The 72,089-nt window shown below is 39.1% G+C and overlaps 3 protein-coding genes across 3 annotated transcripts; 2 read left to right on the top strand and 1 right to left on the bottom strand.

The window, feature by feature from the left end:
• Window positions 1-35,117: 35,117 nt before the first annotated feature.
• LOC104086240 (potassium transporter 11-like) lies at window positions 35,118-47,975 on the top strand. The gene is made up of 8 exons (XM_070195347.1): window positions 35,118-35,990; window positions 36,867-37,092; window positions 39,614-39,859; window positions 42,091-42,141; window positions 42,298-42,558; window positions 42,653-42,820; window positions 45,496-45,750; window positions 46,894-47,975. The coding sequence occupies exons 1-8, from the start codon at window positions 35,853-35,855 to the stop codon at window positions 47,931-47,933; spliced, it is 2,385 nt and encodes a 794-aa protein (XP_070051448.1). The 5' UTR covers window positions 35,118-35,852; the 3' UTR covers window positions 47,934-47,975.
• A 1,635-nt stretch (window positions 47,976-49,610) lies between these two features.
• Window positions 49,611-50,591, top strand: LOC117277317 (uncharacterized). The gene has a single exon (XM_070193317.1). The coding sequence runs from the start codon at window positions 49,611-49,613 to the stop codon at window positions 50,589-50,591; it is 981 nt and encodes a 326-aa protein (XP_070049418.1).
• Window positions 50,592-53,950: 3,359 nt separating this feature from the next.
• Window positions 53,951-62,511, bottom strand: LOC104098578 (RAF-like serine/threonine-protein kinase PRAF). The gene is made up of 9 exons (XM_009605349.4): window positions 62,327-62,511; window positions 58,276-61,434; window positions 58,082-58,162; window positions 57,235-57,387; window positions 56,642-56,805; window positions 56,391-56,538; window positions 55,957-56,079; window positions 55,550-55,637; window positions 53,951-54,399 (listed from the first exon to the last, which is right to left on the bottom strand). Exons 2-9 carry the CDS (start codon window positions 61,201-61,203, stop codon window positions 54,197-54,199), a joined length of 3,888 nt encoding a protein of 1,295 aa, XP_009603644.1. The 5' UTR covers window positions 61,204-61,434; window positions 62,327-62,511; the 3' UTR covers window positions 53,951-54,196.
• Window positions 62,512-72,089: the final 9,578 nt, after the last annotated feature.

Raw genomic sequence — 72,089 nt, 5'->3', positions numbered from 1 at the left:
CTCAACCGGATATTGACCTATGTGTAAACGATCTCGAATTTGAATTTTGATGATTTCAATAGCTCCGTATGGTAATTTTGAGCTTAGGAGCGTATCCGAAATATTATTTGGAAGTCCGTAGAGGAATTAGGCTTGAAATGCCGAAAGTTTAATTTTTTAAGAAGTTTGACCGGGGGGTTGATTTTTTGATATCGGGGTCGGAATCCGATTCTGAAAATTGGAATACCTCTGTTATGTCATTTATGACTTGTGTGCAAAATTTAAGGTCAATCGGACGTGATTTGATAGGTTTCGGAGTCGTTTGTAGAAATTAGAAATTTCAAAGTTCATTATGCTTGAATTGGGGTGTAATTCATCGTTTTAGCGTTGTTTGAGGTGATTTGAGGGTTCGACTAAGTTCGTATGATATTTTACGACTTGTTGGTATATTTGGTTGAGGTCCCGAGGGACTCGGTTGAGTTTCGGATGGTTAACGGATAGGATTTTGGACTTGGAACTCTGCTGGAAGTTTTCTAATGCACCATCTGGTTTCCTTCATCGCGTTCGCGAGTGGAGCCTCGCGTTCGCGAAGAGGAACTGAGAGGCTGGCAATATTTGCTCTTCGCGTTCGCGAAGAGAAGCACGCGTTCATGAAGGATGGACTGGGTGTGAATCGCGAACGCGAGAGGTGTTACGCATTCGCGAAGAAGAGAGGAAGCAGCCGAAGACCCCAGGCAATTGGTCTACGCGTTCGCGTAGGGGGTGTCGCGTTCGCGTAGTGAGGGGGGATGAAGTATCGCGTTCACGATGGGTTGAACGCATTCGCGTAGAAGGCATTGAGGTAGAGGCATTTTGTGCTTTGTGAACGCGAGGGTGATGTCGCGTTCGCGAAGGAGGAATTTGGACGGGAGTTATTTTGTGCTTCGCAAACGCGAGGCACTGACCGAGTTCGCGAAGAAGAAAAGCCTGGGCAGTGAGTTTAAGTTCTGAAAATGAGACTTCGTCCCATTTTCAATTTTTTGACGATTTGGAGCTCGGATTTGAGGCGATTTTGGGTGAGTTTCAAAGAAAACAATGGGGTAACTGTTCTTAACTCAATATTGGTTAAATTACTCGAATTCATGGTTATTTTTATCATTTAATTGGTGAATTGAGTTGGGAAAAATTTGAAAACCCTCTTGGTTTAAATTGAAGATTTGAGGGTCGAGTTAGGGTCGGATTTTGGTAAAATTGGTATGGTTAGACTCGTGGTTGAATAGGTTTTTGGATTTTATAACTTTTGTCGAGTTCCGAGACGTGGGCCCCACGAGCGATTTTTGAGCTAATTTTCGGATTTTTATGAAAAATTATTATTATCTTATAGAATTAATTCTAATAAATTTTATTGACTGAAATAAATTATTTACGACCAGATTCAAGGTGTTTAGAGACCAATTCACGAGGAAAGGACATTGCAGAATAAGAATTTCGCGGCTTTATATAAGTAACGATTGTAATTCTAGTCATGAAGGTACGAAACCCCGGATGTTTGTATCATTCTACTATTTTTAGTGACGCACATGCTAGGTGGCGGGCGTGTGGGCGTGCACTGTTGGGGATTGTGACTTGGTCAGTCCCGTAGCAACTGTAAAGTTGCATACTTTGTTGAAACTATATGATACTTATGTATTTTAGAAGAGTTTCTGTAAATTGGGCTGAATGCCATATTTGGGCCTTGCGTCAGTACTGTTTGTACCCTTAGGGGGTTTTTCTTACTATCCTCATATTGTTTTCGATTGAAAATCTATACTCAGTCATGTTTATACTTGTTTACCGCATAACTTAATTTTATGACTCTATTTTGATGCATATAAATATTTTGGGTCGAATTCCCTGTTTTACTTAAATGCCCGAGTGGCTTGAGAGGTTTATGACTGAGTGAGGTCGAGGGCTTGATTTGTGAGGATATTTATGGGATCGGGTTGCACGCCGCATCATGTTGATATCGGCCGAGGGCCTGATTGTGAGGATGAGTGTGGATCGGGGCTGCCCACCTGCAGCATACTTTATTATTATAGCACGTGAGTTGTACATGCAGCACGTGAGTTGTCCGTGCAGATTATAGCACTTGGGCTTAAGGAGCCCCTCCGGAGTCTGTGCACACCCCCAGTGAGCGCAGGTACCTACTGAGTGCGAGTGCCGAGTGCTGAGTGACTGGGAGGCATGAGTGATTGTGAGGTATGCCCGAGTGGCAAGAGTGATTGTGAGGTATGCCCGAGTGGCACGAGTGACTGTGAGGTTTGCCCGAGGGGCTATATATGAGTGATGTTTTGCCCGAGGGGCTGTTATAATTTCATCATTTTGCTCACCTTTGCATTTTTCCTCTGTTTGAAATCTGTTGAAAAATATCCTTAAATGATTATTTTTACTGGAACTGGGTTTAAACGAGATATTTTGATTCAAATCCTAATTTTTAAAAGCACAAGGTATTTTACTGAGATTTCATGATATGAACGTTATATGCTTTATTGCTCGTCACTACTGCTCAGTCTTTATTTATTGTTGTTACTTACTGAATTGGCGTACTCACGTTACTCCCTTCACCTTGTGTGCAGATTCAGGTGTAGCTGGACATGGTAGCGGTTATTGAGTGTGCTGGTTGCTGATTTTCTTGGAGATAGTAAGGTAGCTGTTTGGCGATCGCAGTCCCTGCTCTTCTCCCTCTTATCTTCCTCTAGTTGTATTTAGCTATTTTCTAGGCTGAGTTAGCCTTGATATTGTTAGACAGATTGTAGTAGATGCTCATGACTAGTGACACCTTGATGTCGGGCTTTTCCTTCCGCACTTTTATTTTGATTTGAACTCCTTTATGAAGGTTTTTATGTTAAATTACCTTGAAATTATCTTTGAAATGAAAATATCAGTTTGTTTTGGATATGAGTCGGCTTTCCTAGTTCCACGATAGGCGCCATCACGACAGGGGTTAGTTTGGGTCGTGATATATTGGTATCAGAGCCTAAGTTACATAGGTCTCATGAGTCTTGAGCGGGTTTAGTAGAGTCTTGCGGATCGGTATGGAGACGTCTGTACTTATTTTCGAGAGGTTGTAGAACCTTTAGGAAAAATTACCACATTCTTGACTTCTTGTCGTGCGAATCTGTTGATTCTAGTAACTAAACATCTGTTGTTTCATTCTCTCACAGATGGTTAGGACTCGTACTACTGGTCAGGAGGGCCAGCCACCAGTACCACTAGCCAGGGTCGCGAGAGGCCGAGGCCGCGGTAGAGGCTGTGGTAGGGGCAGAGGTGCAGCCCGTACAGCAGCTAGGGCAGTACCTGCAGATCCACCTATTGTCCCAGATCAAGACCAGGTTCCAGTTGTTGATGCACCAGCTCAGGCACCACCTTTGCCTATTGTGATTCCAGGCCTTCAGGAGGCCCTAACTCAGATTCTGACAGCATGTACTGGCCTTGCTCAGGCGGTCTCTATTTCGACGGCCGCATCCACTTCTCAGGCCAGGGGAGGCACTCAGACTCCCATCGCTCGCACACCCGAGCAGGTTATTCAGGGACTTCAGACACCGGAGGCACCACCAGCCCAGCTAGTTGCTGTTGCTCAGGATTATGTGGTTCCTGCTATGCCTGAGGATGATCAGCGTAGGTTGGAGAGGTTTGGGAGACTTCAGCCACCACCTTTCAGTGGCATAGAGAGAGAGAATGCTCATGACTTTTTGGACAGGTGTCAGAGGATACTCCGTACAGCTGGTATTTTGGAGACGTGTGGGGTCTCATTCACTACCTTTACATTTTCTAGGGCTGCACTCAGATGGTAGGAGACTTACGAGAGGCGTAGGCCTGTTTGCGCAGCACCCCTTACTTGGCAGCAATTCTCCGTGGTCGTTTTAGAGAAGTTCGTGCCTTGATCCGGCAGAGAGGAGATGCGCACACAATTTGAGCGGCTTCGCCAGGGTGATATGTCTGTGAAACAGTATGAGATGCGATTCTCTGAGTTGGCCCGTCATGCTATCTGGTTGGTTCCCACAGACAGAGAGAGGATCATGAGGTTTATTAATGGCCTCACTTATCAGCTACAGTTGCTCATAACCAGGGAGCGGGTTTCGGGTGCTACCTTTGATGAGGTTGTCGACATTGCTCGGCAGATTGTGATGGTTCGCAGTCAGGAGAGGGTTGAGAGGGAGGCAAAGAGGCCTCGTGGTCAGGGTGGATTCAGCGGTGCTCCTTTTAGGGGTCAGTTCCAGCACGGTAGAGGTTGTCATTTCAGGCAGGCTCAGTCAGCTCGGCCATTTCATCGGGGTGCATCATCTGGCCATGGTTCTCACATTTCTCATCAGGGCCACTCATTACTTAGTGCCCTTCTAGTTCAGAGTTTGTCCCGTGCTCCACTTGTTCAGGGCTCTTCCATGCCAGGTTCTTCTACCAGTCATCCCGGTGCTAGGGGTTCCCTTCAGATTCCGCCGCCAGCACCAGGGAGTTGTTTTGAGTATGGGGAGCTTGGGAATATGTGGAGGTAGTGTCCTCGTCGTCATGGAGGTCTATCTCAGCAGAGGAATCAGCCTCCGAGTACAGCACCAGTTACCTCACCACCCGCACAGTCAGCTCGGGTGGAGGTCAGTCAGCTAGGGGTCGCGCTAGAGGGGGAAGCAGATTAGGGGGTGGTCAACCCATTTCTATGCTCTCCCTGCCATACCAGATGTTATTTCTTCAGATGTTGTGATTACAAGTATTGTCTCAGTTTGCCATAGAGATGCCTCAATACTATTTGACCCTGGTTCCATGTATTTATATGTTTTCTCGTATTTTGCCCATTTTCTAGATATGCCCCGTGAGTCTTTAGTTTCATCTGTACATATATCTACTCCTGTGGGCGATACTATTATTGTGGACCGCGTATACCGATCACGTGTGGTGACTATTGGGGGTCTAGAGACCTAAGTAGATATTTTGCTGCTAAGAATGGTCAGCTTTGATGTGATATTGTGTATGGATTGGTTATCTCCATGTCATGTTGTTCTAGATTGTCACGCTAAGACGGTGATGTTGGCTATGCCGGGAATTTCGAGGGTTGAGTGGAGCAGTTCTGTAGATTATTTACCAAGTAGGGTGATTTCATATTTGAAGGCTCCGCATATGATTGAGAAGGGTTGCCTATCCTATGTGGCTTTTGTGAGGGATGTTAGTGCAGAGATTCATGTCATTGATTCTGTTCCGGTGGTATGTGATTTTCCGGATGTGTTTCCTGCAGACCTGTCGGGCATGCCGCCTGACAGGGATATTGACTTTGGTATTGATTTGGTGCTGGGCACTCAGCCCATTTCTATTCCACAGTATCGTATGGCACCGACGGAGTTGAAGGAATTGAAAGAACAGCTTCAGGAACTCCTTGATAAGGGGTTTATTCGGCCTAGTGTGTCACCTTGGGGTGCACCGGTTCTATTTGTGAAAAAGAAGGATGGTTCCATGAGAATGTGTATTGATTACATATAGTTAAAAACAAGGTCACAGTCAAGAACAAGTATCCTTTGCCTCGTATTGATGATTTATTCGACCAGCTTCAAGGAGAGAGGGTGTTCTATAAGATTGATTTGAGGTCCAGTTATCATTAGCTGAAGATTCGGGATTCAGATATTCTTAAGAAGGCTTTCAGGACCCGATGTGGCCATTATGAGTTCTTGGTGATGTCTTTTGGGCTGACCAATGTCCCAGCATCGTTCATGAATTTGATGAACAGTGTATTCCAGCCCTATTTGGACTCATTCGTCTTTGTACTCATTGATGACATCCTGGTATACTCTCGTAGACAGGAGGAGCACGCTCAGCATTTGAGGATTGTATTACAGAGATTGAGGGAGGAGAAGCTTTATGCAAAGTTCTCCAAGTGTGAGTTTTGGCTCAGTTCAGTAGCATTCTTGGGAAATATGGTGTCCAGCGAGGGTATTTAGGTGGATCCGAAGAAGATAGAGGCGGTGCAGAGTTGGCCTAGACCGTCCTCAGCCACGGAGATTAGGAGTTTTCTTGGTTTGGCGGGTTACTACCGTCGCTTTGTGGAGGGATTTTCATCTATTGCATCGCCCTTGACCAAATTGACCCAAAAGGGTGCTCCATTCAGGTGCTCGGATGAGTGTGAGGAGAGCTTTCAGAAGCTCAAGACTGCTTTGACCACAACTCCAGTGTTAGTTCTGCCATCAACTTCAGGTTCTTACACTGTGTATTGTGATGCCTCGAGGATAGGCATTGGTTGTGTTTTCATGAAGGAGGGTAGGGTGATCGCATATGCCTCGTGCCAGTTGAAGACCCATGAGAAGAACTATCTTGTCCATGATCTTGAGTTAGCAGCCATTGTTCATGCCTTAAAGATTTGGTGTCATTATTTGTATGGGGTTCATTGTGAGATCTATACTGATCACCGGAGTCTGCAGTATCTGTTAAAGCAGAAGGATCTTAATTTGCATCAGCGGAGATGGTTGGAGCTTCTTAAGGACTATGATAGCACTATTTTGTACCATACGGGGAAGGCCAATGTGGTGGCCGATGCTTTGAGTCGTCGGGCAGAGAGTTTGGGGAGTTTAGCATATCTTCCAGCAGCAGAGAGAACTTTGGCATTGGATGTTCAGTCCTTAGTGGGCTAGCTTGTCAGATTGGATATTTCGGAGCCTAGTCAGGTATTGGCTTGTGTGGTCTCCAGGTCTTCTCTTTATGACCGTATCAGGGGGCGTCAGTATGATGACCCCCACTTGCTCATTCTTCAGGATAGGGTTCGGAGAGGTGATGTTAGGGATGTGACTATTGGTGACGACGACGTGCTGAAAATGCAGGGTCGGATATGTGTGCCTAATGTAGATGGGCTTCGAGAGTTGATTCTTGAAGAGGCCCACACCTCGCGATATTCCATCCATCCGGGTGCCGCGAAGATGTACCAAGATTTAAGGCAGCACTACTGGTGGAGGCGGATGAAGAAGGATATAGTTGGGTTTGTGGCTCGGTGTCTCAACTGTCAGCAGGTTAAGTATGAGCATCAGAGACCGGGTGGCTTGCTTCAGAGATTAGAGATCCCAGAGTGGAAGTGGGAGCGGATCACCGTGGACTTTGTAGTTGGGCTCCCACGGACTTCGAGGAAGTTCGATGCTATTTGGGCTATTGTGGATCGGCTGACCAAGTCTGCGCACTTCATTCCAGTTGGTACTACTTACTCTTCAGAGTGGTTGGCTGAGATTTACGTCCGAGAGATTGTTCGCCTGCATGGTGTCCCAATTTCGATCATTTCAGATAGGGGTACTCAGTTCACATCACAGTTTTTGAGGGCCGTGCAGCGAGAGTTGGGTACTCAGGTTGAGTTTAGCATAGTTTTTCACCCTCAGACGGACGGGTAGTCCGAGCACACTATTCAGATATTGGAGGACATGTTGCGTGCTTATGTCATTGACTTTGGGGGTTCATGGGACCAGTTTCTGCCACTCGCGGCATTTGCATATAACAACAGTTATCAGTCGAGTATTCAGATGGCTCCGTACGAGGCTTTGTATGGGAGGAGGTGTAGATCTCCGGTTGGATGGTTTGAGCTGGGTGAGGCTAGGCTCTTAGGTACATACTTGGTCCAGAACGCATTAGATAAGGTGAAATTGATTCAGGAGCGGCTTCGCACAGCGCAGTCAAGGTAGAAGAGCTACGCAGATAGGAAGGTCCGTGATGTGTCTGTTATGGTTGGGGAGAAGGTGTTGCTGAAGGTATCACCCATGAAGGGTGTTATGAGGTTTGGGAAGAGGAGCAAGTTGATCCCCTGGTTCATTGGGCCTTTTGAGGTGCTTCAGAGAGTAGGGGAGGTGGCTTATAAGCTTGCCTTGCCACCCAGATTATCGAGTGTGCATCTAGTGTTTCATGTTTCCATGCTCCGAAAGTATATTGGAGATCCATCCCATGTTTTGGATTTCAGCACGGTTTAGTTGGAAGGTGATATAACTTATGATGTGGAGTCGGTGGCTATTTTGGATCAGCAGGTTCGAAGGTTGAGGTCAAAGGATATAACTTCAGTAAAGGTGCAATGGAGAGGTCAGCCTGTGGAGGAGGCCACCTGGGAGACCGAGCGGGAGATGCGGAGCAGATATCCACGCCTATTCGAGACTCCAAGTACGTTTCTAGACCCGTTCGAGGACGAACGAATGTTTAAGAGGGGGAGGATGTAATGACTCGGCCGGTCGTTTCGAGAGTTATAGCCCTGGTTTTCCCATTTCTACTTCTTTTTGTGTTATTCAGTTATATTATGTTATATCGGGTTAGTTGGTTCGGGACCGGAGTAGTTTCAGAGTGAATTGAGACACTTAGTCTCTTAAGTAGAAACTTAAGTTGGAAAAGTCAACCGGATGTTGACCTATGTGTAAACGATCTCGGATTTGAATTTTTATTATTCCAATAGCTCCGTAAAGTTATTTTGGGCTTAGGAGCGTGTCCGAAATATTATTTGGAAGTCCGTAGAGGAATTAGGCTTGAAATGCCGAAAGTTTAATTTTTTGAGAAGTGTGACCGGGGGGTTGACTTCTTGATATTGGGGTCGGAATCCGATTTTGGAAATTGAAATACCTCTGTTATGTCATTTATGACTTGTGTGCAAAATTTGAGGTCAATCGGACGTGATTTGATAGGTTCTGGAGTCATTTGTAGAAATTAAAAATTTCAAAGTTCATTAGGCTCTAATTGGGGTATAATTCATGGTTTTAGCGTTGTTTGAGGTGATTTGAAGGTTCGACTAAGTCCGTATGATGTTTTAGGACTTGTTGGTATATTTAGTTGATGTCTCGAGGGTCTCGGGGTGAGTTTCGGATGGTTAACGGATTGGATTTTGGACTTGGAACTCTACTGGAAGTTTTCTAATGCACCATTTGGTTTCCTTCATCGCGTTCGCGAGTGGAGCCTCGCGTTCGCGAAGAGGAACTGAGAGGCTGGCAATATTTGCTCTTCGCGTTCGCGAAGAGAAGCACGCATTCGCGAAGGGTGGACTGGGTATGCATCGTGAACGTGAGAGGTGTTACGCGTTCGCGAAGAAGAGAGGAAGCAGCCGAAGACCCCAGGCAATTGGACTACGCGTTCGCGTAGGGGGGTTTCGCGTTCGCGTAGTGAGGGGGGATGAAGCATCGCGTTCGCGATGGGTTTAACGCGTTCGCGTAGAAGGCATTGAGGCAGAGGCATTTTGTGCTTCGTAAACGCGAGGGTGATGTCGCGTTCGCGAAGGAGGAATTTGGACGGGAGCTATTTTGTGCATCGCGAACGCGAGGCACTGACCGCGTTCGCGAAGAAGAAAAGCCTGGGCAGTGAGTTTAAGTTCTGAAGGTTTTGATGATTTGGAGCTCGGATTTGAGGCGATTTTGGGTGATTTTCAGAGAAAACAACGGGGTAAGTGTTCATAATTCAATATTGATTAAATTACCCGAATCCATGGTTGTTTTTATCATTTAATTGGTGAATTGAGTTGGGAAAAATTTGAAAACCCTCTTGGTTTAAATTGAAGATTTGAGGGTCGAGTTGGGGTCGTATTTTGGTAAAATTAGTATGGTTAGACTCGTGGTTGAATGAGTTTTCGAATTTTGTAACTTTTGTCGAGTTTCGAGATGTGGGGCCAACGGGCGAGTTTTGAGCTAATTTTCGGATATTTATGGAAAATCAGTATTATCTTATGGAATTAATTCCAATGAATTTTATTGACTGAAATGAATTATTTATGACCAGATTCGAGGCGTCTGGAGACCAATTCACGAGGAAAGGACATTGCAGAATAAGAATTTTGCGGCTTTAAGTAAGTAACGATTGTAAATCTAGTCCTGAGGGTACGAAACCCCGGATATTTGTATCATTCTACTATTTTTAGTGACGCACATGCTAGATGGCGGGCGTGTGGGTGTGCACTGTTGGGGATTGTGACTTGGTCAGTCCCATAGCAACTGTAAAGTTGCATACTTTGTTGAAACTATATGATACTTATGTATTTTAGAAGAGTTTCTGTAAATTGGGCTAAATGCCATGTTTGGGCCTTGCGTCAGTACTGTTTGGACCCTTAGGGGTTTTTTCTTACTATCCTCATATTGTTTTCGATTGAAAATCTATACTCAATCATGTTTATACTTGTTTGTCGCATAACTCAGTTTTATGACTCTATTTTGATGCATATAAATATTTTGGGCCGAATGCCCTGTTTTACTTAAATGCCAGAGTGACTTGAGAGGTTTATGACTGAGTGAGGCCGAGGGCCTGATTTGTGAGGATATTTATGGGATCGGGCTACACGCCGCAGCATATTGATATTGGCCGAGGGCCTGATTGTGAGGATGAGTGTGGATCAGGGCTGCCCGCCTGCAGCATACTTTATTATTATAGCACGTGAGTTGTCCGTGCACCATGTGAGTTGTCCGTGCAGATTATAGTGCTTGGGCTGAAGGAGCCCCTCCGGAGTCTGTACACACCCCCAGTGAGCGCAGGTACCTACTGAGTGCGAGTGCCGAGTGCTGAGTGACTAGGAAGCATGAGTTATTGTGAGGTATGCCCGAGTGACAAGAGTGATTGTGAGGTATGCCCGAGTGGCACGAGTGACTGTGAGGTTTGCCCGAGGGGCTGTATATGAGTGATGTTTTGCCCGAGGCGCTGTTTATTATTTCATCATTTTGCTCACCTTTGCATTTTTCCTCGGTTTGAAATCTGTTGAAATATATCCTTAAATGATTATTTTTACTGGAATTGGGTTTAAACGAGATATTTTGATTCAAATCCTGATTTTAAAAAGCACGAGGTATTTTACTGAGATTTTATGATATGAACGTATATGTTTTATTGCTCGTCACTACTGTTCAGTCTTTATTTATTATTGTTATTTACTGAGTTGGCGTACTCACGTTACTCCCTTCACCTTGAATGCAGATTCAGGTGTAGCTGGATACGGTAGGGGTTATTGAGTATTTTGGTTGCATATTTTCTTGGAGATAGCAAGGTAGCTGTTTGGCGATCGCAGCCCCTGCTCTTCTCCCTCTTATCTTCCTCTAGTTGTATTTAACTATTTTTCAGGCTGAATTAGCCTTGATATTGTTAGACAGATTATAGTAGATGCTCATGACTAGTGACACCCCGATGCCGAGCTTTTTCTTCCGCACTTTTATTTTGATTTGAACTCCTTTACGAAGGTTTTTATGTTAAATGACATTGAAATTATCTTTGAAATGAAAATATCAGTTTGTTTTGGAAATGAGTCGACTTGCCTAGTTCCACGATAGGCGCCATCACAACAGGGGTTAGTTTGGGTCGTGACATATAATTTCTTTAGTTGAGAGGAATAATAACAACCAAATCCAACCGTATATCCAGGTCTAGCAAAATTGCAATAGTATTAAGTCCAACATAAGCACACGAGAACAACCCAATTAACTCCGAAGGAAAAAATATTGTATCGAGATAAGACTGATAAATTCATGAGAAAACCTATCTAATAATAAATACCTATATTATGATAGTTATAGAACTGCCAAATATGAAGGACTTTAAGAAAGAAAAGTGGATTAGAAATAAATATAAGTCTGCATATACCTTTTCTCTGTGGTGCTACACTTCGGGGGGGAAAACATTCCTTTGCTTCAACTACACCTTCATAACACAAAAAATCGGAGAAGAGTCATTGTTGGTAAAATCATTTTGCTTCAATCGCACCTACATAATTCAAAGCACGAGCCATGAAACAAAAACTTCTCTAAAGCACGATCGGTTATCAAGATGTAGAAATACAAAGCATAATTTTAGAACGATAGATCTTCCAAAACTATATATATAAAGTATAGCAGAAGAGAGCATAGGTCCTATAAAATCCACAAGAAACACAGTAAAACAAAGATCATATATAATTGAGTTTATTAACTAAGCGTCAAATATTAACATCTAGCTTTGTATCAAGCCGAGAATCAAATCGTCGAGAATCAAAAAAATATAAAGTCGATAAAGCAGGACAATTGATAACTTGATACGCAGTAGACTTGTTGGTAAAGTTTAGCCGATAACTCACGTTAGATCATTATTAGTGTCACGGCTCCAAATTCCCTCCGTAGGAGGTCGTGATGGAACCTAGTCTCTAAGACTAGATAAGCCTATCAATGCGGAATAATAATAAATATCTGAAATAAATAAACTACAAATCAAATAATTACAACTCCCAAAACCCGTTGAAATAAGTCACAAGCTTCTAAGAATTTATCCTCAATGTCTCTATATATCAAGGTTTAAAGAAAATAAAGCAAGCAACATGATAATGATAGAAGGGGACACCGGAGTCTATGGACGCTGGCAGATATACCTCGAAGTCTCCGTACACAGGTAACTCACTGAAGTCTGAGCTGGTAAGATGTACCTAAATCTGCACAAAAAGATGTGCAGAAGCGTAGTATGAGTACACCACAGCGGTACTCAGTAAGTGTCAAGCCTAACCTCGGTAGAGTAGTGACGAGGTCAGGTCAGGCCCTACTAAAAAAAAAAATAATGGCATGGTAAAATGTTTAACAATATAATAAAATAAAATGACAATGGAAATTAGTCGAGTAGTATGTCACCATTTAGTTACACCAAATAATGGCAATTAATACCTCGCGGAAACAAAACTGAATTCTTTTCAACCTTAAGAAAAATTACAACAATAATCAAAGGCAACTGCGGTCATAAATCAATATCAATAAGGGCACTCCCGAGGTACCGCTTCGTAGTCCCAAATTATAAATAAATTCACAATATCTCATTTCCTTATACCACCGCGGGTGCCTTCACAATTTATTTTAAAGAAAATATTTTTTTCGAAATAGTATCCCGCGTTTTAGCCATCCTTATCACACCGCATGACTTCTAGTAGTTTCCCCTACTAGCCACGCATATCAAGTCACCCTTATCTCACCGCATGTGTTTCAATACCCAGACCTTATACCACCGCATACGGATCAATATCATAATTTACACCTCAAGTGCCCAAATATTTCAATTTGCCAAAATAAATCAACAACAATATTTTTTCATTATAAAGAGCTCACGGAACATGCCAAAATAATTCAACAATAATATTTTTTCACAATAAAGAGCTCACGGCTCCATCACAATGAGTACGAAAATTTCACAAAATATTCGGGAATAAATAACTCAACAAAATAATATTTTAAAATTTTAATACGTTGCTTCAATACCAAATTTAAAATGTCAAATAATTCATATTAATAATATTTAATTTAAAGAAAATCACCCTTCAAATAATGCACATAATAAAAGAAACCAAGTTTCAACTAAACAGGTAAAACAATTAGCAGGAAAAGGTCAAGCAAATTTAAAGTATAAACATTTAAATCAATGATGAAGAATATAACAAGGTAAAATTATTTAATTAATATGCAACATCGATCTACACAATTTAAAGATATAATCTTTCACATTTAGCCCGTGTACACACTCATCACCTCGTGTACGTGACTTTCAACACATTTCAATTTATCACTCAAATACCAATCCTAGGGGAAATTTTTCCCACACAAGGTTAGACAAGTCACTTACCTCGACTTGTTCCAACTTAACTAAGTACTTTTTCCTCGATTTTCCAACTCCGATCGACTCAAATCTAGTCATAATTAATTCGATACAGTCAACAAAAATTATAGAATCAATTTCATAAGAAAATACTACATTTTTCAATAAAAATCTGAAATTAACTCAAAAATTGGTCTCGGAATTCGGCGAAAGTTACGAAATATGAACGCTCATTCAACCACAAGTCTAACCATACAAAAATGACTAAATTCCGATAACAATTCGACCCTCAAATCCTCAAATCTATCCAAGAGAGTTTTCATATTTTTCCAACTTAAATCACCAATTAATTGTTAAAAACAATGATGGATTCGGGTAATCTAACCATGATTGAGTTAAGAACACTTACCCCCAATATTTTCTCCGGAAATCTCCCAAAAATCGCCTCAATCCGAGCTTTAAATCATTAAAAATAGAAAATGGGACGTAGTCAGAACTTAAACATTCTGCTCAGGCTTTTTCTTCTATGCGATCGCAGCCAAAGGCACGCGATCGCGAAGCATAAGTTTTTATTGCCCAAAAATAACTCTACGCGATCGTGGATATCCCCACGCGATCGCAAAGAACAGAGTTCCCAGCTCTACGTGATCGCAGCCCTCTTCACGCGAACGCAAAGCACAAAACTAAGCAGCCCTCAATTAACCTTATGCGATCGCAAACAATGCCACATGATCGCGAAGAAGGTTTAAAATACCAGAAATCATCACCTACCCGCAGTGCCAAAATGAAGGAAATTACTCTGAATACCATCTGAAATACTCCCGAGCCCCTCGGGACCTCAACCCAAATATACCAACAAGTCCTTAAAGATCATACGATCTTAGTCGAGTCTTCAAATCACATCCAACAACACTAAAAATACAAATCACATATAGATTCAAGCCTAATGAACTTTGAAACTTTCAATTTCTACAAACGACGCCGGAACATATCAAATCAAGTTCGATTGACCTCAAATTTTGCATGCAAGTCGTAAATAACATAACGGAGCTATGAAAATTTTCGAAACTGGATTCCGACCCCGATATCAAAAAGTCAACTCCCCGGTCAAACTTCCAACTTAAATTCCTGTTTTAGCCATTTCAAGCCTAATTTAACTACGAACTTCCAAATAAAATTTCGAACACGCTCCTAAGTCCAAAATCACCATACAGAGCTGTTGGAATCATCAAAATTCTATTCCGTTGTCGTTTTCTCAAAATGTTGACTAAAATCAAACTTAGCATTTTAAGGCCAACTTAAGGAACCAAGTGTTCCGAGTTCAACCCGAACACTTCCAAATCCCGAACCAACCATCCCCGCAAGTTATAATTTTATAAAAGCACATACGAAAAGTTTTATTTAGGGGAACGGGGTTCTAAAAGTCAAAATGACAAGTTGGATCATTACATTCTCCACCTCTTAAACAAACGTTCGTCCTCGAACGGGTTTAGAATTATACTTGGAGTGGTGAAAATATGAGGATAACAGCTGCGCATATCATGCTCGGTCTACCAAGTCACCTCCTTGACCGGATGGTCCCTCCACTAAACCTTCACGGAAGCAATGTTCTTTGACCTCAGTTTTCGAACCTGCCTATCTAAAATAGCCACTGGTTCCTCAACATAAGATAGATCCTTGTCCAACTGAACCGAATTGAAGTCTAACACATGAAACAGATCGCCGTGATATTTCCGAAGCATAGAAACATGGAATACCGGGTGAACTACAGAAAGACTAGGTGGTAGTGCAAGTCTGTAAGCCACCTCTCCAACTCTCTCAAGAATCTCAAAAGGCCCAATATACCTAGGGCTCATCTTGCCCTTCTTCCCGAATCTCATCACACCCTTCATAGGCAAACCCGGAGCAGGACCCGCTCACCAACCATGAATGCAACATCACAAACCTTCCAATCTGCATAACTCTTCTGTCTAGATTGGCCTGCACCAAGTCGATCCTGAATCAATTTAACCTTTTCCAAGGCATCCTGAACCAAGTCTATACCCAATAGCCTAGCCTCGCCCGGTTCGAACCAACCCACTGGAGACCGGCATCGCCTACTATACAAGGCCTCATACGGAGCCATCTGAATGCTCGACTGGTAGCTGTTGTTGTAAGTAAACTCCGAAAGTGGTAAGAACTAATCCCAAGCACCCCCAAAATCTATCACACACGCACGAAGCATATCCTCAAATATCTGAATAGTACATTCGGACTGCCCATATGTCTGAGGATGAAATGTTGTACTCAACTCCACACGATTACCCAACTCTCACTATATAGCCCTCCAAAATTGTGATGTAAACTGTGTACCCCGATCATAGATGATAGATACCGGTACGCCATGAAGTTTGACAATCTCACGAATATAGATTCGAGCCAACTGCTTGGAAGAGTAGGTAGTCATCACAGGAACGAAATGAGTTGACTTGATCAGCCTATCCACAATCACCCAAACTACATCAAACTTTCGTTGAGTCCATGGAAGTCCAACAACGAAATCCATAGTGATTCACTCCCATTTCCACTCCGGAATTTCTAACTTCTGAAGCAATCCACCTGGCCGTTGATGCACATATTTTACCTGCTGACAATTGAGACACCGAGCTGCATACTCCATTATGTCTTTCTTCATCCGCCTCCACTAATAATGATGTCTCAGGTCCTGATACATCTTTGTGGCACCCGGATAAATGGAGTATCGCGAACTGTGAGCCTCTTGGAGAATCAACTCACGCTAACCATCTACATTAGGCACACATAGCCTGCCCTACATCCCTAATACACTATCATCTACAATAGTGACTTCACTGGCATCACCGTGCTGAACTGTATCCTTAAGGACAATCAGATGGGGGTCATCGTACTGACGCTATCTGATACGATCATAAAGAGAATACTGAGAAACCATACAAGCCAAAACTCGGCTCGACTCGAAAATATCAAACCTGATAAACTGGTTGGCCAAGGCCTGAACATCCAAGGCTAAAGGCCTCTCTGCTACCGGTAAATATGCTAAGTTGCCCAAACTCTCCACCTAACGACTCAAGGCATCGGCCTCCACCTTACGACTCAAGGCATCGGCCACTACATTGGCCTTCCCGGGATGATAGAGAATGGTGATATCATAATCTTTAAGCAACTCCAACCATCTCCGCTGCTGCAAATTAAGATCCTTCTATTTAAACAGATGATGTAGACTCCGGTGATCAGTGTAGACCTTACAATGGACACCGTACAAATAATGCATCCACATCTTCAAGGCATGAACAATAGCTCCTAACTCAAGGTCATGGACCAGATAATTCTTCTCATGTACCTTTAACTGTCTGGATGCGTAGGCAATCACCCTACCGTCTTGCATCAACACTGCGTCGAGACCAATACGCGACGCATAATAATACACAGTATAAGACCCTAAACATGTAGGTAACACCAATACTGGGGCTATAGTTAAAGCTGTCTTTAGCTTTTGGAAGCTCTCCTCACATTCATCAGTCCTCCTGAATAGAGCACCCTTCTAGGTCAATCTGGTTATAGGTGCAGCAATAGAAGAGAAACCCTCTACAAATCGGCGATAATATCCTGCAAAACCAAGGAAACTCCGAATCTCCGTAGCTGAGGACGGTTTGGACCAACTTTATACTGCCTCAATCTTCTTCGGATCTACCTTGATCCCCTCGCACGAAACTATATGACCCAAAATTTCCACTGAATCAAGCCAAAATTCATACTTTGAAAATTTTGCATATAACTTCTTTTCTCTCAAAGTCTGAAGCACAGTTCTCAAGTATTGCTCATGATCCTCCCGACTCCGGGAATACACCAGAATGTCGTCAATAAATACAATGACGAAGAAGTCAAGATAGGGCTGAAATACACTGTTCATCAGATGCATAAATGTTGTTGAGGTGTTGGTCAGCCCAAAAGACATCACAAGGAACTCCTAATGACCATACCGAGTCCTGACTGTAGTCTTCGAGATATCGGGTTCCCGAATCTTCAACTGATGATAGCCTGAACGCAAGTCAATTTTAGAGAATACCCTGGCACCCTGAAGCTAATCAAATAGGTCGTCAATACATGACAATGGATATTTGTTCTTCACTGTAACCTTGTTCAGCTGACGGTAATCAATACACATCTACATAGAACCATCCTTCTTCTTCACAAATAAGACATGAGCACCCCAAGGCGATACATTGGGTCAGATGAAGCCCTTATCAAGCAATTCCTGTAACTGTTCTTTTAATTCTTTCAACTCTGCTGGGGCCATATGATATGGTGGAATAGAAATGGGCTGAGTGCCCGATAATAAATCAATGCCAAAGTCAATATCCATGTGGGGTGGCATACCCGGAAGATCTGCTGGAGATACATCAGGAAAATTCCTTACTACAGGAACTGACTCCACGGTAGGAGTATCAACACTAACATCTCTCACATAGGCTAGACACGTATCAAACACTTTCTCAACCATTCGTTGAGCTTTAAGAAATGAAACGACCCTGTTAGGAACATGATCTGAGGTACCTCTCCACTCTAGTAGTGGTAGACCTGGCATAGACAACGTCACCGTCTTGGCGTAACAATCAAGAATAATATGATAGGGCGACAATCAGTCCATGCCCAAAATAATATCGAAATCCACCATACTGAGCAATAATAAATCAACTCTGATCTCAAAACCATTGATAACAATTAAACACAACCAATACACGCGATCTACAATAATATATTCACCCACGGGTGTAGATACATAAATAGAAGAACTCAAGAAATCACGGGATACGCCCAAATAAGGGGCAAAATAAGATGACACATAAGAATAAGTGGAGCATGGATCAAATAAGACCGATGCATCTCTATGACAGACCAGAATAATACATGTGATAACATAATCGGATGCAACATCCTCTGTCCTAGCAAGAAGGGCATAATATCCGGCTTGGCCTCCCCTTCTAGGGCGACCTCTACATGTCTGACCTCCACCTCTAGCTGGATATGCAAGTGGAGTGGAAACTGGTGCATTAATCATGGCATGAGAAGCCTGAGGGCCCTGTGGAATAGGTGGGACCTGAGAAATCTATGGAGGTGCACCCCTCCTAAATCTGGGGCAATCTCTCATGATATGACGAGTGTCACCACACTCAAAATAAGCCCTCGAAAAACGTGGCTGTTGGGACTGGCTCGGGCCTGATCGACTAGACTGCCTGCTGAAAGCACCCCGTACATGAGGTTCAGTAGACACTGGCGGTGCATAATATGGAACCTGAGGTCTGGGAGTAGCCGGAATACCATTGGAAGCTGGGAGTGCTAAATGAATAGGATGTCTCACATAACCTCTACCATGACGGGCTGCAACTGGGGCACGAGAATTTTTATATGTGCCAGAATCTCGGGGTCTCTTAGCTTCCCTCTCTTCCCTCTCCTGAGTCCGCATACCTTCCAATCTCCTAGTAATTGACACCACATGTTGGTATGTGATATCCATCTCTAGCTCTCGGGCCATACTGAATCTGATACTAGGGTGGAGACCCTCAATAAATCTGTGAACCCGCTCTCGAACAGTAGCAACTAAGGCTGGTGCATGCCTAGCCAACTCACTAAATCGGACCGCATACTCTGACATGGTCATAGAACCTTGGCGTAGCTGCTCAAACTCTGCGCGCCATGTATCTCTAAGACTCTGAGGAACATACTCCCTTAAGAACATATCTAAAAATTGAGTCCAAGTGAGTGAAGATGCCTCAGCGGGACTATCCAACTCATATGCCTGTCACCACTGGTAGGATGCTCCTCTAAACTGGAATGTCGTGAAAGAAACTCCACTGGAATCCACAATACCCATAGTACAAAGGATACGGTGACATTCCTCCTGAAAACCCTGAGCATCCTCTGAAGCTAAACCGCTGAAAGTGGAAGGGTGGTAATTTTTGTACCTCTCGAGCCTGAGCTGCTCCCCCTCTGAAATTGTTGTCCTAATCTCAGGCCGAACTGGGGCAACTGGTTACACTGGTATAACCTCTAGGGCATGGTCAACTTGGGTCCGTGGCTCTGGAGTACGGGCGGCGGGAGTCTGTGCTCCTCCCCTAGCATGAGATGTGGCAGGAGCAAGTGGAATTAACCCTGCCTAAGCTAGAGTGCCAAACATGCTCAAAAACTGGGCAAGAGTCTCCTGAAGTGCAGAAGTAGTAACAAGCGTCTCAGGTGTATGCTCTCCAACTGGAGTTACTGGTGGCTCTGGTGCAGCAGCTCGTGTAGGTGCTCTGGCTGCACCGCGTGGTCTTCCTCGGCCGCTGCCCCTACCCCAGCCTCTTGCGGCTCCAACAAGGGGCGCAAGTGTCTGATCATCGGATCCAGTTGTGCATGTCCTCACCATCTGTGAGAGAATAGAAAGATAATAGTTTAGAACTTTGAAGTCAACAATTACGCACGATAAGGAATCAAAGAAGTGAATGTTTTTCCTAACAGTTCCATAACCACCTAAAGATAAGTACAGACGTCTCCGTACCGATCCGCAAGACTCTACTAAACATGTTTGTGACTCATAACACCTATGAACCTATAGCTCTGATACCAACTTGTCACGACCCCAAATTCCCTCCGTAGGAGGTCGTGATGTCACATAGTCTCTAATACTAGGTAAGCCTATCAATGCAGAATAATAATAGATATCTGAAATAAATAAACTACAAATCAAATAATTACAACTCCCAAAACCCGGTAGAAATAAGTCACAAGCTTCTAAGAATTTATCCTCAATGTCTCTATATATCAAGGTTTAAAGAAAATAAAGCAAGCAACATGATAATGATAGAAGGGGACACCGGAGTCTATGGACGCTGGCAGATATACCTCGAAGTCTCCGTACACAGGTAACTCACTGAAGTCTGAGCTGGTAAGATATACCTAGATCTGCACAAAAAGATGTGCAGAAGCGTAGTATGAGTACACCACAGCGGTACTCAGTAAGTGTCAAGCCTAACCTCGGTAGAGTAGTGACGAGGTCAGGTCAGGCCCTACTAAAAAAAAAATAATGGCATGGTAAAATATTTAACAATATAATAAAATAAAATGACAATGGAAATTAGTCGAGTAGTATGTCACCATTTAGTTACACCAAATAATGGCAATTAATACCTCGCGGAAACAAAACTGAATTCTTTTCAACCTTAAGAAAAATTACAACAATAATCAAAGGCAACTGCGGCCATAAATCAATATCAATAAGGGCACTCCCGAGGTACCACTTCGTAGTCCCAAATTATAAATAAATTCACAATATCTCATTTTCTTATACCACCGCGGGTGCCTTCACAATTTATTTTAAAGAAAATATTTTTCTCGAAATAGTATCCTGCGTTTTAGCCATCCTTATCACACCGCATGACTTCTAGTAGTTTCCCCTACTAGCCACGCATATCAAGTCACCCTTATCTCACCGCATGTGTTTCAATACCCAGACCTTATACCACCGCATGCGGATCAATATCATAATTTACACCTCAAGTGCCCAAATATTTCAATTTGCCAAAATAAATCAACAACAATATTTTTTCATTATAAAGAGCTCACGGAACATGCCAAAATAATTCAACAATAATATTTTTCCACAATAAAGAGCTCACGGCTCCATCACAATGAGTACGAAAATTTCACAAAATATTCGGGAATAAATAACTCAATAAAATAATATTTTAAAATTTTAATACGTTGCTTCAATACCAAATTTAAAATGTCAAATAATTCATATTAATAATATTTAATTTAAAGAAAATCACCCTTCAAATAATGCACATAATAAAAGAAACCAAGTTTCAACTAAACAGGTAAAACAATTAGCAGGAAAAGGTCAAGCAAATTTAAAGTATAAACATTTAAATCAATGATGAAGAATATAACAAGGTAAAATTATTTAATTAATATGCAACATCGATCTACACAATTTAAAGATATAATCTTTCACATTTAGCCCGTGTACACACTCATCACCTCGTGTACGTGACTTTCAACACATTTCAATTTATCACTCAAATACCAATCCTAGGGGAAATTTTTCCCACACAAGGTTAGACAAGTCACTTACCTCGACTTGTTCCAACTTAACTAAGTACTTTTTCCTCGATTTTCCAACTCCGATCGACTCAAATCTAGTCATAATTAATTCGATACAGTCAACAAAAATTATAGAATCAATTTCATAAGAAAATACTACATTTTTCAATAAAAATCTGAAATTAACTCAAAAATTGGTCTCGGAATTCGGCGAAAGTTACGAAATATGAACGCTCATTCAACCACAAGTCTAACCATACAAAAATGACTAAATTCCGATAACAATTCGACCCTCAAATCCTCAAATCTATCCAAGAGAGTTTTCACATTTTTTCAACTTAAATCACCAATTAATTGTTAAAAACAATGATGGATTCGGGTAATCTAACCATGATTGAGTTAAGAACACTTACCCCCGATATTTTCTCCGGAAATCTCCCAAAAATCGCCTCAATCCGAGCTTCAAATCATTAAAAATAGAAAATGGGACGTAGTCAGAACTTAAACATTCTGCTCAGGCTTTTTCTTCTATGCGATCGCAGCCAAAGGCACGCGATCGCGAAGCACAAGTTTTTATTGCCCAAAAATAACTCTACGCGATCGTGGATATCCCTACGCGATCGCAAAGAACAGAGTTCCCAGCTCTACGTGATCGCAGCCCTCTTCACGCGAACGCGAAGCACAAAACTAAGCAGCCCTTAATTAACCTTATGCGATCGCAAACAATGCCACATGATCGCGAAGAAGGTTTAAAATACCAGAAATCATCACCTACCCGCAGTGCCAAAATGAAGGAAATTACTCTGAATACCATCTGAAATACTCCCGAGCCCCTCGGGACCTCAACCCAAATATACCAACAAGTCCTTAAAGATCATACGATCTTAGTCGAGTCTTCAAATCACATCCAACAACACTAAAAATACAAATCACATATAGATTCAAGCCTAATGAACTTTGAAACTTTCAATTTCTACAAACGACGCCGGAACATATCAAATCAAGTTCGATTGACCTCAAATTTTGCATGCAAGTCGTAAATAACATAACGGAGCTATGAAAATTTTCGAAACTGGATTCCGACCCCGATATCAAAAAGTCAACTCCCCGGTCAAACTTCCAACTTAAATTCCTGTTTTAGCCATTTCAAGCCTAATTTAACTACGAACTTCCAAATAAAATTCCGAACACGCTCCTAAGTCCAAAATCACCATACAGAGCTGTTGGAATCATCAAAATTCTATTCCGTTGTCGTTTTCTCAAAATGTTGACTAAAATCAAACTTAGCATTTTAAGGCCAACTTAAGGAACCAAGTGTTCCGAGTTCAACCCGAACACTTCCAAATCCCGAACCAACCATCCCCGCAAGTTATAATTTTATAAAAGCACATACGAAAAGTTTTATTTAGGGGAACGGGGTTCTAAAAGTCAAAATGACAAGTTGGATCATTACATTCTCCACCTCTTAAACAAACGTTCGTCCTCAAACGGGTTTAGAATTATACTTGGAGTGGTGAAAAGATGAGGATAACAGCTGCGCATATCATGCTCGATCTACCAAGTCACCTCCTCGACCGGATGGTCCCTCCACTAAACCTTCACGGAAGCAATGTTCTTTGACCTCAGTTTTCGAACCTGCCTATCTAAAATAGCCACTGGTTCCTCAACATAAGATAGATCCTTGTCCAACTGAACCGAATTGAAGTCTAACACATAAAACAGATCGCCGTGATATTTTCGAAGCATAGAAACATGGAATACCGGGTGAACTGCAGAAAGACTAGGTGGTAGTGCAAGTCTGTAAGCCACCTCTCCAACTCTCTCAAGAATCTCAAAAGGCCCAATATACCTAGGGCTCATCTTGCCCTTCTTCCCGAATCTCATCACACCCTTCATAGGCAAACCCGGAGCAGGACCCGCTCACCAACCATGAATGCAACATCACAAACCTTCCAATCTGCATAACTCTTCTGTCTAGATTGGCCTGCACCAAGTCGATCCTGAATCAATTTAACCTTTTCCAAGGCATCCTGAACCAAGTCTATACCCAATAGCCTAGCCTCGCCCGGTTCGAACCAACCCACTGGAGACCGGCACCGCCTACTATACAAGGCCTCATACGGAGCTATCTGAATGCTCGACTGGTAGCTGTTGTTGTAAGTAAACTCCGAAGTCTGCGGACGCTGGCAGATATACCTCGAAGTCTCCATACACGGGTAACTCACTGAAGTCTGGGCTGGTAAGATGTACCTGGATCTGCACAAAAAGATGTGCAGAAGCGTAGTATGAGTACACCACAGCGGTACCCAGTAAGTACCAAGCCTAACCTCGGTAGAGTAGTGACGAGGTCAGGTCACGCCCTACTGAAAAAACAAAAATGGCATGGTAAAATGTTTAATAATATAATAAGATAAAATGACAATAAAAATGAGCCAAGTAGTATGTCACCATTTAATTATACCAAATAATGATAATTAATACCTCGCGAAAACAAAATAGAATTCTTTTCAACCTTAAGAAAAATTACAACAATAATCAAAGGCAACTGCGGCCATAAATCAATATCAACAAGGGCACTCCCGAGGTACCGCCTCGTAGTCCCAAATCATAAATAAATTTACAATATCTCATTTTCTTATACCACCGCGGGTGCCTTCACAATTTATTTTAAAGAAAATATTTTTTCCGAAATAGCATCCTGTGTTTTAGTCATCCTTATCACACCGCATGACTTCTAGTAGTTTCCCCTGCTAGCCACGCGTATCAAGCCACCCTTATCTCACCGCATGCGTTTCAATACCCAGACCTTATACCACCGCATGCGTATCAATATCACAATTTATACCTCAAGTGCCCAAATATTTTAATTTGCCAAAATAAATCAACAATATATTTTCATAATAAAGAGCTCACAGATCATGCCAAAATAATTCAACAATAATATTTTTCCACAATAAAGAGCTCACGGCTCTATCACAATGAGTACGAAAATCTCACAAAATATTCGGGAATAAAGAACTCAACAAAATAATATTTCAAAATTTTAATACGTTGCTTCAATACCAAATATAAAATGTCAAATAATTCATAGTAATAATATTTAATTTAAAGAAAATCACCCTTCAAATAATGCACAGAATAAAAAAAATAAGTTTCAACTAAACATGTAAAACAATTAGCAGGAAAAGGTCAAGCAAATTTAAAGTATAAACATTTAAATCAATGATAAAGAATATAACAAGGTAAAATTAATAAGCAACATCGATCTACACAATTTAAAGACATAATCTTTCACATTTAGCCTGTGTACACACTCGTCACCTCGTGTACGTGACTTTCAACATATTTTAATTTATCACTTTAATACCAATTCTAGGGGATATTTCCCCCACACAAAGTTAGACAAGTCACTTACCTCGACTTGCTCCAATTTAACTAAGTAGTATGCTTTTTTCTCGATTTTCCGACTCCAATCGACTCGAATCTAGTCATAATTAATTTGATACAGTCAACAAAAATTATAGAATTAATTCCATAAGAAAATACTATATTTTTCAACAAAAATCCGAAACTAACTCAAACATTGGTCTTAGAATCTGGTAAAAGTTACGAAATATGAACGCCCATTAAATCACGAGTCTAACCATACCAAAATGACTAAATTCTGATAACAATTCGACCCTCAAATCCTCAAATCTATCCAAGAGGGTTTTCAAATTTTTTCAACTTAAATCACCAATTAATTGTTAAAAACAGTGATGGATTCGGGTAATCTAACCAAGATTGAGTTAAGAACACTTACCCTGATATTTTTTCAGAAAATCTCCCAAAAATTGCCTCAATCCGAGTTTCAAATCGTTAAAAATAGAAAATGGGATGAAGTCCCATTTTCAGAACTTAAACATTCTGCCCAGGCTTTTTCTTCTATGCGATCGCGGCTAAAGGCACGCGATCGCGAAGCACAAGTTTTTATTGCCCAAAAATAACTCTACGTGATCGCGGATATCCCCACGTGATCGCATCCCTCTTCACACGATCGCATAGAGAAAATGTGTGACCTCCACTTCTACTCTGTTACTCTACGCGAACGCGACCTTCTTTACGCGTTCGCGAGTCACAAAATATCAAAGCTACGCGATCGCATCCCGCTTCACACAATCGCGAAGCACAAAACTCAGCAGCCCTCAATTAACCTTACGCGATCTCAAACAATGTCACGCGATCGCGAAGAAAGTTTAAAATTCTAGAAATCAGCAGCTACCAGCAGTGCCAAAATGAAGGAAAATACTTCGAATACCATCCGAAATACTCCCTAGCCCCTCGGGACCTCAACCAAATATATCATCAAGTCCTAAAAAATCATACGAACTTAGTCGAGTCTTCAAATCACATCCAACAACACTAAAAACACGAATCGCACATAGATTCAAGCCTAATGAACTTTGAAACTTTTAATTTCTACAAACGACGCTGGAACCTATCAAATCAAGTCTGATTGACCTCAAATTTTGCACGCAAGTCGTAAATGACATAACGGAGCTATAAAAAATTTTGGAACTGGATTCCGACCCCGATATCAGAAAGTCAACTCCCCGGTCAAACTTCCAACTTAAATTCGTATTTTAGCCATTTCAAGCCTAATTTAACTACGGATTTCCAAATAAAATTCTGAATACGCTCCTAAGTCCAAAATTACCATACGGAGCTATTGGAATCATCAAAATTCTATTCCGGTATCGTTTTCTCAAAATGTTAACCGAAGTCAAATTTAGCATTTTAAGGCCAACTTAAGGAACCAAGTATTCCGATTTCAACACTAACACTTCCAAATACCTAACCAATCATCCCCGCAAGTCATAATTTTATAAAAGCACATATGGGGAGTTTTATTTAGGGAAATGGGGTTCTAAAAGTCAAAATGACCGGTTGGGTCATTACAATTAGGTTTTTTATAGATTCGTTTTCTAACCTAATTAGGTTTTATTTAGATTTAAATTAATTAATTTCAATGTTCTAATATTAAGAAAATAAGTAAATGTCTTTTCCGTCCATTGTAAAATCTATTTTAAGGGGTAAAAAAGGCAAATGACATTTCGCTAAGGAACATCGTGATTTTAATATAATATAGATAGATAATATATAATATTTGCTTATAATTTATATTATTTAAAAATTTATGGTATAAAATAATTTTATATTAAATGGTTATATAAGAAAGAAATATGAATTATATTGGATAAATATGTAAAATAAAAAAAAAGGATTTGTTTTAAGAAAATGATATAATATAGAAGAGAGAGAGAAATATAAAGGAAATACTCTTTTTTGGTATAAAAAATAGTGTAATGAGTTGGAGTTAATTTATACCATTTTGGTGTAAATAAATGGTGCAAGGGTGGGAGATACCCACCATCTCCAACCCTTGCCTCCATTTTCTCATCCAAAATGGAGTAAACTTCGAAATAGAGTAACGTTACTCCAACCATTACTCAATTTCTTTACTCCAAAAAAGAATATTTTATTTTATATTCTTCTCTCTCTTCAATATTATATTATTATTTTTTATTTAAATTTTATTTTTTTTATTTTTATTAGCAAGATCTAATATTTTATATTTGCACCATTTATTTTTTAAGATGATTATATATTTTTTGTACAATTATAACTTATAATAAAATTAATTTACAATTTTACATTAAAATAATAAATGCACGAAAAATTAATTTATCAAAATTATACGCCAAAGTTAAGATGTAAAATTAATATTATAAAAATATAATAAATATAATTAGGTATATATAAAGAGATAAATTAAAAGAGTTAAATAATAAATATAATAATAAAGTAATATGGATAGTAATGGAGGAGATGAATAGTGTCACTCCAAATTTGGAATGACACTATTCATCCTCCATTTTGCAGCAGCATTGGAGTCAAATTTTTCCAAAATCTGGTTGCATCATGGCAAATATGGTTGTCAATGGTTCGGTTCGGCCGATTATTTTATAGAATTTGTACCATACCAATTTTTTGATTATTTTAGTATGTATAACCAAAATTAGACTTTCCGAAACCGTCCCATTCATATCGATTTCTCTTAGGTATCGGTACGATTCGGTTAATTTTCGGTATTTTTTTTAAATGTCAGGTAAAAATCACTAGTAGAAGTAGAATACAATAACATACGTACTTTTATAAGATTTCGCAAAACTCTCTAGACATTTTTACTGTTTAAAGGGTGATTAATTAAAAAAATATGAAAAATGGCCAAAGTATCAGATCCATCAACTATTTTACATCAGCATAAAAGAAACTACGCAAAGACAAAGAAAATATAAATCATACGAACAAAAGGATATTAACCAAGTTGGAATTCAAGAATAAAATATATGGAAGATTAAATATTCAAAAAGATAAATTTAAATCATACGAAAGGGAACATATTCAATACATTCTAGTTTGCTACTCATAATCACTAGAATACCTTGTGTCTTGCTAGCGAATATGCTAAAAGTTATTTAGCTTCAATAGGAGTAGCATAATAGTTTTGGGAATTAGGATTTTGAGTTTAATTACTCGTTTGGCTTTTAACCATTTTTATAATTCCAATGCTCAAAAAAATATTTATTGCCTTACTATTTTTAAACTTAATATATACAAGTAAATTTATTCGGTATAGTTCGGTACGTTTTTGGTTTATTTTTACAAAATAAAAAACCTACCCTAATTATCGGTACATTTATAGATTTATATAAAAACCTACGGTTTTATTAAAAGAAACCTAAAAATCGGTTCGGTATGGTTCGATCGGTTTAGTCGGTTTATAAATATCCATTGACGCCTCTAGTGGCAAATGAAGGCAGCATTGGAGATGACCTTATATTTGATTCCCAAAATTATGTCGGTATATTAAGTAATACTACTAGTATAAATTGTTCATTCCGTTCACTTTTAGTTGTCCACTATACAAAAAATATATTTTCACTTTTATTTGTCAAAGATACTAAATCAAGAGAAAGATAAAAAAAAATTCATATTTTATCCTTATCAGTAATTACTCATTCTCCAAATCATTTCGCACGACTTTTGAAAATGCTATCATTATTATTGGTAAAATTGTAAAATACATATTTTATTTATTTTTTATTAAAGGGAGTACAAAATCAAAAGTAGACAACTAAAGGTGAGCGGAGGAAGAAGTATATAGCAACCAAAAGGTACGTATAATGTATTGTATTCCACTTATTGCTTCAAGGTCAACCTTAAAAGCTTTGTGCTAATCACAATCAAATAAGGTATTCATAATAAATAAATAAATAAATAAGGCTACTAATTTTAAAATCATTCTACTAACTCTCTAGCTAGCTAACAAAGACTCAACTAAAAGGTACTTATTCATTAAGAATTAAGAATAGAAATCATGTTTACTTCTGGATCCGTACTACTAATGTGATTAGTTTAACCAAATAACGTCCCAGGATCCGTTCGTCCAGTCTTTAGAATAAAGTCACGCTTGTGTGTATTTAATTCATTGTCTTTTAAATATAGATTCTTTTGTTGGTATATAAAGCAAACGTGTAATTGAAGACCAAATCAAATTTTGCTTGCTCATTTTTTCAACTCATCTCAACATCATATTAGCACTCATATACATCTTATATGACACGCTAGATACTTCGGATATTCTTTTTGTACTAAACGTACCTAAGTGAAAACAAATGTTTTATGAAAAGTATTACATATTCTGTTTCAATTTATATGACATACTTTCTTTTTTAATCTGTCTCGACAAACGAATATTATATTTTTTATTTAGAAATAATTTACATTTAAATTTATCATTTTATCCTTAATAAGATAATTTATAGTGACACAAATATTTATGTCTTATTTTAGACCACAAGTTTCAAAAATAAATCTATTAAATTTCGTGATCAGTTAAACACCGTCGCATAAATTAAAATGAGGGAGTGGTAATGATCATACTATTAATTAATTTCTCTATTATTTCAAATCATATTGAGCCTAAGCGGTTTCTATTTCCTCGTGTAAAGTATTTTTACGTGATATAATTTGGTGAATAACAAGTTTTAACGTAATAAATATATACATTTATAGAACTCACTGCATGCGTATGCAAATGCTTGCAAAAGCCTATTGAACCACAAGAATTTAAAAGTAAAACAGAGAAAGCATGAAATGGTGCATATACGTTACTCTATATACTTTTTTTGCATTCAGCTTCTTCAGAAATATGTTTGTACTATCGCCTATTGAACCACAAGAATTTAAAAGTAAAATAGTGAAAACATTAAACGGTGCATATATACATTACTCTATATATTTTTTTTGCATCGAACTTCTTCAGAAATATGTTTGTACTATAGCCTATTGAACCACAAGAATTCAAAAGTAAAACAGAGAAAGCATCAAACGGTGCATATACATTAGTCTATATACTTTTTTTTGCATCCAGCTTCTTCAAAAATATGTTTGTACTATAGCCTATTGAACCACAAGAATTTAAAAGTAAAACAGTGAAAACATCAAACGGTGCATATACATTACTGTATATACTTTTTTTGCATCGAACTTCTTCAGAAATATGTTTGTACTATAGCCTATTGAACCACAAGAATTTAAAAGTAAAACAGAGAAAGCATCAAACGGTACATATACATTACTCTATATACTTTTTTTGCATCCAGCTTCTTCAAAAATATATTTATACTCTAGCCTATTGGACCAAACAAATTCAAAAGTAAAATAAAGAAAGCATCAAATGGTGCACATACATTACTCTATATATTTTTTTGCATGTAACTTCTTCATAAATATGTTTGTACTATATTTTTCTCTTCTTCTACTTCCTAAAAGTAGAAAGTGATATTTTTCTCCCTTTTTTTCCTTTTCTGTCCTTACATGTTAATATGTGGTTTGTGAGAGTACAGGACAGAAAAAGACCTGATTTTCGATGTCATTAATCACATGCTACAATCTGACATCTGAGGCAGATCTGTTTTGCTTTTCTACCAGCACGTGGTCATCACGTGTTCTCTTCCACTATAAGCTCATATATACGTCTGCTGCTATAACTGCCAACGAGGAGTCATTCCATCTAAAATTTGCTCCATAACTGAATTCTGAAAGTAAAATTGTACTAGTGTCTTAAGTTTATTTTTCTTCTGTAATATTTGTAAAATAATTTGTGTATTTGGATTTGTCTGAAAGAACTAATTCTGTATTTGTTGCAAGAATTAGTTTTAGAAAACAACGTGTTGTACTGAAGAATTATTGACAACTAATTCTGTATTTGTTGCATGAACTGAGGCATCGCTGTTCTCGAATACATAATTATCCATGAAAAAAAATTGAAGACGTCTAGTTGGATAAAAAAATGTTGGGGTTTTAAGCTTAAATGTAGCTTAAAAAGGGAGAATGAGAAATGAAGAGAAATTGAAAATATTTGAGTTTCGCTTCTTGGCAAAGGGACATATATTAGAAAAGGAAAGATTTTTTATGGATATATATACAATTGCTCTTCTCCTAACTTTTAAAGAGTTAAGAAGAAGGCAAGTCTCGCGCCGTCGTCGCTCGCTCGACTTCGGCTTTGGTCAAATGATCGATTGATTGATTAATTTCTTGGACCAAATTTATTTGTTAATAGTAAATATTAACAGAAATGTTATTAAATATCCGTTTTTAAATCCACCGGAACATTATATGCCCTTCGCTTTTTGTAAAAGCCATTTACGTTATGGCCGTTTTACACAAACAACCCATTCTGAAGAGTTGCACCTCTTCAGTTTGAGCTCAACATTGACTATAAATACCAGTCTATTCTCTCAGATTTTCCATACGAATTTCTGAGTTCTCCTCCTTTCTTCTGCATTGTTTTAACTACAAAAAAAAAAGCAACAGTAAGTGTGATTTGCTACCAATCTTTGTATTCGCTGAAACACTGGAGTTTGAAGTACCGCTACACCAGTGTGTAATTCGTTCTATCCTGGGAGAAAATAATCCACAACCTTGGGTATTAGGAGGGGATTAAATTCCTTAAGAAAACACTGTGAATTCAGTGGGCGTTTCTTTTACATTTCTGTTTATATGTTATTTTATCTTCTCCGGAATTATTTTGCAAATACAGTTTACTATCAAAAAAATTGAACAATAACTCCCCGAACTTTTTTACCAGAGAAAGGTATTCTAAAATATCAATACATCAATAAATAGAAATTTGTTATGAAAATATTATATTTGTAGATGTTTATTCATTACTCCGCTATAGATAACCTTCCTGAAGAAGATTATCCATTTAGTACTCTATTGAAACTTATCTACAAGCAGCTGATGCAAACAGGTTACAAGCAGCTTAATGAAATGATTTGCAGCAGTTTCTTATTAAACAGACAAGTTGCAAGCAGCTCATGCAGACAGCTTACAAGCTGCTAAAGAAAAGCCTCGCATATGCTTCATTTCTTTTATAAATAGAGGAGTTTTCAGTTCATTATGAACATAACTTTGAAAGTTGAATAAAATATCAATCTCCCTCTATACTTGTTTTCAGTTTATTTCTTTTATAGTCTTTATTTTATAACAAAATTCTAATACTTATTGATATCAAATGGGGTATTTTACTCAATTTGGTTAAAAAACATGAAATATAATTTCTTTTACCATTTCACGATAATTATCATTTGTTAATTCGAATTTCGAAGTAACTTGTTTTGTGCAAAAAAAAAAAAAAAAAAAAAGAAGAAGAAGGACGAAACACATTATAAGACAAGTCAAATGGAAATAAAAGAAATAAAAATCGCGTCAGTTTACTTCTCAATTATTTGTTTAAAATAACTGGCTTTCATTTTTAGTTTCGACATACTTTTTAGGCTACTTTTCTTTACTACTGATATATACGAATCCCAAATTTATTGCCTAAGACTAACCTTGTTTTTTAAAATACAAAAATCCTCCCTACTTTTGGCATTTATTGAGTTAGTTCAACATCGACTGTGATATAATAAACAAAAAACGACCTGGTATACGATATTAAGATCATTATGTACTTTGGACTTTATTATTATTTTTCGGACTTTGAACTTTATTATTTATACCGTCAAGCTTCATGATCTTACGACAATGTGCTTAGATTTAGGTAGAGATCTTCAATCAATATAATATTTAATAGAATGTTGATTAAAATTTTCGTGACTAGATGAAGATTCTTTGTATCAATAATTTTTTTTTATTAACTCCAACAACTAATTGTTAATTAATATGAGAAATCAATCGCCCATCCATCGTTAGCAGTATTCTGATTTCTCAATTTGCCTAACAAAATTATTATTTTTAATACGCTTATTCTTTTGAGCACAGGTGTTGTCTAACATTTTTTTTTTTTTGGCTAGATCTCATTATAAGGGGAGTTAATATTAGTACTTTTATTACTCAACATTTCTTCTCATCGTTGAGAATTTGGACGAGGCCTCCACATCATCATAATACTGTATACAACTCGCTATATAATAATGACTCTACTAAGACATAACCAGTGGCGGACTCAAGATTTTGTGCAAGCGAGTTCAATCTTAAAAGTACATAACTTTAGTTGTAAAATAGTAGTTGTCAAATGAGTTCAAATAAAATATTTATACAAAATTTACGCATCTTTAATCCTAATTTATACATATATACAATATTATTTTTTGATGAAGCAAGTTCAATTGAACCCGCTTACCACCACGTGCTTCCGCCACGGGACATAACTCCACAACTCACAGGATACATATGCAAATATTTAAGTTTGTCACAACCCAATTATATCTTCAAAAAAGTTTGTAATTGAAGTGGCATGTGGGATAGTTACAAAACATTGGTGGCAATATAACTGAGCTACCAAATTACTCCCACGTACATATATTCGAAGCCTCAATTATTGAGAAATAGTATACAAGTAAACGGCTAGAATTTACCATGGTTGGCTGTCACCACTTCGACAAGTATCATTCATAAGTTTAGGTACTGATCGCTATCCAATTTCATTGAAGTGATATTTTTATAGAAGTGAAATAATGTTTTAATTAATAAATTGAATTAAAATCAGGTATAGTAACCCAACCATATATATCAGTATGTAAACTCTTTATTGGGTTGAAGAAAATTATGAGTTTGTTATTTTTTCATTAGTTCACTAACCTAATTGTAAAAATAGTATTACTGTATGAGGCCTTGAGGAGAAAGACAAAACAGGAAAATGAAAAGAAAAAAGACTATTTAATCCCCCCCACCCCACCCCACCCCCCAAAAAAACCACCACCCTAAAGGAGAAAAGGAAAATCCAAAAGAATTAGGAGTAATCCATTTTGGTTTGGACAGATAAGAGTGAAAAGTCTGATCTTATCAATGAGAAAATTATTGTTTTAAAAAAGATTAGATCTGTGTCATACACATCATCATAAATCGTCAAATGCAAATTCAATGAAAGTAGCCATCTAAACAGATACGTCATGCATGTAAGCATTATTTGAAGCTTAATAAAAATCATAGAATTATATGCAAAAAGATTTATTTGCAGAATACTTGCCACGTATTTATGCAAAATTACAACTATATTGACTTGCATTATTAAATCCCGTATATTTTGTTGAGTCCTCAAGCACATCAATGAGAATAATACATAACTCTAAAATATAATACTACTATTTTTATAGCATGTTTGGTCAAAATTCTAAAATCAACTTAAAAATTATTTTTGAGCAATAATTAGTATTTGGCTAAACTTTTAAAAAGTACTTCTAAGTATATTTTTTCAAATATATCTTTGAGTAGATCTATTATTTTCAGCTTCTCAAAAACAACTTATGCTTATATTCAAAAACACTTTTTTCTTTTAAAAGTTTGACCAAACACCTTAATTTTGAAGAAAAAAAAATACTTTTAGCAAGATTTTTTTTAGCCATAGTTAGAATCTTTTTATCAAAAACTTATATAATACATGGAAAAAAGGAATTGGCAACGACAGGAAAAGTGTAGAAAAAGAGAGAGACAATAATTTCTAGTTAACGTCAAAGTCAATTCCATCCTATATTATCATCTTATGTCTTTTCTTTTTTAGAATGAAAGTATGACCATTGCTTCATTCTTTATACCATTAATATCATTTTGAACAATTAAAAAGAAATCTCAACTCTTGATCGTTATGAATTTGCTACCTAGTGCCACGTTAACTTAGGAGACACAAAAATAAACCTTTTTCATATTCAATATTCCTAATAATATACTTTATCCATTTTTAATTGAATAATTACCCAATAAGTTATATCATCTTAATTAGTAATTAAATAGTGTTAGGAAACGTTGGTGACATCTCTCTCTTTCTCTGTCCGCCACGTCAGCAGATCAAACGTCTCCCATTAAAAACTGAAATTACCGTAGCTGTCCCCCCGCGCCCCCCCCCCCCCCCAAAAAAAAGAAAAAGAAAAAAAGAACACATCTCTCTTTCTCTAATAACCTTCTCTCCCAGAGAGAGAGAGAGAGAGAGAGAGGAAGAGAGGAAGAAGAAGATGAAAGAGATTTAAATTTCTCTGTTTTGTTCTGTAAATAAATGCTTCTTCCTTCCTCATGAGACAACAAAATAAATAGGGGGAGAAAAAGAGGAAGTGCCGCAAACTGCACAGGAAAATAACAAAAAATCTAAAAATAAAGCCCCCCCCAAAAGCTGACTTCTTTTTGTGCAGCCATTTTTTCGATCTTTCTTCTCCCTTTTCTGTCTTTTGGGTCGGTTCAAGAATTGGGTTTTCCTTACAGTTGGATTTGTTAGAGTTCAAATTGAATTTTGAGCTCTTTCTTTTGGGGGAAATAAGGAAAATGCTTGGTTTATTTAGCTGAAGAGGTTTCCATATTGGCTTTCTGATGTTCTGTGTCTCATACTGATTGGAAGCTGTCCCCACTCATGACAATTATTGCACCAGCTTCCTGAATTTAAACCCACAACCAAACAAAAACAAAAAAAAAACAGAAAAAAATATCGAATCTTGTTTTAGATTTATATGACTGGTGTTGTTGAACTGTTTAATTCCCAATTTTGGCCTTTGGAGAAAAAAGTTACAAAAGCAACTTTCTCTTGGTGGGTTGGAAGTTAATCAGCTCTTTGAATTGAATTGAGTGTTCACTTTGGTTTATTAAAAAGGTTTGGGTGGTTTGCATGTATGTTGTATATTAGGTTTGCATAATCTTGTATTAGATTTTGTTGTTTAAAGAAGATGGCTTCAGCGTCAAGGATGGGAATAGATGAAGGAAGTGGGGATGAAACTAAAGGAGGGATGTGGGAATTAGACCAAAAGCTTGATCAGCCTATGGATGAGGAGGCTGGTAGACTCAGAAATATGTATAGAGAAAAGGTAAAGATGTGCCTTTTATTTTACTAGTACTAGTATTGTAGCTACCTTTTTTTAGCCTCTCTCTTTTTGGCCTTTCTCTTATTCTGCTTGCTTTTGCTGGATGTAATAAAATAGTCAAATCTTTTATTCTCATTCATCTTGATGTTGGTGGAGGGACTCAATTATTTGCTTCTCTCTTGATCTTATGCATGATTAATTTGATATCCTACTATAAAACTAAAAGAAACGAGGAATAGAGATATTTGAATCAAGGCAGATACAGTATTTGAACTTTATGGGTTACAGTTTGGGATTTTACCACTACTCGTTAATTTACTTGGTTCGGAATAAAAAATTTGTACTTAGAGTTCGAGCCATAGTTACTGAGTTACCCCAACTCACCCTCTACATCCACCCTTGGTTTGAAATTTGAGTCTTGAATAGGTGCGTCTGCCACTGGATGATTAGTTAGCTCTTCAGTTAAACATAGAGCATGATTCTCTATTCATGTCACGTAGTGGACAGTATTTTGTCTTTCTTCTCTTTTTCTCCTATTTATTGGGGTGGGTGGGGGTTGGGGGTTGGGGATTTTGCGGAGAGTAGGGTGTGGGAAGGTAATTTTTCATGTTGAAGACTTGTTTACTTCATATTTATACTCAAACGCAATTGATGACCAACAGAGGAAAATTGACTTATTACATATCTGCAACTGTCCTACTGTAAGAGTATTTTTACTAACTATAAGAGTTTATGATGCCATGATTGTCATTGCCTTATTTAAAAAATGATCCCATAGTTGTGACTATTTGGTTGATCACAAAGCAGAGTAATTACGAGTCCAGTTTTGGTTGTGATCACTCTTTCTGCCCCTGTCCTGATATAGTTGTCTCAATGCAGAAATTCTCAGCATTGTTGCTTCTGCGGCTTGCTTTTCAGAGTCTAGGAGTGGTTTATGGAGACTTGGGAACTTCTCCTTTGTATGTGTTCTACAATACATTTCCCCATGGAATTGATGATACAGAGGATGTCGTTGGCGCGCTTTCATTAATTATATATTCCCTCACACTTATCCCTCTCCTCAAGTATGTTTTCATTGTTTGTAGAGCGAATGACAATGGCCAAGGTAAGCTACTTTTGGAGTTCAAATGCTCAATTCTTTCATCTGATTCAGTTGTTGATTCTGCGTTATGCATGTCTCATGATTTATAAGTTACATGCTTGCATGCTGAGCAGCTTTCCTGTATGAAATGTTTATTCCAGTGGTAGCTGTTAACTTCGGATATAAATGCTGCTAAGACATTGTTGAAAGAGAATGTTGCTGGCTTTAATTGATTAGGCGGCACCTTGTTGTTGGTTGGACAGGGTTGGGTCTCTTTGCTCCCTTGTCCAGTTAATGCAGTTAAACGACTGGTCAAGTTGGAGAGAACCCTTTAATTCTAGGTTAATCTGACTAGGCGGTGCAGCTCTGAAAATTGGGTTTAAGCAAGTCAATACACTTGTGTGTGCTTTAGGACGGAAGATACGTCCTAAACCTTACCCTCGTTATGTACTCGGTTAGTTTTCTTGAGTTGCTTTCTTCTCGAGAAAATTAAATCAATGGCGAGGTTGTGTTTATGTCCAAGAGAACAACATTTTATGAACAGAATCCCATGGCTCAACTAATGCTTTATGGTTAAAGTGAAGAAGAATCTTTTACCTTCTCTTGTGTTCTAATTTGTTGCCTAAAGTTCGAAATGGATTTCAGATATGCCATGGCATACAAAGTCTCATATCTCTTTTCCCTTATGTGTTTGAGCAATTCATTTTTGGTTAAAATTGTGGAGTCTTCATTCTTGAAGCAATTCTCATAAGATGTAATGACTTTAAAATTAGGAAGATGAAACAATTGACCCTTGGGAACTTTGGTATGAATGCTTCTGCTTTCTGTTATTCATCTCTTAGTTCATTACTGCGTTATCTCCTACCCGCAACATACCTGTTATAAGACCAGGAAGGTAGTTTCTCAATTTCTAACATTTGAAAACATAGCATTGCTCAATTTCTAACATCCAAGAGTGGTGAATCACATAAACCTCCCATGATTGTAGAGGTTTTGGTTCCACGTGAGGAAAAAAAGAGAATGGAAGAGATGTAATGATGACTTGGTAATTTGATCAATACAAGACAACTATCATAGGCATCAAACACATTATATAGATAATATTTGTCCGATGTAGGACATTGTCGAACTCTAAGAAACTTAACACTTCTAATATTCTAACTCTAACATACACAATTATAATGTACCTCTTCGTAGCATTATATAATCACCGCCTAGCTTCAAATAAAAAATGAATTGCTTCAATGGAGGATGAATGGAGAGAACTTCTAGAAACGCAAGAACTTACTAATATCCTCATTCATGTTGCTTAAAATTTTATGCAAAAGAGAAACATTGTTCTTTAGAAAGAAGAGGAAAAATTGTTATTTTGAGTCAATAGAAAGTTAATATGACAAGCAAGAGCCTCGCAATCTTATTGTGATTATAGATCTCAAAACCTTTTTATTCCATATGAGGTTCAAACCTTGACATCACATAGACAATATCAAGCATCTTCACATAAAGGCTTTCCCTCCTGTTGTAATCGAATCACAGCATTTAAAAGCTCATGAAGTGAAGATGTGGAAACATTATTTCCTCAAATAACCTAAACAATCTCTTGCATCAGCGCTAAGGCAAAGAACAATAGCGAAGCAGGTCATGCGTCTTATTACACTTTCTCGTCCTTGCACATAGGTTCCCCAATCTGTCTTGCAGACATGAGCTACTAAAAGTTGCTGAGCAATCTGCAGAAGCTTTTTTCGTCGTTAGCATTTACTGTTATATTTGCTATAAAATTTTGGTTTTCATATCTGTTTAGAATGACAAAGGTTTCTTGAAAATCTGTGTTACTAGGTGGTGTGGAAATATTTGGCCTGAAAATCTAAGCTACAACTTTCTCTAACCTCTGGATCTCTTCAAATTATCTTCTGTCATAGACAATTTATGTCCTTCATTATGGTGTGCATTTCATGAGGTTCTCTTGTTGGCACTATATTGAACCTTGTTATTTTCTGTTCTGGAAAATCTCCATTTACAGAGACTTCTTCTATTCTTACCCTTAAATAATCTTTATTTCTTCTTTTTTTTTTCTGTATTTTAGAAGAAAAAAAGAAAAGAAAGAGAATAGTTAAGCATAAATAAGTTGCACAAGTTAAAAATGTAGAAAGGGCTAATGGGTGAAGTAAAGTGTTAGATTGTATTGCAATTTAGGAAAATATATGTTTAAAATATATAGTTGTTTCCTGGTATTCCTTAATTTCACGTGGAGTTACTAAATTTTGAATCTAAAGAACAGTTTGTTTATCAATTGAGGTTATTTTTTTACTGTGATAAACCAATCACTCTAATGTTGACTGTGTTACAGACATGTCATGATCTAAAACTAAAGTAAAGGATTTCTTGCATTCATTTGATATTGTTGTTAAGTTAACTTAATTTCCTTTGCCTTCATGTGCTTTACATTTTTTATTAATCACGTTACATAACTATATAGCAACAAAGATTTGTTCACTAACTAATGCGGGAAACATTAAAGATGATAAATTTGGGTTTTTTCTTTTAGGTGGGACTTTTGCTCTTTATTCTTTACTATGCCGGCATGCTAAGATAAAGACAATCCCCAACCAACATCGGACAGATGAGGAGCTGACAACTTATAGCCGTAGCACATTCCATGAGCATTCATTTGCTGCAAAAACAAAAAGATGGTTGGAGGCATATCCATTCAGGAAGAACGCACTTCTTATTATTGTAATTGTTGGCACTTGCACGGTAATAGGTGATGGAATTCTCACTCCGGCTATATCAGGTACCTTTATTTGAAGTTTGTCTTGTACTTGTCGTCTTGTATCTACTAGGTTGATGGAAGTTCACTATTCTAGTTTCTGGTCAAAAACTTTGCCTAATAAGTTTCGCCTAGATAAAAGCTCATATATCTTATTGCAGAAAAAAATCAGTGATCAGGTATGTTTCTTGAGATAGATGCTCTCTTAATTCATGATGGTTTAGGATTCGATCCATCTAGTTTCAGTAGACCAGGTCACTTCAATCCAAAAAGACCCAGAATGCATAGTATTATCTGTACCTAAATGTTTGTTCCCTTATACTTCAAAACCACACAATTTGATGATGAGAATGCGGGTCATATTGCCAAGACTACATGACGTGCATTCGCAACAGTTTTTTATTTTCTCTGTAATGACCAAAGTCTAACTATAGCTGCCTAAGCTACTCCCAGCTTGTTGCTTTTCATCCTTGCTCTCTAAGGGCTCACTTGGTTTGCTGTATAAAATAATCTCAGTGTAAGACTTATTAGTGAAACAACATTGGTTTTCGGTACCAAACGTTTTTAACAAATATCTGAAAATTTTATGCAGGAACATGTGTACCTTTTAATAATGGATAGAATTTGGAGTAAGGATATGTGTATTAGTAATACCGGATTACCGGTATACTGCTACTTATTTTGAAAGTGCATTCTTTTTATAACAATCACGACAATCCCTGTATTGTTCCTTGTCGCTTAACAATCCATGTTACCATCTATTGTAATTTCTGCATAACTAATCCATGAACCAAACAACCCCTAAAAGCTTAAGCCCAAGTTCTTAGTGGTAGAAATTCCAAAAGACTTTCAGTAAGCTTACATTAAGTCCGGTGTTTAGTAGAAGTCTTTGTAGTATGTTCAGAGATATGTCAGTAAAATATGTAGACAATTTCTAGTGTGAGAAATTTTGACTATTGGACTGTAAAGTATACAAATGGAGCAAAATGGGGAATGAGGATTCATATAGGCAACCCCAAATTATTGTTGTTGTTGTTGTTATACTCCGAATAGCAGAAGAATTTCAAATAGACACGCAGTGGCAGGGTAATTATGCAACGACAATGCTCTTAGACCCTTCGGGTGATTGCATGGATTGGGATTTATTTCTCCCCAGGGATCTCATACGATGTGAGCAAGACGAGGAAAAATGAGGAGAGATTGAGAGAATGCATTAGAGAAATAGAGCTATTTGAGTAAATAAAAATGTTTATAGACAAATAGTCTTATGCCTTAATCCTTTAATAAATCCACCTTACAATGTCTATAGCTACATCTACCAAGGAGGGACTCTAATAATGCAATAATATATTACATCAATCCGAACTACTTTATAAATGTAAAAAAGTTAATAATCAATTGATTGGTTTTTTTGGATGGTATTGCCAAAGTAGTTGTCCGAAAGTAAGGTTCTAATTGCTGGTGGCTAGTTGGAAAAGTTGCTCGAAAAGTGGGCAGAAGAATATCCGGAATAATTTCAGAAAGATGTATTGTTGTATGACAGGCAAAGTGCTATCTAAAAACAGTTGGTTTAACAGACACAGTATAATTGGAACAGTCGTTGGAAATATGCTTGGGCAGGCAGCATAATGGTTGCTTGCTACTGCTAGTAACAGAAAATTCCTTGTCTCTCTACCAAGATAGTAGATGCTCTAATACTATGTGAAGAAATAAGAAAAGAGAAGATACGTAGATGATTTTATAACTTTCATCATCAAAATACAAAATAGATGATTCAATAATTTGATGCATACGGGACACTTATTTATAGATGTCAAGCACTATACACACGATATTTATCCAATGTGGAACTGTATTTAACTTAAAACTTTACCACTTTCAAACTTTTCTAATCCTAAGATTTTAAGCTACCATTTGAACATCTAATATATACTCCTTTTGAAAAGAATTACGAGATTAAAGTAGAGAATTAAACTATTTATTGTTTGTCCTCAACTCGGAAAACGATTCCTTAATCTTTTTAAAAGTAAAATCTATGCATTTGGAAATTACATAAAAGGTATTGTATGCCACATTTTTTATAATTGGAAAATATTTAAACAAATATTAAAAAACTTAGTCAAGAGGTAGTTATGGTGTCATTCAGAGTGTGTGAAAGCCTATGAAGATTTATTCTCTATATTTTGGCTTACTTTTCTATTGGTTCTTTTATTTTAAGTTTGTAAAAAAGCACTTATTCAGAATATTTTTCTCAGTTCTTTCAGCTTCTGGTGGGATAAAGGTGGACCATCCAAAGATGAGTAATGGTACTATTCTACTTTTCTTATTAATACCACATCTTTTTTATTTCTTTGTTGATCCATCTTGGTTACTTTTTTCTATTTTAATCATTTACCATGACTTTGATTTTCTATCCTTTGATGCTTATAAGAAGAAATTAATTCCTGAGCTTTTTTATGCAGATGTAGTAGTGGTTGTTGCTGTCATTATATTGGTTGGTCTGTTTAGCTTACAACACTATGGCACAGACAGGGTTGGTTGGCTGTTTGCTCCCATTGTGCTGCTTTGGTTTCTATTAGTAGGAGGTATTGGCATCTTCAACATCTGGAAGTACGATAGCTCTGTTTTGAGGGCTTTTTCTCCTGTGTGCATATATAGGTATTTTAGGAGGAGAAAGAAAGAGGCTTGGACATCCCTGGGAGGAATAATGCTCAGCATTACAGGTTCTGTCTTCGTCCCTTCCCTTTTCTCAATCATCTCTTCTGAGTGCAAAGAATGACTGTTTGAACTCTGATAGTTCCTTGCTGACTACTTCAGGGACAGAGGCACTTTTTGCTGATCTTGCTCATTTTCCAGTGTCAGCAATACAGCTTGCTTTCACAGTCATTGTTTTCCCTTGCCTTCTTTTAACCTATACGGGGCAAGCAGCGTACCTCATGCAAAATAAGGAACATGTTGTCGATGCATTCTACCGTTCTATTCCAGGCATGTCTTGCTCTCTTAACTTTAATATTTGTTAAATCTATTCCTTTTGGTCCACGGTGGTGTCAAAAGGATTAATGGTGTGAACTCTAATGAGTAGTATGTCAATAGAGCTTGGATGCAGATTGGAATATGTTTTCGTTGTCAGTTGTCAACTGACATCAAAATAGCCTGTACCTAGCTTATCTAACTTTTTTTGTGGCCAAGTCCCTAGCTTGTCTAAATTTCATCGTTAGAGAGCATAATCTATGAAAAGGAAGCAGTAAAGAATCAGAAAGTATGTGGACTGCAGTCACAAAGTGAGACAGCTAAAATAGACTTGTTGCAAGTAAGACTGAGTTGGTAGACGGTCCGTAAAAGGAGAATCCAAGACCAAGTTTTGCCTGATGGGTATTTTTCAGTTTCTCTAAAATGTTCCTTTACAATAATGCTTACTCTTGAATCATGCACTGACTACCTACTGAAGCTAAAAACCTTTTCCCCTATAAATGATAAATTCAGAGAGGCAGTCTTGATGAGCTGTGCCCTTAGGCCCAAAAAGTTACACCTTAGTTGAGTTATACATAAAGAGATACCTCAGTGCGCCTCCTTCTCCTGAGTTTGCCTTTGAGAATTAGTTTTACAAGCTAGATTGAACTCCTTGCTTTCATTGTAATAGAGACTGGATTGATTTTATATATCAAAATGCTTGTTCATGTCACATAAAGATCTACATCGGATGTAGATTAAGCTTTAAAAACTCCATCCAACTATTCTGTATAACGTGGAATATCTTTTCTACATCAAAAATACAGATGAATAAAAGAAGAGCTCTTTACTCTCCACGTCCGACTTTCAATTCCTTTGAAATTCTTCTATTCCTTTCTCTCATTATCAGCGAAAAAACACAAAGACGTGATACTTTCCACAACTCATTTTTATTCACTTCCAATCTCCAACTCACCACATTTGCCACAGTTCTAGGGAGTGCCCAGGCCACATCAAACACGGCATACACGAATGATATAACTCTGTAGTACAGCTACAATGTAGCAATATGTGATTGTATCTTCCCCAACTTTCCTTACAGAAACAGCACCAACTCACAATTATCATTCTCCTCCTATTTTCTGCCTTAGGTTAAGCACTTCCACGTCACAATCAAGTGAGAAAGCTGCTCTTGAGTACTCATGTCCTTCGTATGTGGCTGTGTTGAATTGTGTGACCATCTCATATAAACGCTTATGCTGTTAGAGAGGGTACATTTTTATTTACTTGATTATATCTTCAACACGCACGTGCAAGCATGATTCTTTTTCATGGGTCATGGAAGTTCTTTTTGATAGTGGTGGCAGTGAGACTCAAACCAAGGACCTATGCCTGTTCTTATACCATGTTGTTGTTAGAGAGGGTCCACTTTTATTTACTTCATTATATCTTCAACAAGCTCCATACAGGTCTTGGTGCCCCCCCCCCCACCCCCACAAACCCCCCACCCCAAAAAAACAAAAAAACCCAACCCAACCCTCCTCCCTGTGAATAGGCAATCATAATAATAAACTTAATCGAGAAGCTCTTCAATAATGACCCTTTTCTAATGCTGTCTTCTTCTCCAAAGTAAATATAAATGTAGATGTTGTGGAAAAAAGACATTGATGTGATTCCAATTCCAATCTAGATGGGTCTTCTGAAAGATATTTCATTACACTTGACATCCATTGTCTCTGAGGAGATTTGATTGTAGCCTCCTTATCGATTGTGATAAACTATGGATGTGAAAAATCTTCTATTGAGGTTGAGTTCCCACACCAAACATCAGCAAAAAAACATCTCTGTTGTCATCTCTGACCTTGAAGCCAATGAATCCAAAGAACTAGTGTTATCAAAGGCGAAAAGCGCAAAAAAGCTCTAAGGTCTATTGGGGCTTTAAGCGCAAAGCGCAAATAAAGCGTGGGCTTTATTGAAGAAAAGCGCAAATGGAGAAGAACTATAATTATGTATGTGTAGTCCAAGACTAATATTTATAAGCATGAATACCAAATATATGGACAGAGAAATTGAAGAAAATTTACGATAAAGTGAAATATCAATTGTTTAGTGTCGCCTCTTCAGGATTACGCTCATTGGCAAGGAAAAGTATGCCTTGGAGCCTTGATGCCAACACTGAAGCGCCCGCTAAGCGAAACGAAGCGAGCCTCACTTGAGGGCTTAAGCGTGCTTTAAGCGGACCTTTGATAACACTGCAAAGAACTCATTCCAACACTGTAATCCGTTCTTTTTATCCAGTGATGTGTCAGATAGTTGTCAGGCCCCTGGTTTGGCCAAGCACTTTTTTGTTATGGGCTTTTTTTTTCTTTTTTTTTTTGGTTTGGGGTTGTTGTGCTTTTGAAGTATGTGTATAGACCCCTGAGTACTCTTTTACAGAACATCAGGGACGTTCTTTAATCATTTGCTCTATTAGTGTGACCAGCTGAAACCACTTCTACTCGCACAACTAAATGGAAATTGATTCACCAATTTATACAGCAATGTACAATCTTTAGGGAACTTCCATTTACAGCCCTTTTTTTTTTTTGGAAAACAAGGGTGATTAGAAGGAAAATAAAGCAAATGGAAATTATTGTAGTAGTAAACCTGACACCAGTGGCTAAAGTGTGAAGTTATAATGTCTTTGACAAATTGTCGTTTTGGTAATGCAGAAAGCATATACTGGCCAGTTTTTGTCATTGCAACTTTAGCTGCTATCGTTGCAAGTCAAGCAACCATTTCTGCTACATTTTCGATAATCAAGCAAGCTCTGGCACTTGGCTGTTTTCCAAGAGTTAAGGTTGTACATACATCAAAGAAGTTCATTGGGCAGATTTATATTCCTGATATAAATTGGATACTTATGATTCTTTGCATCGCTGTAACTGCTGGATTCAGAAATCAAAGTCAAATTGGCAACGCATATGGTGAGTACGTGTGTTGAATATAATATTGCTTGATTTCGTTTGAGTTTTTACTGAGAAGCAAAGTGGGTTCACTGAATAAAACTGGCTCAGACACCATCATTATCCAAAAAATGAAAAAAGAAGACTGCTCTGAGCCATTGGTTAAAAGTGTGTTGGTAAAAAATTCACTATCTATATAAGTAAATATATTCCACGAAACAAAAACAAAAAACAAAGTGTACAGCAAAGACTAAACCCCTTGACAAAATGGAGAACTGTGACATAGCAGCAAAGTGGGTTCACTCAGTAGAGTAATGCATCTGAGCCTTCAATGTAGCTATCTTTCACCATCTTCTAGAGAAAGACCAGAATGATAACGTTATTATTCGTGGGTTCACTCAGTAAAGTCATGCGTCTGAGCCTTCAATGTAGCTCTCTTTCACCATCTTCTTGAGAAAGACCAGAATGATAGCGTTATTATTCGTGAGTCTGTTTATGACTTAATAAATTGTTAGTCTACTGTGTTATAGGTTGCTAAATTAGTATTGTGATTTTAAACAAAGGGCAGTCTGGTGTATGAAGCATCCCGTGTTCACACAGGGTCTAGGAAAGGGCCGCGCCCCAAAGAGTGGGATGTTGGCAGCCTACCCTGATGCAAGCATCAATGGATGATTCCACGGTTCGAACCCGTGACCTAAGTCACACGGAGACAACTTTATCGTTGCTCCAGGGCTTTCTTTCAAATTAGTATTGTGATTATTGATTACAAAAATAATGCATGAAAATTAAGAAATGAATTAATTGTAAAATTAAACATAAAATTCAAAATTAAAATGCTTTGTTCAAATCCTCTGAAAATTGGGTCATGGAACAAAATGATTGTTCTGTTCAGTAGTTTAATATAATAATATAAAGGGCGATGGACATGGGAAAATAAGAATACTAGGCTTGCTGCCCCGGTGCCCCCTGCTGCTCGCTATTGCTTTGCCACTACATTTTACGGCTGAGTTTCTGGCTGAACCCACTTGTGCAAATCCTGGGTCTCATTACTTTGAATGATTCCGTTTTCTTATCTATTGTAGATTCCTGCGTTTAGCATTTACACCATATGTTGGAAGACCTCACCTTGAAACCTGCATACTAATGTAACATTTTCTTGAACAGGAACGGCGGTCGTGATAGTCATGTTGGTGACCACGCTCCTCATGACCTTAATAATGTTACTGGTTTGGCGCTGTCATTGGGTTCTTGTCCTTGTCTTCACTGTCTTATCTCTGGTGGTTGAATGTACCTACTTCTCTGCAGTGCTATTTAAAGTTGATCAGGGTGGTTGGGTTCCGCTTGTGATTGCTGCAGCTTTTCTTGTCGTCATGTATGTCTGGCATTACGGAACTGTGAAACGTTATGAATTTGAGATGCACAGCAAGGTGTCTATGGCATGGATTCTTGGGCTTGGCCCCAGTTTAGGACTGGTACGTGTCCCGGGGATAGGACTTGTCTACACCGAGCTGGCTAGTGGGGTGCCACACATCTTTTCTCACTTCATTACAAATCTGCCAGCTATACATTCAGTTGTGGTATTTGTCTGTGTGAAGTATCTTCCAGTTTACACAGTTCCAGAAGATGAGAGGTTCCTCGTGAAACGCATAGGACCCAAGACTTTTCACATGTTCCGCTGTGTTGCAAGGTATGGTTACAAAGACCTCCATAAGAAAGATGAGGAGTTCGAGAGAAAGCTCTTTGATAATCTCTTCCTATTTGTCCGGCTGGAGAATATGATGGAAGGCTGCTCTGACTCTGATGAATACAGCTTATACGGACAGCAAACGCAGAATTCGATGGATTATTTACTGCAAAATAAGAGCAACCCAACTACAGGAAATAATACATGTTCGTCGATGGAATCAATAGTACCCGTAAAATCTCCCACTCAAGGAAGCAATACAGTCACATCATCATCAGGCCGTGAGAGCAGCCAGGCAGAAGTGGACGAATTGGAATTCTTGAATCGTTGTCGAGATGCTGGGGTTGTACACATTCTTGGAAACACTGTAGTTAGAGCAAGGAGAGACTCTAGGTTCTATAAGAAAATTGCTATCGACTATATATATGCGTTTCTTAGGAGAATATGCAGGGAAAATAGTGTGATCTTCAACGTACCTCATGAGAGCCTCTTGAACGTTGGACAAATTTTCTATGTATAAATATTTTTGCAAATGATCAATCGAGGATATTATTGACTTGTTCCCCGCGTATGGACATCTGATCTCTAGTTTACTAAAATAGTTACCGAAATTAATGAGGTTTGCTTGACATCTTTCAATATTAATATATGGGTAGCTTACTGTTAGCCCTCCGCCTCTTTGGGATTTACTTGGCAATGAGAGCGTTGTCAAGGGCAGCAAGAGTGTTGCCAAGCTTAGGTGCACGAGATAGCACCAAGGCAAAAGAGAAATGGGCAAGCGATGGCCAAGGTCTTGAGACAGGCAAGACATGCTTGGCAAAGGCTTGACAAGGCAGTGTGGGCAAATTGGTGCGGCATGGCACAGCATGCGCGCCAAAGACAAAGGTGCGGGCGATTCGGTTTGTGGTAGCGGCAAGTATAGGCTAAGCTAAATCAAGATAGCGCGGAATGATAGCGAGGGGTCTCAATAGCTAAGGCAAGGCTATGTGAGGCAAAAGACAAGCAATGGCACGGGTAAGACAAGTATTGACACAGACAAGGCAGAAACGCGGCTAAGGCAATGCGCGTGCGACAAGAGTGTCGGGAGTGTGCGGCAAAATCATGGGCAGATGGTTGCGTACAAGGCATTGGTGCGGGGTAATGTCAAAAGGCGCCAAGACTGGGCGCAATGCCAGCCTTGGGCGTGCAACAACTGACCAAGTGAAACAGGCACATGTATTGCACATGCCAAAGTAGAGGGCGTTACCTTGTTGTAATGACTTGTACTCATGTTTGTGTAATGCTTGTATCTAATATTATTTCGTGTGGAAAAATGCCTAAGTAGTTGGGGGATGTCAACTACAAGTTAGGATAGATTAAGCAATGCTGTGTGACAGGCTTGTTTCAGTGGATGGTGGGGCCAATGATCCACCAAAGGGCTAAGTGTTCCACAAAACAGAGCTAAGTGCTGAAGAGGGCCATTTCGTGGGTGAGTGCCCCATTAAATGGTTAAGTGCTTTTTTAGTGCTTTGACTGAGAAAAGCACTAGAATGGATTTGCCCCTTTGTAAGTTTCCCCTTAAAATCTGCCAGTGACAACCCATATATCTATATATATATATGGGGCATTTCGTGATCAAGAGACAAGAGAGAGGAGTCTTGAGATCTAAGACTAAGAGTAGTCTTAAGAGAGACCCAAAAACGTGTAAGAGTGCATGTTTAACTTAGGAAAGAGTTCCTAAGTCTGTTTTCAAGAGTGAAAACATCTAAGCCTAAGAGTAGTCTTTGAGAGAAAACCTGAGGGTCAAGAGTGATCTTCTTTTGTACGCGGAGTACTTAGAGTTGAGTTTCTTTGTATACTCGAGTTATAAATACAAAGTTGGGAAAAGAGTTTCCTGTAAATTGTGCCTTGTGTTCTTGTCAATATGTCGTTGCCTTACTTTTAATTCGTTGCCTAAATCAGTTCAATAAGGCTTACTACGTTGAAGCTGCCCGAAAATATTCTAAGTCCAAAGTTACTGTAATTTTGGCCGAGTATTGGATAGGCTGAAGTCAAGTGAGAGACTTGGCTGCCGCACAGGTAGGTTTCGACACACAGAAACCACGCCCGTGACAACTGGTATCAGAGCTAAACGAGAACTACTCTGAACTGGGAGTAGTGCAGGTTCGTGACGGAGGCACGATGAGCTGTGGCAGATTTAGTGGTCTTGTTTGAGAACATGGCTGGTGGTAATGTTGAACGGCGGGAGAGGCTAACGAAATTGGAGGCATTGATTGGGAATGTCCCCGAAGGTGATGAAATTGAGACCCTCATGACAAGACTTGCCAACCTTGAGGCAGAATTGGCAAGGCTGAGTCAAGAGAATGAGGATTTGAAATGCGAGACAGTGGTGCTAAGACGTGCTGTGGGCGAGGATGTTCCTCAACGTGGTGCTGATCGTCTCCATGTAAAAATTCCTGAACCAAAGGCATTTGGAGGTGCAAGGAGTGCACGCGAGCTGGAGAATTTTCTTTGGGATATGGAGCAGTATTTTCATGTTATTCGTGTGAAAGACGAAAAGGAAAAAGTAACCTTGACTAGCATGTATTTGAGTGAAGATGCTAAGTTATGGTGGCGCACCCGTGTAGCCGAAGATGAAAGTCTGGGCCGACCAAAGATCGAGTCGTGGGAGCGACTCAGAAAGGAGTTGAAGGATCAATTCCTTCCAAACAATACGTCCTGGATTACTCGGGACAAACTGAAAAGGTTGAAACATACCGGATCAGTGAGAGCATATGTCAAAGAATTCATTTCTTTGATGTTGAGTATAAGCAATATGTCGGAAGAAGACAAATTGCATAACTTCATGAGCGGGCTGCAACAGTGGGCACAATTGGAGTTGCGTAGGCAGAATATACAAAACCTCGCAAGTGCCGTGACTGCGGCTGATGCATTGGATGATTTTCACTTGGGAGAAGACTCTTCTACTTCAAAGTCCAACGACGGAAAGAAGGACAAAGCAAGGGAGGGGAAGGAAAGTGAAAATAGCAATGCTAATGAAGACAAGGGGAAGGGAAAGCAGGAGGCTGGAACTTCCAAGAGCAAAGAGAAGGGCAGATTCAGTGGCTGTTTCCTTTGTGATGGGACACATCGAGCAAGAGACTGCCCAAAGAAGGCAGTGTTGAATGCTATGACTGCCGCAGATATGAGAGCTGCATAGGAGGCAATGACCGGCGACAAACAAATGTTTGGTGTCAATGCAATTGTGGCAGAGAACAGAGGAGACCGAGGGGCGTTGATTGTCAACCCCTTAGGACTCATAGGTTGAGTTAATCGACGAGAACGTCGAGTTTCAAAGGGTGCGAGTGGTTTGTTAGCCCTCCGCCTCTTTGGGATTTACTTGGCAATGAGAGCTTTGTCAAGGGCAGCAAGAGTGTTGCCAAGCTTAGGTGCGCGAGATAGCACTAAGGCAAAAGAGAAATGGGCAAGCGATGGCCAAGGTCTTGAGACAGACAAGACATGCTTGGCAAAGGCTTGACAAGGCAGTGGGGGCAAATTGGTGCAGTATGGCACGTCATGCGCGCCAAAGACAAAGGTACGGGCAATTCGGTTTGTGGTAGCGGCAAGTACAGGCTAAGCTAAATCAAGATAGCGCGGAATAATAGCGAGGGGTCTTAATAGCTAAGGCAAGGCTATGTGAGGCAAAAGACAAGCAATGGCACGGGTAAGACAAGTATTGACAAAGACAAGGCAGAAGCGCGGCTAAGGCAATGTGCGTGCGATAAGAGTGTCGGGCGTGTACGGCAAAATCATGGGCAGCAGGTTGCGGACAAGGCATTGGTGCGGAGCAATGTCAAAAGTCGCCAAGACTGGGCACAATGCCAGCCTTGGGCGTGCAACAGCTGACCAAGTGAAACGGGCACATGTATTGCACATGCCAAAGTATAGGGCGTTTACTTTGTTGTAATGACTTGTACTCATGTTTGTGTAATGCTTGTATCTAATATTATTTCGTGTGGAAAAATACCTAAGTAGTTGGGGGATGTCAACTACAAGTTAGGACAGATTAAGCAATGCTGTGTGACAGGCTTGTTTCAGTGGATGGTGGGGCCAATGATCCACCAAAGGGCTAAGTGCTCCACAAAACAGAGCTAAGTGCTGAAGAGGGCCATTTCGTGGGTGAGTGCCCCATTAAATGGTTAAGTGCTTTTTTAGCGCTTTGACTGAGAAAAGCACTAGAATGGATCTGCCCCTTTGTAAGTTGCCCCTTAAAATCTGCCAGTGACAGCCCATATATCTATATATATATGGGGCATTTCATGATCAAGAGACAAGAGAGAGGAGTCTTGAGATCTAAGACTAAGAGTAGTCTTAAGAGAGATCCAAAAATGTGTAAGAGTGCATGTTTAACTTAGGAAAGAGTTCCTAAGTCTGTTTTCAAGAGTGAAAACAGCTAAGCCTAAGAGTAGTCTTTGAGAGAAAACCTGAGGGTCAAGAGTGATCTTCTTTTGTACGCGGAGTACTTAGAGTTGAGTTTCTTTGTATACTCGAGTTATAAATACAAAGTTGGGAAAACAATTTCCTGTAAATTGTGCCTTGTGTTCTTGTCAATATGTCGTTGCCTTACTTTTAATTCATTGCCTAAATCAGTTCAATAAGGCTTGCTATGTTGAAGCTGCCTGAAAATATTTTAAGTCCAAAGTTGCTGTAATTTTGGCCGAGTGTTGGATAGGCTGAAGTCAAGTGAGAGACTTGGCTGCCGCATAGGCAAGTTTCGACGGACAGAAACCCCGCCCGTGACACTTACCAAGGCGATGATCAGTAGCTGAGGAACTGAGACATGTCCGCAATGGGCTAAAGCCTGATTTACCCCTTCTCGTTGGATGACCGACCCTTTCTTAGACTTGGTAAGCTCCTGTCGCGATGAATTAAACTTTGTTCCATGCCCCGCTGCTTGTCAATCACATCGGAAAGTCGTTGGGTCAGCAGAGACCTCTTTCGGCAAAGTATTATACCACAAAGTCCGTACGAGTAGCGAAGAAGTATGGAGCACTTTGGTTGGTTGTTGACCAATGAAAAGCATGGGAGAAAGATGCACAAAGAAAAAAGGGCTTAAAAAAGGACAATCATTTGATTTCTTTCTTGCTCTCCCTTAGCAGCGGGAAAGGAGTCTTATCTATCTGCCTAGCTTTGGTAGATATGATATCCCCCAACGCAATCCTGTCATCTGGAAAATTTGCACCCATTGCCTATGCTATATGTCTTGCACTTGTTATCAAACTTGTCAGCATGATTCCTCGAGAATGTTTTGTGTGAATTAGCCTTATAGTAAAGCAGCCGTTAAGGTGGCTAGCGACTCATACTCTCACTATGTTGCTCTTTTCTTTTGAGACATTTTAAGGGTGTTCATCTGTCCCGCATATGCAAAACATTGCACATTCCAGTAAAATGATATTGTAGAGTATTTTTACAGTATCATTGCAATTTTACCGCTTTGACTCCCAAGTACAGAGAGATGGTGTAGGCTTTGAGTGGGGGATGTAAAACATAGGCTCAGACACTTGGTCTAACAGAAACATAGAGCATCAGGATACAATCTTTATTAGAATGTTTTGAGGATTTAACCAAGTCATCATTAAGTTAAAAGAGATATAGGAAGAAGATTGAAACATCTGCTTCTTTTTTAGCCTTCAATAAAGCACTGCTGAAATTAGTGTGTAGGCTAAAAGCCTTGTCTGGGACGAGTAGACTACTGCAGGCAGGAGCATTTTATAATACAAACAAAATACTTACTAAATGTAGAAGATTTAGATGACAAGTGTTTGTATCTGGTAGGCAAACGTAAGACCTAAAATTTAGGTTAGAAGGCTGCAAAATGATGAGAAGACAATCTAATACTGGGCACAAGTCCGTCCACTTGGTTCAAAGGAGAAGTGGACTTGAAGTCGTCTTCGGTCAAGTTTGGCACGAACACTTTGTCAATGGAAAAATGTATTATAGCAGCTGGTCTGTTGGTGTCAAAATCATTTCAACAAATGCATGATATTCAAGCTGAAGTTTACTCTCGTCATTCCTGGAATTTGAATCAATATTGTAACGTGTAAATGTGTGTTCTAACATTGGACACAGTGACAGTCTCGAGATCTTTTAGGTTAGTTATGTCTATTTTTCAGTCTCCCCAAACAATGTACTTGTAATGTTTGTAATAATATGTTTTTCAAGTTTGAGTTTTGTACATTCAATCTGGTTGTAATAGTTAGGTGATCATAAAGATGTGGATGAATTGACCTTACTCCGGAATCTGGATTCTTAAGGAAGAGTATGAGAAGCTAGCTAGATTAAAAAAGAAAATGAGATGTATGATTTTTAACCTCGTTCTGGGATAAAATTTGTCAACACAGGAGAGATCTACATTTTTCCAGCTCAGTTATTCCTTTTCCTCAAACTAAAGAAGAGAATTTTTCTTCTTAGTATCAAATAAAGCAAAAACCTAAATAATGGGTGAGTAAAACATCTTTGCTTGCTTACAAAAATGGAAAAAGAAAAACTCTTCATCTCACCAACCAATATAACCAAGTCTTTCAAAGGCCAAAGTTCCAATTTTAGATACAAATGATGCTTTACAAATTACAATATATCATGATTTTATCATGTTTCCCGGGAATAATATATATACTCTGTCGATCATTAGTTTTTCGACAATGTTCTTTCACACCCTGAAGGAGGCCATTCTCCCCACTAAATATGATACAGATATATTCAGTATCCTTATAGAAACTGCTTATAGAATATCGAGGCAGAAATTCAGAAAAATTGCCTATGCCATTACTTGGACTGTTGGTTCTGAGGTGGATGAGCTTGTGGTCTTGTTGGGCATGCCGCGGTCATAGCACGTAAGCGACGGGCAATTTCAGTGAAAGATGGCCGAACAGCAGGATCTGGAGCCCAGCACTGTTCCATAAGAATTCTCCACTCAGTGTCGCAGAAGCTCGGCACAAGTGGTCTCAAGGTGTTGTTGACTATACCACCTGCATGTAACACATGATGCAAGAGTGCATGAATTTCCAAACTTCAACTCTGGTTCTTATATTTCCTAGCTCTGTTAACAGAAAACATGAAGGCTTTTATGACTAGGGGAGGCAAATGGGCAGGTTGGGCTGAATTTGGGCGGGTCAGGATGGGTTATATTTCCAAACTATTTTGTCAACCAAACAGTGGAAAATGGGAAAACATTTCGTCATACCAAACACACCCTAAAACTTAAATACCTTGATTCTCATTTTAAAACTTAGATACAAAAACTAATGACGTGGCAACTAAGTAAATTTCTAGATAAGTTGGGTTGAGATCCCTTGTTTTAGGGTGAGCTTCATGGGTTGTATTTGGGTTACTTAATGGGTCAGAATGGGCTATAAAAAATAATGGGTTAACTTGGGCTCAGCCCAAATAGACCCATGAGCTAAAATGTTGTAGCCCAACCCATTAATCTCTGGGCGGGGTTGGGCTCAAATTGACACGCCTATTTATGACCATTCCTCTGCATCCTAGTGAAGCATCAGAGGACCAATAGAGTAACACCTTTGGAAATATATGGATAATTGTCCCACAGAAAAGATTTCACTGTATGTTCAACCACACTTCACATGGCATCCAAAGAAGATGATTGGTGGAACTCGAAATAAGTAGAAACAGGAAGTAATGAACTTTTTGAGAAGGAAACAGCAAGTAACGAATGCTATGCATATATCTTTACTTATTGCTTTTATGGAGTGTCTTTCAGCGAGAGTATCAGCATCATTCTAACTCTCGAGTGTAGTAACAGCATTTAGTATCTTGGTCCTTGGAGAGACCAAACATTTCTGAACAAATTTTAAAAGCGACCATTGCGTCATTAAGAGATGAAATAAACCATACCTAACTTGCTGTAATACATTTCTATGACGTTCTATATTTTTCTTTGTACCAGTTAAAAAATTGGTTATTGCTGCTTTTCTACTGTTAATGACCTCTTGACAGCTCCTCATTCATTCGTTTCATTTTCAAGGAAGCAACTTGTAGGTTTGTAGGAAAGGAAGGATATAACGAGTAATTTTTATTTCATGAAAAGAAAGTGATGAAAGAAATGCCAGTACTTTAAAGCAAGAAACAAAGGTAAGATAAGGACTGAGTAAAGCAAACCTATAATAGCTCCATAATGCATATTAGCATAAGGTTCCTCGCCAGTAAGAATTTCCCAGAGCACAATCCCAAAGGAGAAAACATCAACCTGCAAAGTCTCAAAATGTCACTTAGAAGAGGAATGTGTTTCTGATTTACTTTCTCAGATCTCTTGTATCTGAGAAGTTAAGGTCCTTATCGACTTGATTGCCAAAGAAAGATAGAGTGAGAAGCATCAACATACTTCCTACCCATCACAAATTAAAAGGGGGTTAGCTTGAAAAATTAATAATAGAAATTCAAGCTGATCAGCAAGAATATGCTCTCCCCATCCCCAGGCCACAGAAAGAAACAAAGATGCCTGAGATAGGCTATATTTCAATCAATCTTGGATATGTCAACCTTAAGATTAATATCTGAAATCTTACCTTCTCAGAAACCTTGTTACTGCTACCATTCAATAGCTCTGGGGCCATCCATGGAAGTGTTCCCCTAACTCCACCAGTGACCAACGTATTTCTCTTTATTTTTGAAAGTCCAAAATCACCAACCTATAATAAAATTGACAGGACTTTTATTAGTTTTGCTTGATCCTACAAAACATCAAATTGTCCGTTTCTTCGTGAGATAAATTTTCCACCAATAGAAACTTGTTACTAATGAACATGATGAGTGAATACCAAAGTGAATGGCAAAGGAAACAATTTATAGCTTAAAGGCACTCTTAACATGACATGGATAATCAATTAAAGGAAGTCAAGAAAAGATGCTCTTGGATATACTAATACATCAGATAGTGATAAGTCATCAGACTCTTGATTTCAAAGAATAAAAACGAAAGCGATTATATACTTGTACACACCTTACAGATGGGTCGAGAAGGATCTTTTAAGTTGACAAGCAAGTTGTCACATTTCAAATCAAAATGTACAATATTCTTTGAATGCAGATACTCCATTCCGAATGCAGCATCCATTGCAATTATGAGCTTCTTGCGACGATCTAGGTGTCTAGTAAGTCAGGATAGGCCGAAAGTACGAAGTTTTGTCAAGGGATACAGAGGAATATATAAAACAAAATAATAGGAAGGGTTAAAAAGGTTTGAAATAACACCTGTCCTTGCAAAGCAAAACATGTCTCAGAGACCCATTCACCATGAACTCTGTTACTGTGGCAAGAGTTCCCCCTGGCCCATCTTGCACTACACCATAAAATGCCACCACATTTGGATGATGAAGCTTTGAAAGAATTTCAGCTTCACGCCAAAACTCTAGAGTCTGGAAATAGATAAAGGGTTCCATTGTCAAAATGCTTGCATAAAGAAACCTCACAGCATGACAAATATATGAACTGATAAGCTTCCGCTGATTTAGATTTGATTAAAACAGGACTAGATATCTGAACTGTGATGAAATTCGCTTTCTGTACTGCTATAAAAATAGTTGAAAGTGTTCAAGATGTATTTTGGACGATTGTGTGAGTTTGTAAAGCTGGAGGAAGCTGTACACAAGTTTCATGGAACAACAAAAATAGCAAGCAGAGCAGCACAAAGTTACAGTTGAAGAATAACAAAGCAAGGGGAAACACGCTCAAACAACTTTGCTTCTATTAGGTCTAAATCTACATATTTGGATTCAAGCTGATGAACCAGGAACCGGTTAATTTTATTGTTGCAGATGTAATTATACAACTCCAAAGACGCTCACCAATCTCTCCTGCTCGGATGAGCGACCTGTGAAACAGCTTTTCTTTATTCTCTTTATCGCAACATCAGTTCCTCTCCATTTTCCATGATAAACAGTTCCAAATGTTCCAGAACCCAATTCCCTTAACTCCTCGAGATCTTCATTCTTGATAATCTGCGAGGCAAATAAAACAGGTTAACTAAAAAACTGACTCAAAGATACTTATTACATGCCTAAATAAAACGATTTCTAATTTGTCTAGCTAATAAAACATGCAAATCACCTAATAAAAATCCGGCCCATTTTAATGTATTCTTGATTGGTAAACATAAAAACAATCTCAATATCTACATCAGACGTATAAACTGAAGATCCATAAGAGCAAGCCATGCATATGAACAAAATGCCCCCTCATCTCCAAGTAAAGCAACAAGTTGTAAACAATCTCTCCATATCTCCATCAGATGCATAAATTCAAGATACAGGAAAGAGGAAGCCACACATATGAACCAAAAGTCTTGTCCTCTCCAAGCAAAGCAATGAAGTAGCAGATAAAAATCAAGAACTAAAGATATCTAGAGCTCTAACAGAGTTTTTTTTTTAAATAAAAAAAGGTCAACGAAAAAATCAATAATCCACAAATTTCTCAGCGTTCACGTCTAACTATTGTCATTATATGGATTTTCAGGCAGAAAACCAGAACTTGAATTTATCCCATACATTTTCTATGAAGGAATGTTATTGGCAGTGACCTACGGATGCTACCTTAGGTAGCCTGCATCACTCATTCACCCAACCATCATATAGAATACATACTTCAAAATATGCCAGATGTATTGATATTTATGAGGGTTTAAGTCCGCAATACCTGCAATGAGCTTGGATCGAAATCTCCCATAGAGAGATCAATGAGTGGAAAACCAGTATTCTGAACTTCTTGGTTCTCATCCTTCATGTTAAACGAAAGGGTTTTTTCAATCACATTTGTACGAGTTAAAAAATGAGAATATAACCTGAAGCAGAATTATGCAGCTAGAAGTGTCAACAACTAAAAAAGAACACCTGATAATCCGATTCGGGTACTTTTGAATTCATTGCACCATCATACTGCATGCTTTGGATGCCAGTGGTTTGAGAAGGATCGTATTCTGAAGGCACATTCATGGTGGATGGTCCAACATTATCGCGTGATAGATGCTGCATATCAGCTTCAATATTCATCCGGGAGTCCATATGGTCTATCATAGCACTATCGTTAAAAGGAGGATAACCATAATCCATGGATGCTCCATCCTCACCATTTGCACGAGTGGAAGAGAGACTAAGATGATCCTGGTCTATCAGAGACACATCTTTTCTGACAAAATCATCTTGGGCTAACTTTTGAAAAAAGGACCAGTGCTTTGGTTCATGGTTCTCCATATTCAAACTCAAACCAGTTCCATCGGCGCGCAGTGGAGCAGACACTGATGCATCACCCAATATTTTAGCTCTGGAGAAAATATCAGAGAGGAACTCTCGGGGAAAGTGGTCATTAATGTCAATAAGAATGTCTCCGTGATCAGGAGAGCCAGTGGTAACAGCTGGCTTCCCTGTGGCCACTGCTCCAACTTGAGGCTCGCTCTCAGCTAGCGGCTGTATTTTCCCCATAACTTTATTTTCCTCTGTTCTACTTGCAGCTGCATCACCCCGGCGAAGCTCGTTTGGCTTGGAAGCAGATTCATCGCGAACATTATTGCTAGTGCTAGCATTATTTGGTCCAGATTTTACTTTATCGGCATAAGTTGCTGCTTTCAGCTCGCGCTTCTCAAGATTTGCTTCAGAAACATCTTCACCAACTTTTGAATTAACTCCCTTGGTATTGTCACCTAACTCTACAGACTGCTGAAGATCAATCTGTTTCTCTTCGATAGCAGGTTGATTAGCAGACCGATTCGGTCCAGAAGGTGTAAATCTCTCAGTCTGGGGACTCACATTTCCATCATGTAATTTATCCACTGATTCCAGGATCTGCTGTCTGCCTTCAGAGTGTGCATGGGTCATTATGAACTGTGAAGAATCATCAGATTTGGACAAGCGATTTAGGCCAGCCTGTTCCCTGGGCAAACGTTCAGAACGAAAAACTCGTGGAGGCATTGAAGGTGGGTCATAGCTAAGGTCATATGGGTATGCCTCAGAGTCACCATAGTCAGCGTTGGAAGTTCTACCAGATGCAGAAATATGGCCATCTTCACTTGATCCATCGAGTTTTTCTTCTTGAACAGCTCCAAGAGACAATGTGCCTTGCACTTGCTCCTGACTCTTCTCATTAATTTTAGATGGCATGTCAGAACTTCCAGAAACTACTGTAGCAGCAGAATTAGATGCTTCAACTCGGGAAACATGATTTGGAGCAGGTTTGACAAGTGGATTCGAGGAAACAACTTTTTCGCTTTCCACAGAATGCATTTTCTCGGGATCATTCAATTTCTGTGCAGAGCTTTCTCTTTTCATCTTTGCCTCCTTAAGCACTTCCTTTTCCAGAGATTGATCTTTACCAAGTTCAACTTTCTTCTGGAAAGAGGTGTCTCTTTTCATTTTTACCACCACCGCTGGTGCTTCTTGGCCGTTCATATGTGAACTTCTATATGGCTGCTCGTGAGTTGAACCTCCTTCTCCATTCAGGTAACCACGGCTAGTACCAACAACAAAGTTATCTGTGAGTTGTGAGGAGTTGGGTGGATGAGAATCATGGTCGTACTGGGGCAAAACGCTTTTGGCATCTAAATTTTGGAAGTTGTCAACCGGCATGGAAGTGGGTAAAGGTCTCCATTCAGCACCGCCTTGATGAATACTTTGACCATGGTACCCTTGTTGGTTGGAGTCAAAGGCATGCAATGAACTTGACGCCATCACATGAGCAGATTGACCAGCTAGAGGCACACCACCCACTGAATGAGAAGCATCAGCAGCAACTCGACCATTCTCCCGAGCAATTGTTAAGCTAAGAAACTCATCCAGATTATTTCCTGAAGCACTCGCCAGAGCAATTGAGTTTCTTCTAGACCCGAAGTCCATGCCATTGACAGAAACAACATACTGCATCTCTGAATCTCCTTCAACATTCTCAAGACCAGCTTGAGCATCATCCAAGTCACTGTTAGACAAGAGAAAAATCCGTAGTTTCTGTGATCCATCACCTTCTAGACCATTACATTCCTCTATCATATTCTGCACGTCCTCATCACAAGAAACTGACACCAATGCATCAAGATCCTCACCAGGAAGCTGGTATTTTATGGTATGAGCTTGATTATATATCATCAACATCTTTTGCATAAGCTCCTCATAAGAAACATCCTTGCTGACTCGAATAAGATGTGTATCACCGCCAACATATCTAAGTTTCCCATCACTTGGACGAGGCATAATTCTACCGCCAAAACTGCAGAGACACCTTAGCTTTCCTGATGTACTGGACCTAGAAGATACATGGCTTTGAAACCCACGGATGTTGTTATTTCTTGATGAGGTTCTGGTCACAGATTGCGCAACTTGGTGGTAGGATTTCTCATCATTTACTGAAGTCCTGGTCCTCTCATGATTTTGATCTCGACCTTTTTCTATTGAGGCAATCATGGAGATATCTGATCCGGTTTCAGAACCTGTATGAGATATTCCAAGTATGTCCTTCAGGTCCATATAAGAAGTTGCACCAGTAGTCCCACCAGAAGCATGCGGAACGAGATGCTGCTTAGGGTTAACCCTTTCCCGCATGAATTCTAGAGCAAACTCCTCACCAGTCTGAATAGAATAATTCAGTACAGGCCTAGCTCCAACAGGTACAGCGAAATCAGGTGGTCTTATGTTCGTATTAATAGAACTTGATGGATCCTGGAAAAATCTCTGATTTGTAGAACCAATGACCTCATTTCTGGTTTCTACAGAGCTATAGCGACCTTGTTCATAGTTCTTCTGTCCCATCATACCTTTTCCAACATTTCTATCCATTTGAAACAATTCCCAAAATCACACCCTAAGGAGACTGTTCCAAATAGAAATGAGATATAACCAATTTCTTATTTAGTAACACTTACTGAACTTTTTACAGGTGTATCATGATCACATGCTAACAGCTGATCGTTGTAATGACAGAAAGCAGCAACTAATTCCTTATTCATATGTCCCCCCAGAACTTCTACAGACATACCTTGATCTTGCTGTTGGGTAAAGAAACAGAAGCTGCAAGTCACAGTAAGCAATGCTTTATCAGAGCAAGTTTAACGAGAAAAGGTTAGAAAAAAGCTTGGCACGATCCATGTCCAAAGTAATGTAAAAAACATAGTTAAGCAGTGATCTCAACAGTCCTAGGTGATTCTCCCTAATTGCTTCATACAATGTTGGCCTGTGAAGTCTGGCGGCAGGAGTTTGACTTCTGAAGATTAACATTAGTAAAATAAGGCTTGATATGACCGATGTACAGCAATGGCCTTAAGAGATGAGTCCAGCATTCTAAAGGAAAAGCAACCTCTATTCAATTAATCACAAATCATAATAAAAATAGTACAAAACAACAACCACAACAACGTTTCAATCCCAAGCTATTTAGAGTCTGAATCCTGACTATCCATTTCCCTTCATTGGAGGATTCTCATTTCAATATTCAACAATTGGGATTTTCTAACAGTAGAGGTTCTCTACATTTTCTACAGACCTATAAATCATAATACAAATACTTCAGATAATTCAGTAAAGTTTAAATCTTTCACACTATAAATGTCACAAAATTAGTCTCTTGACGGATTTCATATTATACCAAATATCTGAAGTTATTCGGAGTACACATGGGCGGGGCCGGGCCAAACAAATCAAAAGCTCGGCCCAACCAAGACCTTTCAGACCGAAGATCAAGCTCGAAGCTCAGGATCCAGCTCGTAAAGCTACAACATCAATAACTACCACTGAAAGGAATTCAGAAAACCTAATTTGCCAGTTCATTCAAACCAAATCCAAAACAAAAAATCGCTGAATCAGAACATATCAAATTTAACCGAAAGAGAATAATCTAAGCCCTCGATCAAAAATAATTGACAAAAAAATCATAAAAAATACATCTTGCTGAGATTGTTCATACTTGTTAACTAAACATCGGTACCATCGAAAAGTCACCGGAGAGGAACCGAGCGACGGCGGCGAAACGATAGCATATGAAGTATGTGGAGATTTGGGTGAGATTTTTCTACATCATTACTACTTGGAGAGTCAATGGAGGGTTTGTAAGGGTTGTGAATTGAAATGCCCTTTTGCCCCTGATGGAGTCTTAAATGATGGTACTTCGTACCTTAACATGTTGTACAGTTTGGACATATTTTTTGTTCCTATTCGTGGATTTTTATGGGTTTGCTCCGTGAAGTGAAAGTTTTGCGTAGGGGCAATTTCGTCAGCAGGAAGAGATATGTGAAGCATCTATCACATGCGTCACGCTTACTCGTGATATTACGAATGCAACTACCGTTTATTGTACTTTAAGTCCTTGTACTTCTATAAACCTTGCACCTTTGTCTAACCTTTAACTCAAATTTTCAAATGGTCTATTAAGTTAAGGGCAAGTCTGTTTTTTTATTTGTCCTGTAATATAAAGTTGAGCATGTACGATCCTTCAAGTTTAAACAAACGATGTGCACTTTTAGTTCATGTAAGACAATGAAACTTGATGAATATAAAATATTTAATTATTATATACCTTTAATATCCTAATTTAAATAATATACTTAAAATATATTTCGAATTTTACCTCTTTCTAACTATTTTTGCAGAAAAATAGAAGAAAAAAATATTATAAATAACAAAAGAAAAAGACAGAATGCTCGATGAAAGTCTAGTATGGCAAGCACAAGAATTGAAATGGCAAGATGGAAGCATATAATTGAAGTTGACGTGTTCTCGCCCACATCCTTAGACGTATCCAAACTCTTACCTTGGACATATCCAAGCTCATATATTCATACGTGTCCAAGCTCATATCTTCACACAAATCCAAGATCATGTCTTTAGACGTGTCCAAGCTCATTTCTTCAGACGCGTCTAATCGTTTAATGCATGCAAGACTTTTCTATAATTAGAATGCAAAGGGCATCGAAAAATGTGATAGGTTACAACTATCTTGCTTTATATTTTGATGATCTAACAAACATACTGCCAAAAACCAGATAAGGAACCAGTTATATATTCTCAAGACCTTAAGATCGAAAGGTTCCAGCTTGGAATATGCTTCAACTCTTCAGAGTCAGAGGAACAACAGATGGAACAGATAACTATCGTTTTCCGAGGAAACAGTACAAGTCAACTGCCCCAGTTGTAAAGTTGCTGCCTGCACACGCTACAGTGCAGAAACAGTACATCGGTCAACTTTATAGGGATTGTTTTTTACCTACCTTGCTTACATCATCCTAGTGATGTCACATATGCATTATTAACATCAAAGAAGATAAAACAAATCACTTGTTCACTTAGAGAAATCATTAAAGCTCTCATACGGTCATTGATGATCAAGCAATCAACTCTCAAGTGCATCAAGAACAAAGAACAACACTACTACGGACCAGTTCCCCACAACAAGTCATTGTATGTCCTTAGTAGAGTTGTAACTTTGTAATAGTTCTTAAATTGTATTTCCTACTTAGTTTGTTCAGAAGTATTCTGTGGGAAACTCTTTGTAAACCTTAAACCTTTGTGTTTGAGTCTTGGCTAGAGTTAGTCGAGTTGTAAAGTCTTTGTAATAGAGTTATTACAAAGTGGCTTGTAATAGAGTATTACAAGTTAGTGAGGGATTAAGAAGTTAATTCCTAGGTTGCATAGGCTGTAATCTAAAAGTTGCTCAGTAGTGAAGTTGAAAATCCTACAAGGGTAGGTCGTGATTTTTAATCCCGTTGAGCTAGGAATTTTCCACGTAAAATTCCTTTTGTCATATACTTACTGTTGTGTGCGAGTGTTCTAGTAAAACTGATAAAGAACCTGGTTCTCTATAGAGTTTGGTGGACCCTTATATTCTAATAATTGGTATCAGAGCAGGTTCTTTCTATCATGTTAACACCTAGAAAGGATCCTCATGGCTGCTCCTCCAAACTTCGAAGAAAGCCAATCTACTTACAGACCACCTAGGTTCAATGGACAGTATTACGGATGGTGGAAAACTAGGATGCACGACTTCATCATGGCTGAAGATTCTGAGCTATAGGATGTCATATGTGACAGACCCTTTGTTCCCACCAAGAATCTTGGCGACCCAGCTGTAGCCATTCCCAAGACGAGGATGGAATTCAATGACACTGATCGAAACGCCATAGAAAAGAACTTTCGTGCAAAGAAAATTCTTGTTTGTGGCATTGGTCCTAATGAATATAACAAGATATCGGCATGCCAATCTGCAAAAGAAATCTGGGAGGCTCTTCAGAAAGCTCACGAAGGAACAACATAGGTTAAGCAATCCAAGATCGACATGCTCACAACTGAATACGAGCTCTTCAGGATGAAAGATGATGAATCCATCCAATATATGCACACTCGCTTCTCCTCCATCATTAATGAGCTTCACTCTCTTGGTGAAACTATTCCAAGAAACAAGCTTGTCAGGAAAATCCTTAATGTTCTGCCCAGTTCTTGGGAAAGCAAAGTGAACGCCATTACAGAGGCGAAGGACTTGCAGACACTGATCATAGATGAACTTTTTGGCAATTTAAAAACATATGAAATGAAGAAGAAGAAGAAGAAGAAGAAGAAGAAGAAGAAGAAGAAGAAGAAGAAGAGGAAGAAGAATGAAAGAAGAGAACCCAGAAGGGAGAAGAACCTGTCCTCAAGACAGACAACAATGATTCAAGTGGTGAGGATGGTGATATGGCTTACTTGACAAGAAGATTCCAGAAGATGGTTCGCAGGAATGGAGGCATTCCAAAAAGGGAAAGTTCTAGCAAGCCAAAAAATTATGACCTCTGTCATAAATGTGACAAGCCAGGACACTTCATCAAGGAGTGCCCTTTCTTAAAGCAAGATCAGTACAAAAACAACTTTGACAAAGCAGCCAAGAGGAACTCGGCTCCTGATAAACTCTTCAAGAGAAAGAATGTCGCTGACAATGTTGTAAAGCAAGCTCTTGCTATATGGGGAGACTCCTCCAGCGAATCTGAAGAAGAAAATGATCATGGTGATAGTTAAATGATGGCAGTAGAAAGTAAAGCAACTGAGTATGACTCAATTTTGCCTTGATGGTTCAGTCTGATGATGATGAAGATGACGACGATGATGAGGTAAATTTTTGGATGTTCAGAGAAATCTGAAATTTTATTCTCCTAAAAAACTCATGTCATTGGCAAATGTGTTAATTGATGCTTATCACAGCCTTATAAATGATAAAGATACTTTAACTGTGGAGTTAGGGGAAGCAGAACAAACCAGAGATGACTTAGTAATCGTGGTTATTGACTTAAAGGAAACAATTGAGAACCTGAAGAAAGAGAATGATACCTTAGATGAAAAAATTACAAATATAGAACATGAAAGAAATGATCTAATGGTCGATGTGGTAGACCTAAAAGAGACTTGTGAGTATGTAAGAAAGGAAAAAGAAGTCTTAACTGAGAGAGTTGCTAATATTGAGAATGAGAGATGACCTATTAGTGGTGGTAGTGGACTTGAAGGAAACAATTAGAGAACCTAAAATAAAGAGTAGGCCTGAAAATTCTCAAAAGGGAAAGGAAGTTGCAAGCGAGGCACACATTAAGCTTGAAAGTGAGTTAAATTCAGTGAAGTCTAGTCTGTGTGTTGAGCTTGAGAAAAACAAACAACTTCATGAGGAACTAGGAAGAGTGATCTTGCAAAAATCACTCAACTGGACCTGGTCCTCTAATGTTATCACTGCCATGTACACCAACAATGGGGGAAACAGGCAGGGGATTGGGTTCCAAAGGGAAAAGATTCCCTATAACCCTCATAGCAAGTATGTTACTGTACCTGATAATTGTCTTTGCACCCACTGTGGCAACATTTGGCACTTTAAAGAAAATTATAAGACCAGATTCCAGTCACAACAGAAAACATAGTTTTCGCTGAAAAAGTAACTACTGGTAGAGAACCTGGTCCCTCATATAAAAAATGCATGATGCCTGCTTGGACCAGAAGATCCCGCATTCACCCTTTTCCTCATTACAAGGGACCCAAACTCGTTTAGGTTCATAAGTCTAACTCCTAATTCTCTTGTGCAGGGAACAATGAAAGAAAGCAGCCTACAATGGTACATGGATAGTGGCTGGTCAAAGCACATGACTGGAAGTACAACTGATTTTCTTTCACTTAAAGCCCTGCAAGGAGGGAGTGTATCCTTTGGTAATGGCAAGAAAGGATACATTCTGGAAGTTGGAAGGATTGGGAAGTCTCTCTCACACTCAATCGAAAATGTGTACTACGTGAACGGGTTGAAGTACAACTTGCTAAGTGTTTCCCAGATCTGTGACAAGGGAAATAAAATGGAATTTGTGTCACAAGTATGTACCGTCACAAACATAGTGACTGGTGAGGAGGTGGTGCTAGTAGCAAAAAGATACAAAAATATCTATGTTGCTGATTTTAAGTCTCTGCGGAATGGTGATCTCAACTGTCTAAGTGCTATTAACGATGATGCTAAATTATGGCATAGGAGGCTGGGTCATGCAAGCTTCACGTTGCTGAACAAATTGGTCAGGAATGACCTAGTTTGTGGTCTGCCCAAGTCAACTTTCAAGAATCACAAAGTGTGTGATGCATGTGTAAAAGGTAAGCAAGTCAGATCTTCATTCAAGCCCAAAAGGGAAGTCAGTACCTCAAAGTCACTTGATCTTCTTCACATGGATCTATGTGGACCCATGAGGGTGGCAAGCATGGGAGGAAAGAAATATATCTTCGTTATAGTCGACGATTACTCCAGATTCACCTGGACCCTATTTCTCAGAACCAAGGACGAAATCTTTGAAGCGTTTGTTGCTTTCGTCAAAAAGATTCAAGTGAAGATGAGTAATAATGTAGTTTGCATCAGGTCTGATCATGGGACAGAGTTCGACAATGCCAAATTTGATGAGTTCTGTATTGAAAATGGTATCACTCATAATTTTTTAGCTCCAAGAACACCTCAACAAAATGGTATTGTGGAGAGGAAAAATAGAACTCTTGAAGACATGGCAAGGACAATGTTGATTGACAGTGGGATAGCAAAGAATTTATGGGCAGAAGCCGTCAATATTGCCTGCTACTTGGTGAACAGGTGCATGATCAGGTCCCTTCCGAACAAGACTCCATATGAACTGATGAATGGAAGGAAGCCCAAGCTGACACATCTAAGGACCTTTGGGTGTAAATGTTTTGTCCTCAACAATGGAAAGGAAGCTCTTGGAAAATTCGATGCCAAAAGTGATGAAGGAATCTTTCTAGGATACTCATCCCACAACAAAGCTTACAAAGTATACAACAAAAGGACTTAGTGTGTTGAAGAGAGTCTATATGTGATCTTTGATGAATCTCACATCTCCTATGAGAAGGACAGACGTGTTGACCAAGATGGAGAACCTTTATCTGTTCCAGGTGAAGTTATCGACATGGCAAATGAAAAGGCAGGCATGATGAATCATGTCAAGGAATCCAGAAAAGATGATACAAATACATCTCCATCCTTTCGAGAGGAACCTGGCCCCACGATCACAACAACTGAAGCTGAAAATAGAGTTCTTGATGCAGTCCAAGGTACTCCACTTGCTGAAGTATGAAGTAGCCAAGAACCTCAGTCAGATATACCTGAGTCCTCTACAAATGAGATTCAGGTACCAAACTGGAAGCACAAAAGCTCACATCCTCTTGACAACATAATCACCCCTCTTGACTCATGTGTTCAAACCAGATCAAGAGCCAGAAATTCACTTGCCTTTTCAGCCTTTTTTTCTCAAATAGAGCCCAAAAACATCAAAGAAGCGCTGAAATATGCAGACTGGATCACAACCATGCAAGAGGTGCTGCATTAATTTGAAAGAAACAAGGTATGGCACCTGGTCCCTCGACCTGCAGATCGAACCATCATAGGAACCAGGTGGATATTCAGGAACAAACTTGATGAGTTTGGAAATACAAGGCAAGGCTTGTAGTTCAAGGCTACAATAAGGAAGATGGGATAGATTATGATGAAACGTTTGCTCCAGTTGCTCGAATGGAAGCCATTAGAATTCTTATTGCCTTTACATCTCATATGGAGTTCACACTGTTCCAAATGGATGTCAAAAGTGCATTTCTAAATGGCTATCTGAAAGAAGAAGTCTATGTCAAGCAGCCTCTTGGTTTTGAGAGTCACGAGCATCTTGAGCATGTGTTCAAACTGGACAAGGCATTGTACGGGCTAAAGCAGGCTCCTCGGGCTTGGTATGAAAGGTTGTCAAAATTCCTTTTAGAAAATGGATTTACAAGAGGAAAAATTGACAACACTCTTTTTCTGAAGAAAAAAGAGAGGAATCTACTCATTGTTCAGGTATGTGTTGACGATATCATCTTTGGAGCCACAGCTAACTCGCTTTGTGAAGAATTTGCAAAACTCACGGGGAGTAAGTTCGAGATGAGTATGATGGGCGAATTAAACTTCTTTCTAGGACTTCAAATAAAGCAATCTTATAAGGGAACATTGATAAGTCAGTAAAAGTACATCAAGGAGTTGCTGAAAAGGTTTCACATGGAAGCATCAAAAGTCAGCGACACCCCTATTGCCACAGCTACCCGACTAGACATGGATGAACCTGGTTCTCCTGTAAATTAGACCATGTATAGAGGGATTATAGGGTCACTCTTGTATCTTACTGCAAGCAGACCAGACATTGTATTCAGTGTGGGCCTCTGTGCAAGGTTTCAATCCAATCCAAAGGAATCTCATCTGAAAGCTACCAAGAGAATATTGAGATATCTCAAAGGAACGCAGGACCTAGTTCTCTACTATCCCTCAGGTGAAAGCTTCGATCTTATTGGGTATCCTGACGCTGATTATGCAGGATATATGGTGGACATGAAAAGCACGTCTGCAATGGCACATTTCCTGGGTTCCTGCCTAATCTCGTGGGGTAAAAGGAAGCAAAACTCAGTGGCACTCTCAACTACAGAAGCGGAATATGTAGCAACTGCTTCTTGTTGTGCCCAGTCGCTATGGATCAAGCAGCAGCTGGAAGACTTTGGAGTGTTCTCAGATTCTGTGTCTCTCCTATGCGACAATACAAATGCACTCAATATGGCCAAAAATCCAGTCCAATATAAGAGAACCAAGCACATTGACGTGCGTCATCACTTTCTCAAAGACAATATTGAAAGGGACTCATTTGCATAAAATTTTGTAGCACCGAAGATCATATTGCAGACATATTTACCAAGGCCTTGAGTAGAGAACATTTTGAAAGAAATCGTCCGGCTCTGGGATTAATAAAGCCCAACTGAGAGCTTGGTCCCTCGATGATTGGCTATGAAAGACATGTTCAGGTAAAATTAGCTAAAAAGTGTTTTCTGGCAAAGTCTAACTCATCTCTATACCGTTACAGGTAGACACACATGATGATTACAGAGCAAATAGGCAGTTGATGCAGTTCACGCTGGTAAAAAGGGCAAAGCTTACAGATGCAAGATTTGTCAGGGAACCTGGTTCCTCTGACACAGGTTAGTAGTTTCTTTGTTCTCTCATGCACAATTTTGAACAGATAATACAAGTGCCATGTCATCAGTGCGTCAGTTTCTTTTCACTGCGTCTTATGAACCCAAATGTCTTACCCGATAATTATCGACCCGACTCCTAAAACTACCGCCCTTTCTTAATCGGTCCCTCATATATCATAACTTCATCTATCACTGTTACAACTCCTCCCATCAAACTTCAAAACCCTATTCTTCTGCCTCTCTTCAAATTGCCAAATCCCTTCTTTTCTTCTCACCATGGCTGAAAATCAAACAACCTCGAGTGCTCCAAGTGACATCCCCATTGAATCTTCACCTGTTGATACACCCATATTAGACTCCTCACCCCATACCACTGCAAACCAAAACCCTAGGACAGAGTCACCCCTACATTCCATCTCCTCTCCTGCCACTCGAGTTCTGGTTCTCATAGGAGTCGCAAAATCTCAACTCTCAAAAGATTTGTAGCCTAAAGCCCTTCTCCTACTTCGCCGGAAAAAGGGAATGAACAGAGTACTGCTGACAAAGAAGAAAATCAGGCATTTTCAAGCTCACCTATGAAAAAGAGGTCAAGGGTAGATCCAACTGATAGTTCCGAGAAGCTTGACTCAACAAAGACTGCTCCTGATCTTATATCCACAGGTAACACTCTTTTCTCTACTGAGTTTTCCATGGATGTACAAGAAAAAGAGGCAATAGAGAACATGTTGTCCATACCTCATGAAGGGGTTGTTATAGAAGGAGATGATGATGGTTTTGGGACTCAGGGAGAAGAGTCTAAGACTGTGAAAGAGGATAAAGAGCTTGTGCCTGTTGAACAATCGGCACATGACAATACTACTGGGGTACCAAATGAGGGACCTGATTCCTCCCAGGAGGATTTAACTCATGGGTCCTCTCAAGAGCCCCAGGTCAGTGTTGACCCTGCTCCCTCTCCTTATTTTGATGTTGAGCCTTTGGGTGTGCGGTGATGCCTGAGGAAAGATCTGTGTCCAGAGAAGAAAAATGTGTTGGTGAAGAGGATTCTGATGATATATTGATTGCTAGCTTGACTAGGCGTAGACCAATGGTTGCTCAAGAGTCCACTCCTAAGCGATCTACTACAAGGTTGCAAAGGAAGGAGGCTCTTGAGTCTGAGCTTAAGAACAGCCAAGCTAAGTCAAGGAGAAGAAAATTAGTAAAAGATGGGAAAGTTGTGAGCGAGAAGTCACTGCTAGTTGTGAATGTGGATGATGAAGTAAAAGAGGAACCTAGTTCCTTAACTAGAAAGCGCTCATAGAAGCATGGTCTCCCCAAGCCTAAAATGGGATCTTCTATGTCTGCTGAAGGTTTGAACAAGTCTGATGATGTTGTTTCTAGTAAAAGTGTGGTGAAAGAATCTGGTGATAAGTTGGTAGAAGAGTCTACTGCCAAGGTGATGGAAGAATTTGGTAAAAAGTCTATGAAGTCTGATGAAAAGGGAAAGAATGTTTGCAAATCTGCTAAGAGAAGAGCTGATACGGATGAGGAACTTGGTTCCTCAAAGAAGGCCAGAATGAGTGATCCAAGGAGTGCCGGGAAAGAGAGGTTAAGAAGCCAAAAGGTGCTATGGGGCCGCACATTTGCCCCTGATATCTTGGAGGAGGCTGGTATGAGACAGCTGGTTGAGATATGTGAGTTCTTACAGTGGACACATTTGAGGAAGTCCAAAGTTTCTACGTTGACCTTTTTAAAGTTGAAGATGATCACATTTGTGTGTTGGTGAATGGAGTTGATATGGTGATGCACTCTGCCTTGTTGGGATCCATTCTTGGTGTGTCTACTGAATGGTTGTCTAGTGTCCATGGATCCTGTTCTCAAAATTTTAGAAATGCCATATTAAAGGACAGAGTACTTCAGCAGGGGAACGAGTTCAGAAGAAGGCCCTTCTTCCTGTATATCAGCTGCTGTTTGAGATGGAGAATAAAGTACTGCTACTTCGAGCTGAGAGAAGATATATCGCCTCTCATGCAGACTTGTTCCTCATAGAAGCACTGGACAACTTCACTACCATCAATCTGCCTGGGATTATGATAGAGCACATGAACAAAGTGGCAGACTTTAAAGATGGTAATCATGGGCTGCCGTATGGGTTCCTTCTCACCAAGGTCTTTAAGCATTTCAAGGTTCCTCTGGGACAAGCTAAAGTGGGCACCAAGAAGCAA

The sequence above is a fragment of the Nicotiana tomentosiformis genome, chromosome 2 (assembly GCF_000390325.3).
Source record: "Nicotiana tomentosiformis chromosome 2, ASM39032v3, whole genome shotgun sequence".
Classification (NCBI taxonomy): Eukaryota; Viridiplantae; Streptophyta; class Magnoliopsida; order Solanales; family Solanaceae; genus Nicotiana; species Nicotiana tomentosiformis.
The sequence above is the reverse complement of the archived record's forward strand: the minus strand, read 5'-3'. Positions and strand labels throughout refer to the sequence as shown.

What these genes read in the sequence shown, in the direction of transcription:
- LOC104086240 (XM_070195347.1), top strand. Translation starts at nt 35,853, where the DNA reads ATGGCTTCAGCGTCAAGGATGGGAATAGATGAAGGAAGTGGGGATGAA. An exon ending in GAAATATGTATAGAGAAAAG is followed by an intron (nt 35,991 to 36,866) that starts GTAAAGATGTGC and finishes GTCTCAATGCAG; the next exon opens with AAATTCTCAGCATTGTTGCT. An exon ending in AATAATGCTCAGCATTACAG is followed by an intron (nt 42,559 to 42,652) that starts GTTCTGTCTTCG and finishes TGACTACTTCAG; the next exon opens with GGACAGAGGCACTTTTTGCT.
- LOC117277317 (XM_070193317.1), top strand. Translation starts at nt 49,611, where the DNA reads ATGGCTGGTGGTAATGTTGAACGGCGGGAGAGGCTAACGAAATTGGAG.
- LOC104098578 (XM_009605349.4), bottom strand. Translation starts at nt 61,203, where the DNA reads ATGGATAGAAATGTTGGAAAAGGTATGATGGGACAGAAGAACTATGAA. An exon ending in CTTCTCGACCCATCTGTAAG is followed by an intron (nt 56,080 to 56,390) that starts GTGTGTACAAGT and finishes ATTTTATTATAG; the next exon opens with GTTGGTGATTTTGGACTTTC. An exon ending in GCATTATGGAGCTATTATAG is followed by an intron (nt 54,400 to 55,549) that starts GTTTGCTTTACT and finishes TGTTACATGCAG; the next exon opens with GTGGTATAGTCAACAACACC.